Here is a 72,089-nt window from a genome sequence, read left to right as displayed (position 1 = left end):
TATTGTTTTAATTTCCTCTTCCTTGGTGGTAGCTTCACCCTTTTCATTCTTGATACTGGTAATTTGGTTTTCTTCTTTCTTTTTTTAATTAAATTAACTAAAGTTTATCTATTTTATTGTTTTTTTTCCCATAAAACCAGCTCTTAGTTTTATTAGTTCAATAGTTTTCTTAATTTCAATTTTATTAATTTTTCCTTTGGTTTTCAATATTTCTAATTTGGTGTTTAATTGAGGACTTTTAATTTGTTCTTTTTCTATTTTTTTTAGTTGTACACCCAATTTATTGATCTCCTCTTTTTCTATTTTATTTATGTAAGCATTTAGAGATATAAAACTTCCTCTAAGAACTGCTTTTGTTGCATCCCATAAGTTTTGGTATGTTGTCTCATTATTGTCATTCTCTTGAATGAAATTATTGATTGTTTCTATGATTTGTTGTTTGATCCAATCATTTTTTAGGATTAAATTATTTAGTTTCCAATTATTTTTTAGTCTATCTTTCCATGGCCATTTATTACATATAATTTTTGTTGCATCATGATCTGAAAAGGATGCATTTAATATTTCTGCCTTTCTGCTTTGGATTGTGAGGTTTTTATGCCCTAGTATGTGGTCAATTTTTGTGTATGTGCCATGTACAGCCAAGAAAAAAGTATATTCCTTTCTATCCCCATTCAATTTTCTGCAAAGGTCTATCATACCTAACTTTGCTAATGTTCTATTCACCTCCTTAACTTCTTTCTTGTTTATTTTGTGGTTACATTTATCTAGTTCAGAGAGGCGGAGGTTGACGTCCCCCACTACTATAGTTTTGCTGTTTATTTCTTCCTGTGACTCCCAGAACCTCTCATCTAAGAATCTGAATGTTATACCATTTGGTGCATATATGTTTAGTAATGACATCACTTCATTGTCTATGGTGCCTTTTAGCAGGATGTAGTTTCCTTCCTTATCTCTTTTGATAAGATCTATTTTTACTTCTGCTTTGTCTGAGATCAGGGTTGCTATCTCTGTTTTTTTTTACTTCAGCTGAAGCATAATATATTCTGCTCCAGCCTTTTACCTTTACCCTGTATGTGTCACTCTTTTTCAAATGTGTTTCCTGTAAACAACATATTGTAGGATTATGGTTTTTAATCCATTCTGCTATACATTTCCATTTTATGGGACAGTTCATCCCATTCACATTCACAGTTATTATTACTATCTGTGTCATTTTCTCCATCTTTTTGCCCCCCAGTTTATGCTTTTCTTTCTCCTTTCTCCTTCTCTCCCACTAGTGTTTTGCTTTTGACCACCACCTCCTTCAGTCCCACCTCCCTTCTATTATCCCTTTCCCTTTTCTTCCTCTTTACCCTTACTGCTTCTTCCCTCCCTTCTATCCCCCTCTCCCTTTTCTTTCCCCTTTTCCCTCCTACTGCCTATAGGGCAAATTAGATTTCTATACCTAACTGATTATGTTATTCCCTTCTTGAGCCAAATCTGATGAGACTAAGGTTCAAACAATGCTCATCCCCCTCCCTTCTTTCCCTCTACTCTAATAGGTTTTTGTGTCTTTTCCTGTAATGTAATTTACCCTTATCTGCCTCCTCCTTTCTCAGTACATTTTATTAGATCAGACTAATCTACTTACTTGGATCCATTTAACCCACTTGATTAGATTTTTTTTATCATTACATCAGAGTCAGTTTATAACCACCCCCTTTATGTATACCCCATTAACATGGTGTAATAACAATACAGTTCTCAAGAGTTGCAAGTGTCATCTTCCCTTGTAGGGATGTAAACAGTTAGACCATATTAACAACATATTGTATTTTTCTGTCCCATTTACCTTTTTATGCCTCTCTTGAAACTTGTACTTGAAGATCAAATTTTTTGTTGAGCTCTGGCCCTTTTATCAGGAATGTTTGGAAGTCCCGTATTTTCTTGAATATCCATCTCCTCCCCTGAAAATTCACACTCATTTTCACTGGGTGGTTGATCCTTGGCTGCAATCCCAGCTCCTTTGCCTCACGGAATGTTATGTTCCATGCCCTATGGTCTTTTAATGTAGAAGCTGCAAGGTCCTGTGCAATCCTGACTGTAGTTCCATGATATTTAAATTGTTTCTTTCTGGCTGCTTGCAGTATTTTCTCTTTAATCTGGTAATTTTGGAATTTAGCTTTATATTCCTTGGGGTTTTCAAATGGGGTCTTTTCAGGCAGGGAGCGGTGGATTCTTTCTATGGTTATTTTACCTTCTGGTTCTAGGACTTCAGGGCAGTTTTCCTTATGATTTTCTGAAAGACACTGTCCAGGCTCTTTCTTTCATCATGAATTTCAGGTAGGCCAATAATTTTTAAATTGTCTCTCCTGGATCGATTTTCCAGGGCAGTTGTTTTGCCCATGAGGTATTTTATGTTTTCATCTATTTTTTTCATTTTTTTGTTTCTGTTTGACTGATTCATGCTCTCTCATAGAGTCCTTAGCTTCCATTTGTTCAATTCTAACTTTTAACATGCTGTTTTCTTCTGTTGGATTTTGTACTGTCTTCTCCAATTGGCCAATTGTATTTTTAAGGGATTTGTATTCTTCAGTGTACTTTTTTTCCAATTGGCCAATTGTATTTTTTAAGGATTCCTCTACCTCTCTCATTTGACTTTTAAAATCCTTCTTGAGCTCTTCTAAGAAGGCTTTTTGGGTTTCAGACCAGTTCATATTTCCTTTTGATGTTGCAGATGTGGGTTTGTTGACAATGTTGTCCTCTTCAGAATTTCTGTCTTGATATTCACTCTTTTCGTAACCTGATTCTATTGTATGTTTCTTTTCACTTGTAGTGTTTCTTTATTCCCTGGCCTTTAAGGATATTAAGCTCTCCTGCTGGGGAGCAGAGGGCACTTACCCAAGCTTCTTGTGTTGGGAGCCTCAGTCTTGGTCACTGTTTTTGTGTGCTGGGGCCTCTTATGTTGTCAATTGGAGGCTGTAGAGTTCTGGCAGCTTACCTGGTGTTGGACTGGAATTGGCAAGGTTGGGACTTTGAGGCAAATCTAGGTTAATTATTATTATTAATAATTTCTAAGGCAGAGATAGACCTGTTTAAGAGGAGAGACTGTAAAGGAAAAGGCATTTGAGTTAGAGGTCTCCATGAAGGATTTCCAGTAAAGAAGGCAGAACCTTGAGTTTATTTGTTGGCACTAATCCTGGTACTGTTCAGAATATTCTTCTGCTCAGGATTTTCCTGACAGCCAATTTGACATCCTTGTTCCTCAGGCTGTAGATCAGAGGGTTCAGCATGGGCACCACAATGGTGTAGAACACAGAGGACACTTTCCCTTGGCTCATGGAGAGAAGAGAAGAAGGTTTGAGGTACATGAAAGCTCCAGACCCAAAAAAAAGAGAAACTGCAATTATGTGGGAGCTGCAAGTACTGAAAGCTTTGGACCTGCCCTCTGTGGAGTTGATATGGAGGATGCTGAAAAGTATTAAAGCATAAGAGATAAAGATGGTGACAGTGGGGACTCCAATGTCAATGCTCACAAAAATGAAAACAACCAACTCGTTGACATAGGTGCTGGTGCAGGAGAGCTCCAGGAGAGGAAGTATGTCACACATATAGTGATTGATGATGTTGTTGTTACAAAAGGACAGTCTCAGCATGCTTCCTGTGTGGGCCATGGCACCAGAAAACCCCATCACATAGGCACTAAATGCCAGCAGAGAGCAGACCTGATAGGACATAGTGATGTTGTAAAGCAATGGTTTACAGATAGCAACATAACGATCATATGCCATGGCTGACAGAAGGAAGGACTCTGAAATTACAAGGAAACAGAAGAAATAGAGCTGAGTCATGCACCCTGGATAGGAGATGATATTTTTCTCTGACACAAAATTCACAAGCATCTTAGGGATAATAGATGAGGAATAACAGAGATCTACAAAGGACAAATTGAAGAGGAAATAGTACATGGGGGTATGAAGATGAGAATTAAGACCAATCAAAATGATCAAGCCTAGGTTCCCCACCACAGTAACCACATAGATCCCAAGGAACAGGAAGAAGAGAGGGACCTGGAGCTCTGGTTGGTCTGTTAAACCAGCAAGGATAAACTCAGACACTGAGGTGTCATTTCCTGTTCCCATTCTCCCCATAGAAGAATCTGTGGAAACAGGAGAAAAAGAATCACATTAGAGGGTTGTCTAGTTCTCACTCACTCACTCTTGTCCATTGACAAGAAGGGAAATCAATCTTGGAACTGAGTTTTGATGGAGTCAGCTTGAATCAGCTCAACAGAACTGATTGTTAAAGTTACAATGTGAACATTAACACATCAGAAATGGGCAAGTGCTAGAAAGCTACTTGATTCATTTTTTGTTTATTGTCTAGACTTAGGAAAATGATGGTAAAAGTGTTAATAATGCCAATTAAACATTAAATTGTATCCTGTGTACTTTTTTTTTCAGAGAGCTGGTTGTTGAACTTACACCAGCTTACCACTGTTCAGAACCTATCCCCTTCTCCATTAGGTCTACTGTGGCTACCATCAAGATAACCAGTGACCTTAATTGTTCTCTGTAACAGGTTTTTTTTGCAGAAAAATTGTTTAAAAAAGGGGGGGGATGGGGAAGATAAGCCTGACTCCAGAATGAGACCTTAGGATACTAGATCACTAATCAAAGAAACAATGGTTCCCTTCCAATCTAGCTCCTGTTAAGTAGTGAGACTCTACCCAGAGCTCATCACCTCTCTTGTACTTGACTGTAGTAGAGTGGGGACCAAAAACTATGGCCCCATTTTGGAGAGAAGAAAACAGTATATTTGAGTTGCTCACTGAGCAAAACTACATGGAAATCAAAAAGGGAAACTTGAGTCGTCTCCATAGAAAGTCTTCAGATCTTGACCTAGCGTGACCCTTTAAATAACACCTTCTAACCAGCTCCTCTTGGCTTTTCTGAGTGTCCTAGGCTCCCACAGTATGGGTTTGGAAGGAGAAAGTAAAGGAGCTAGTCTGAAACTCACGTTACTTCTACCTGAAAATGTCAGCATTGGGCTTTTTTGAATTTTTACTCACAGAGTCCCAGAGTAGAAATGGTTTTGATGAGATTGATGGTGACAGAATATTATGTTCTGTTCCTGGATGAAGTTTCTAGACCATGGACCTCAGTCAAGCAGTTCTGGGAGAAATTCTGAGAGAATGGCCACAATTTCAGACTAGGCAAAGGCACAAAAGGTCCTCTCCAGCTTCAGGAAAAGAAACAAAACCAGTCATGTGGCTAGAACCAACAACTGATAGGATGCAAGGAAATTGAATTGGAGTATGGAGATCTCAGAACTTAAAAATGTACTAGCAGACGCTCCCCAAGGATATCCAGATTAAAGCAGAGGGAATAGAGATTACTGATAGTGTTTACACCCTGGACTGTTGAAGCTCTTTTGAGGTTTAAACTTGTACTCAAACTTTTTACTGAATGATGAGATTGCACATCCCCCAGTAAAGAAGAGGTGAAAGCATCCTTTGACCCCCTCCTCTTTTTTCTCCATAAGTTTATACCTGATTAAAAAAAAGTTCAATCCCTATAGGAGTTCCTTATACTTACTCCATTTTCAGTGAATTTCTCTGTGACTGTTGGAGGATAGAAAGTGACAGATAAAGGTTCTCTCTTAGCTGGGCTCCCAGGAGGATACCAAGAAGCATGTATACCCTACATTTACTGCTGTCAATATGGTAGAAAATCCAGGCCCAAAATGATTCTGCTCCTGCTCAGAGAAAAAAAAAAACCAATATTCTCCTCACTCACATTTAAACACACAGGTTTCTGATGGCTTCGAGAAGAGTTAGAATGTGTCTTTCCTCCATAGTTTTAGATCTTAACATTTCATCACACTACCACATAAATATTCAAAGCGAGGATGTAAATCCATTCCAGGAATGGTTGAGAGCAAGTCTTATCTACAGATCACACACCTGTTGCTCCTACCATATACTACCAATAAAATTTTTAAGAAACTTTCAAAGCTAATATTTAGGGAATTATAGAATTCCAGAGTCAGAAAGCTTTAGAAATCATCTCATCTAGCCACTCTTCATCGAATGAAGCCATTCAAAAATGTCTCCAGCAAGCGGTCATTCCAGATTCTGCTCAAAAACCTCCAGTGGTGAGGAGCTCATTACATAATAGACAAACTCATTCTATTTTTAGATGGCTGTAATCACAAGGAATTCTTTCCTTGTGAATGGAGCCAAAATCTATCTCTCTATAACTTCTACCCATTGTTCTGCCCTTTGATATCATACAAAATAAATTTAATTCCTTTTCCACATAGCTCCCCAAATTCTAATTAACTTGATTATGACTTACCTTTCTCTTCTCCCCTCTACTGTCCCTAAAAAAGACTTCTATTCTCAAAGCTAAATATTGCCTATTCCTTCAGCTAATATTCCTATGACATGGCTTTAAGTGACTTCTTTTGAACAAGCTGCAACTTGTTTAGATGATGCATTAACAAATTGACAAGAAAGCTACCTCTGATCAGCATAAACACCAATTCATATAGAATGGAATGGCAAACAGAGGTTTCTTTCAAGAGAATATAAATTCTAGGCCTTACGGTGTTGTGCATCTATAAAATGGTGCAGCTAGGTAGTACAGTGGATAATATGAGAGGTTTGTAGTCAGGAAGACCTGAGTTCAAATCTGACCTTAGCCCCTTACTAGCTGTGTGTTCCTAGGCAAGTCAATTAACTTATTGTTTGCCTTGGTTTCCTCATTTGTAGAACAGGGTAATAGTAACACCTACTTCCCAGAATTGTGGTGAGAATTAAATAAGATAATATTTGTAGAGCACTTAGCACAATGTCTGGCATATAGGAAGTGCTATATAAATGTTAACTATTATTATTATTAAGTTTGACATTACTAACAAGGCCTGTGGGAAGGATGGAACTTACTACCTTAAAAGAAAACTATAAAAGAAACTACTTTAAAAGAAAACTATATGAAAACTGTTTCCCCTGGTTTCCCATTTCTCCTGCTCAACTTGTTACATATCCTGGTTGTTATTGTGGTTTAATTTTATTTTTTGGAAACTTAATCATCAAAGCAAATAATTCAATATATAAAGAAGAAACAGAAGAGGATCATATAAGAAACTGAACTTCTATTACATGGTTTATTTCTTAAGAAGCATATATGCAGACATACAGATAAGTTATATTTAACAAAGTAATAACAAAACTACCCTATTTGTGTTTCTTTTATGTACTGTTTTGTTTTCTTCTGAGCATATTTAAACATATTTATTGATGCTCTTTTTTGCATATCTATCACTATGTAATAACCTACCATAACACTAAGTAAAAGCTCTCCTTTTCAAGAAATGTGTATAATCCAGCAAAAACAAATTAATACATCGGCCATTTCTGAGGATATATACCTTGTTAATATGTTACTAGTTACCTTTGTCTTCTAAGTAGGTACTAACTTCATCTATCTCCCTAACGCAGTTCAAAAGAAGGCAAAATATTCAAATATTGTTTAACTAGGGGAAGATCTTGTCTATAACACATGAATGTGTTTGTAGTCTATCACTTGCTTCCCTTGCAGCTACAAGTGATAAAGAATGCCTTGGCTAAGCAAGAACGTGCAGAATACTGAGTCACTTCTTCAGCATCACCAATGGATGATGCCAAGAGAGCACTATGGTACCCTACGGCAATAATAGGGAAGGATAAGGTGGTGATAGCTGTTACTTGCTTTGGAATGTATTAACTCTCCCTCAATGACAAAACTGGATTATATATTCTCTTCTCAAAGGGGAGTATTCCTATATGGAGACTGCCTTAGTCATTTATTCATTCAATCAATGTATATTTCATACCTTCAATGTGCAAAGCATGATGCTAGACATGAAGGTGATAGAAAGATGAATAATACACAATTCCTTTCCTCAAGGAATTTTCAGTAAAACAGAGAAGAAAATAAAAACAAGCGCAACACAACAATTAAGAATGATACTTCTATATTATATCCAAGATATATAGGAAATCAATTCAAATATATAAGAATAATAACTGTTCCCTAATAGATAAGGTCAACAGACATGAACAGACAGTTCTCAACTGAGGAACACAACCTATCAACAACATACACTGGTTGTTGCTCCAAGAATATATTTGGAGAGAAAAAAGTTCCAAATCACTAATAAAAGTACTGAAAAATTAAAACAACACTAAGGTTCTACATCCCACCAAATAGATTACAAAAAATTACAAAAGAGGAAAATGAACATCATTTGAAGGGTTGTGGAAGGACAGGCACATTAACTCATTGTTGGTGGAGCTGTGGATTGGTCCAACAGTTATCAAAAATAAATTGGAACTATGCCGCTAAATGTCACTAAACTGTATATATTCTTTGATCCAGCAATAATATTACTAAGCACACATACCAAAAGAGATGAAAGACAGAGAGTAATCAGTTATATGTACAAAAATATTTTAATGAAATTTTTTGTTGTAGCAAAAACCTGAAAACTAAGGGGGAGGGGAGAACGTGTCCATCAGTCCATCAGAACAAATTGTGGTTGAATGCAATAGAATGTTATTGTACCATAAGAAAAAACACATAGAAAAATTTGGAGAAACTTGTGATGACTTGTATGAACTGATGGAGAGTAAAATGAACAGAACCAGGAAGATAATTGATATAATAACCACAACACTTAGCACATCTAGTGCTTATCACACTATATGGAGCACAACACGTGCTTAATAAATGCTTGTTGACTACAACACTAAAAGAAAAACAACTTCAAAAAACTTAAAACTTGGATCAATGTTATGACTAATCATAACTCCAGAAGATCAATGATGAAGCATGCTTCCGACCTCTTGACAGAGAAGTGATGGACTAGAGATGCAGAAGACATACAGTTTTGGACATGACCATTACATAAATTCGTTTTTCTTGACTGTGCTTATTTGCCACAAAGGAGAAAGATTTTGGAGGAAGGGGGAGAACAGAGATGGGAAGAGATAGAATAGTGATAGTGGTGTCAAAAAATAAAGAAAAGAGTATTGATTAAACATAAAACCACAAAGAAGAAAACAAATTAGTTCCAAAGGGGACACAAGCAGGGCAATTCTATCACCACCCTGTTAAACTGAATATGTATTCTTTTCAAACAATTTTAAAACTTCACAGTTTCTTATACAATCCTCATTTTTCTCTTCTTTGTGAATCTAAATGGTTTTTTGTTGGGTACTAAATTCATAGAAAATAATTAAATTAAAAAGAGATGTTCTTTTTTGTGTATTACCATGGAAACTGAATTAACCATTTATACATATTATGAGGAATATTAAGCTAGTGGATTGGTGTAAGATATTTCATTCAATTTCAATAAGAGGCTGAAGCTATGCTGATTATTGGACTCAGAGTACAATCATATTAACATGGAAGGGTCATGGTTCATTACTAGGCAATTGGTGGGTAGAATGAGGAGCAAACAGAGGCATCAAGAGATGAAGAACAGTAATTTAATAGAACTGTTAGGTAGCTAGCACACAGTAACTAGAGCACTGGGGCCTAGAATCAAGAAGACCTGGGTTCAAATACAGCCTCAGATTCTTACCAGCTCTGTGACCCTGGGCAAGTCACTTAACTTCTGCCTACCTCAGTTTTCTCAACAGTAAAATGGGTATAATCTTATGTACGTCCCAGGATTGATGAGAGGATTAAATGAGATATTTTAAATTTATAAGAACAATAACTATTCTACAAGTTGTTAATGGTCAAAAGATATGAATAGGCAGGTTTCAAAAAAAGAGATCTAATTTATCCACAACCAAATGAGAAAAATGCTACAAATCACTAACAATTATAGAAATGCGAACTAAAGCAACTCTGAGGTTTTATCTCATAGCCATCAAATTTTCAAAGATGGAAGAAGGGAAAATGACAAATTTTAATAGGGTACTGGGAAAGAGGAAATAGGGTGCATTGATGCATTGTTGGTGCAGTTATGAATTGGTATAAACATTGTGGGAAACAATTTGGAACTATGCCCCAAAATCATTAAACTGTGATTTAGACCCAGTCATGCCATTATTAGGCTTACTCCCCAAAAGAGTTCAAAAGAAAGAGGAAAGAACCCATCCATCCAAAAATATTTATAACAGCTCTTTTTATAGTGAAAAATAATTAGAAACCAGGAAGGGAGAGAAGGGCGGGGTAGTGATCAACAGTAGGGGAACAACTGAACAATTTGTGGTATATAAATGCAATTAAATACAACTGTATTGAAAAAAGAGACCAATGGTCTTAGAGAAACCTGGGAAGACTTGTATGAATTGATGAGCAGGGAAGAAAACAGAACCAGGAGGACAAATATTGCAGTGACAACAACAGTGACAAACAGTCTTGAAAGACTGATCAATATGATGACCAACCATCACATCATTTCAAAGGAATGATGATGAAATATGCTACTCACCTACTGATAGAAAAGATGGACCCAAGGTACAAAATAAGAGATATCTTTTTACACAGACAGCGTGCACAACATTTTTCAGTTGAGGGAGGAAGTGGGAAGAAGAGAAAGTTATTTTTAACTGAAAATTCAAATTAAAGAAAATACATCATGAATCAATGAAGGAAGTATAATTCTGAAAAAAACAGATCATCATAGGAACTCTAAGTGTTGGAGAAATTCACATAGAGATGACAGTTGTAGAACCAGCACTTAGGTTGCTGGAACTCATTCAACATTATAAAGAATTTGTGACTGTCATTCCAAGTTCCTCCTTAATCACTAAGAATTAAAAGTTCCAACAGATTTTAAATGTATATGTTTGGTAAAACCATAAAAGACCTTTGGGACATTTGGGACTTATTGTCACTCCTGTACCTGATCTAATATCTTACTTTGTAAACCTAAGGTAAATCATATTGCCTTCAGAATCTCATAATCTGTTAACATAGAATAGTAAGAAACAAGTAATTATAATATAAATAAGATTAATGGAAAAGTGTATATAATTAAGCACTATAAGAGGGATTTCTTTTGGTCCTAGGATTCTTTCCCACATGAACCAAAAGTCAGTAAATTGAATGATTCCAGTCAGTCTCTCTGCATTTCCTCAATACAGGCTCTATGAAGAAAGTAACCTCTTCTCATATCAAGTCTACACACTGCTGCCTCAGTGTCCCTTAGCAGATAGTCATTGACTACCATCATACATCTTTTTTTGTTTGTTTGGGGGCTAGTAATGAATTTGCTCTTACTTGCTTAAATATTTCCAGTGGCAGGGTTTCTTCTCTTTCCTTTTCTCTTCTGTTATATTCTTCTACTCACCAATATGTCAATAAGAATTTTGTTTTCTCTCTACCTCCTCAGAAATCTATTCCATCTTGAGTTCTACCTAGGACTATTGCATGCATCCTAACAAAGAACATTCAGTTTTATCTAATAAACCAAAGCACAAAAAAATCCTCAAGAATTTTCACCTTATCAAACAGAAATTAAATACACACCTAGCTGATAAATGTCTTTGAAAGGAAGACAGACATTGTATAAATTCTCTAGTAGAGTTCTCCATGTTTCTTTAATTCCTTTAATTCAAATAGAACTAGCTCTTTGTGGCTCTGTCTGAAACCCAAATAATTCTAGAATCCTAGAGCTTTAGAGCTGGAAGGGATATTAATGATCATCTAGTCTATCCTGGTTTTATAAGACCTTTGTCCAAGGCACATAAGTAGCTTTCACTATAGTAAGCTGCTTCTTTACTCTATGCTACCAACTGTCATAAAGGCCTGCCTATTTGCCAAATCTATTTATATCACTATTCCTAGGTTCAAAATCCACTAGAGAACCCATTTTTAAGTTAGACTCTCCACTCACTTTCTCCCCCATCCCCATTGCCCTTCCAGTTTGCTTCTGGCTTGTTCAGATATGAGATGCCTGTAGCTAATGCTAAAATACAAAATTGTTCTACTCTAGCCCAGATCTTTATGCAGTCAGTATACACCATGTGTTTGTTGATTGCAAAAGTATTGTCCAGAGACTATCCTAAGATTTCTTCCTCAGTACTTCCTTCCTTTCCTGTGCTACATCTGTTACCTGATCAGCTACTAGGTAACAATATCCACGAAAATGATGATAGTTCTTGGGAGCTGTTTTTCAGTCCCCAACTTATGCCACAAGGTTGCTGTTTCCTTCAATAGCTCCAAAGTCTGTCTACAGTTGAACAGTTCAGCACTGCAGTATCAGTACCACCGCAAGAGGACAGCTCCTAACATCATCCCTGCTGAGCCCTCTACTGGCAACTACAATGTTACACAACTCCTTTAAGCAGCAGCTTTAGTAAGGAAGTTATTTGAAGGTCTTTTAAATTGTCACTCAAGAAGCAACTCTAAGTATTTCTCTTAATGTTACACTCGTAATTACCCTCTACATGTCTGATCTAAGGCAGGTGAAAAGTCCTTTGATTTTCCTTTAGTACTTTCGGCACTTCAGGTTAATTTAATCATAAAAGAAAAAATAAGCACTGACTAAATGCAAGCACTGGGTTGGAGGCTGGTAAAATATAAATTTTAGATAAGTCTTTATCTGTCTCTACCCTATGTAAAGTTTTGATATATCATAAGCTTTGCATTCATGGATCTTATAGTTTAGTGGGAGGATAAGACACAAATATAGATATTCAACACTGCATGATAAGTAGGTAGCCCCTGGGCCCAATAACATAATGCCCTACTGGCTGTTCCCAGATGCATGGTATTCAAGGGAAAATCATCTATCTCAATTCACAATTCATAAGCCTCCAGTACCCAAACAGTTCAGAATAAAACTTGTGACCTCATAGTAAAACAAAGGACATTTACTTAAAACAGAGAAGATAAATAACAAGTACATCAACTGATCATCTACCACTCTCACAAACATTACCCAAAATGAATATTTCCCATATTTATCCTCCAGAGAGTACTAGTCTTGGCTCCTGATAACCACTCTGCCTCTGCAATGCAGTGGGAACAGCACATATCAAGTCATTCCTGTCAAGGTGCTAGGTTGGTGTCCAAAGCAGCAGTACTGGCTACACTGGGTTTCTCAGTAGGGGACATGACCAATCAAAGCAACCCAGGTCCAAAGATTTGATCATAGGCTCATGTATCTCTCACTGTCATCATCAAGGTTCAGGACCCTGCTGCTACTGTTTTCTTTCTGTCTCCCTCTCTACCTCTGCTATACTCTCCCCACTCCCATAAGCTGAGTCTCATCTCACACAGAGAAATCCATTGCAGGTTCCTCAGCTAGACACAGCATAAATGCACCCTATCCAAACAGAGTCTGCAGTGGCCTCACAAATAGACTCCTAGCAAGTATAGTTCAGAAGTTCTCAGAGTTTATAAACCCATTATAATGGTGGTTGTTAAAATGCAGTTGGGAAGACTTCATAAAGGAAGTAGCATTTGAGTTGGACTTTAAAGGAAGGGTTGGATTTCAATGGATAGAGAAGGCAGGAATGGTAAGTCAGACACAGAGAACAGTGAAAGGGGGTAAGGAAGTGGGACATTGCATAGTACATTCAGGAAACAAATATAAACATACCTTATTTTATTGTACTTCATTTAATTGAATTCCTCAGATGTTGTGTTTTTTTGGTTTTTGGGTTGTTTTTTTTTAACAAATCGACGGTTTGTGGCAATCCTGCTTTGAGCAAGTCTATTGGCACCGTTTTTTCAACAACAAGTGCTCACATTGTGTCTCAGTGTCACATTTTGGTAATTCCCACAATATTTCAAACTTTTTCATTATTATTATACCTGTTATAGTGATCTGTGATCAGTGATCTTTGATATTACTATTGTAACTGCTTTGGGGTGCTGAAAACCGTACCCATATAAGACGGTGAACTTAATTGATAAATGGTGTATGTGTTCTGCTACACCAATCAGCCATTCCCCATCTCTTTCCCTCTCCTCTAGCCTCCCTATTCCCAGAGACACAACAATATTGAAATTAGGCCAATTAATAACTCTACAATGACCTTTAAGTGTGCAAGTGAAAGGAAGGGTCAGCCAATAAGGCAAATTTCATTGTTGTCTTATATCAATGCCACAGCCACCCCAACCTTCATCAACCACCACACTGATCAGTCAGCAGCTATCAACATCAAGGCAAGAACTTCCTCCAACAAAAAGACCATAACTCACTGAAGGCTCAGATGATGGTTAACATTTTTAGCAATAAAGCATTTTTAATTAAGGAATATAGATTGTTTTTAGACACGATAATATTGCACACTTAATAGACTACAGTATAGTATAAACATAACTTTTATATGGATGGGAAACAAAAAATTCACATGACTCTCTTTAATGAAATATATGCTTTGTTATTGTGGTCTGGAATCAAGCCTGCAATATCTCTATGTATGCCTGTAGTAAATTAGTTATGAAGGAAGATAGCATGTGTAGTGGAGACTGCAGTGAAATGAGGGTGGCTCCCAGGTTGCTACAGCAGTGAAGGCCATTCAAGGTACTACAGCTGAAGGTAGTAAGTAACTTTCAGGCACAGCTGCCAAAGGAGTGCCTCTGCCAATCTGCACTGGCTAGAGGAACAGTGTATGTCCATTCACTGAAGGTCAAGCTTCGTGACAACCAGCAGACGGGTTCCACCTACCTGGTTGTAAGCTCAGTCTATCTGGTCATTCCACTCCACTGAGGCTATCAAGTATGCCAATTATGGATGTGGATTGTGTTTGCACAGTGAGTACTTGGCAGGATGGTAGGACCTAAAGGACATAGCCCTTGCTATTACTTGTCTTTGGTGAAAGTGGTTCTTCAGACAAGAAACAAAACTGACTAGACTCAAAACCAAATTAGGGAAATTCCTGTCCATTTCTTCATTGCTACAAGGTTTCTACTGTATATTTGTCCCTTACTTGCAAGAACCTCAAAACCACTGGGATAGGGACATTTCTCTATCTTTGTACCACTACCACCAGCTTGTCTTGTGCATGACCTAAATTGAATGGACACCCCCTTTCTTTTTCCTTTATGGACTAGTGAACCCAGACCATAGTTGGATTTTTTAAAAATCATTGCTTGAGCCTCAGAAAAGTAAGACAAAATAACACTAAACAGAAGACAGAATTACCTACAAAATTGAGGAACTTGATCCTAAGGTACCCAAACCCAACCATGACCAGAGTCTCCTCCCAAAAAAAATCCTCATACTCTCATCTAACATCTGGTCTGTACATGACAAGCCCGCATCATTTTACTTTAGTAGCAATCCTGGAACATCCTTTTACTAATCAGGTACATGACATAAACCTCAAGCTTCTTTCCCTTTCAAAATTGACAGCCTTTCTGGCTGCTATTAGCCTATAGAATCAAAACGTCAGGCAACCAAGATCCTGTCACACTTATAAAGATATACCAAGACTGATTAAATTAGTCAGCTTAATTTCCCCTTGTCAGGGAAACATTGAAAGGTTTACTATATCACACACATGTCCCCTCCCCCATCTGAAAATACCATCATAAAAATATACAATTTACACCAACAGAAAATGGGATTTCTTCACATAGTCAACTCTTCTGCTGCATGATTTCCATGTACCCTATCCAAAACAAATGTTTCTATTACTGGCTCAGAATAGGGTTGTCTTGTTCTCCATCTTCCATGTAAAACACAATCTAATTGATGGGTCTAAATAATCTATGTGTACTGTTTAGAGTCATTGCTTCTCAACGGATGGTCTTATGTTTCAAGAAGTACCCACAGCTCCATAGTTGGTGGCTGAGTTTATGGTCATTGCCTAAACCAAATATATATCCTGGTGATTTTTTCATCTAGCATAGACTTTCACTAAAAATAAAAGTAAAGTCCACATAGAAAAGCGTTTTTAAATGAGATTAGGTAAATTTCTGTTCATTGAGCTGAGCACAGAAAATCACAGCTCCCTAATTCTACCTTCACCCCCTTGCTCCCCTCATCTGCCTCATCACAGAGACCAACAATGACAAAATATCCTTTCATTTTTTCAGTGTAAAGGAAATTTCCTTAAGAAAAAGCTCATAAATTAAATCTATTTCCAGGCCATCACAAATATTGTTACAGCTTCACAAACTTTTTCTATTAAAAATTTTTTCTGACCATAGAGATGTCCTTCTCAAATTATACTTTCAGTAGCCACTTATACTTTATGGTAATTCCACTATGATGGAAGTGCATTCTTTTATACAATAATGTTGGTACTATCATTTCATAAATCTGTTCAATCCAAGTATTTATATTTCAGAAGACAGAACTTCAAGCAGGATTGGCTGACCCTAGGAGTAACTGGATACCTAGAGAAATCTCTAAGTGGATTCAAGTAGGAAAAAAAATCATACATTGTAGAACCATACAATGCTCTCCCTAGTTCCCCATCTGTACTATCCAACCCCATTATTTTTATCCTTGTAAAAAATGTAAAGAGTAGTTTAGATGGGGAAGCTGCCTGGTAAGTTGTTAAGAAGGAAAGAGGGAAAATGTCAATGATTTGCCTCAACTAGAGTATCCTTGAGTCAATTGTCCTTCCTCTCCATAATATGTGCTAACAAGATCTAAAGTCCCATAACTTCCTACCTTCTTACTCTAGAGAAGGCACTAGGCTCCCCAGTGTTGCTTCTTGAAGCCGGTCTTTGGGGGACAAAAGGTAGTGGTGTCTTTTGGTCTCCTGCCCTGAAACAGGCTGTAGAGTGTCCCAGGGTCAAATGGCTGCCTATTCTGGGGCAAAAGCTAAAGTAACATGGATTGCCTCTAAAAGTCTATCTTTGGGGGCAGAATGTAGAATCAGAATAAGTTATATGAGAGAAGGAAGAGAGAAGAGGGAGTTCTTGAAATAAACTCAGTTTTTTTTTTCAGCAAAATATGAGGATAGGTTCTCACCTGAGAGAATGAGGGGAGGGAAACCATGGGAAATTTGAAGAGGGTTGAAAAGGTTTGAATAAGATGCTGCAGTGAATCAATTAGAGAGGTATAAAAGTATTGCCTTGCCACAGTGAGGCAATTTATTTAACATAAATTTGTAGTGGACCCACTCAGTATGCTTTCATGATTTTCTTTGGCTTCATTCAGCTGCATGTTTGTAGAAGTGAAGGCAGTATGTGGTAGGAATAGGCCAAAGCTGAAGTTTGGTAAGATGACATCAGCAATAGGAAGGATAAAGGGGCAAGGAACTTTAGAGAAGAGGACTGTGTGGAACTGAACTGGTTCACTAAGGGGTCAAGATGGGGAAGGGAGGAAAGTGTAGTCAGTGCAGGGATAACAATCTGAGAAAGAACTTAGGAGTGTAGGATCTGGAGGTTGGGTTAAGGATGAAGAACAAGGTTTGGGGTTGCAAAGCAGAGGAAAAGGTGGAATGACAGATTGTGATCAGATAAGGGAATTTCAGAGTTCATGTACATGGAAGTGAACACTTATAGGTAATGGCAAGATCAAGAATATGATCATTTCTGTTTGTGGCTGAGTTAGTGTAGGAGTAGGTCATGTGAAATTAATAAGTTAAAGAATTAGGAGGTTAGAGTATTTAAGGGAATATCAATATGCAAGTTGAAGTCTCCTAGTACAAGGGCAGGAGTTAGGAAGGAGACTGTGTCCAGGCACTAAAAACATTGAGGGAAGAGGGAAAGTGTCCTGGAAGCCAACAGATAGCAGCTACTAGAATCTTGACTGGGTGGTAATTGGGTGGTATTGAGTAAAATTCAAAAGAGGACGGGTTACTGAGTGATAGTGGTAAAAGGAGAGGCTAGAAGTGGAAATAGGGAGCAAGAAATATTCCAGTTCTCCAACCAATGAGTAAGGGGGTATGAGTGAAAGTGAAACCAGGGCTGGAAAGGGAGGGCAGAAAGGATGTGTCAACATAAAGGAGCCAGTTCTCAGTGAGTTCAAGAAGATGAAACGAGTGAGAAAGGAAAAGGTTTAAGATTACAGCTCAGTATAGGTGATTTTCTAACAATCAGAGCAATCTAAAAGTAAAACGAGCTGCCTTTGGAAATAGCAGATTCTTATCCCACACCCTCTCTGTCTCTCTGTCTCTCTCTCTCTGTGTCTGTCTGTCTCTCTGTCTGTGTGTGTCTCCCTCTGTCTCCCTCTCTCTCTCTGTCTCTCTCTCTCTCTCTTTCTCCTCCCTAGCCCCCCATCTCTCCCCCAACCCCCACACTCATCATTGAAAGTTTTCAGGGAAAGCATGGGTAAGCACTTATTGAGGTGGTGGAAGGGATTCCTATACTAGGAAGGATGTTGGACTAGATGTTCTCTGAGGCCCCTTTCAACTTACAAAGGTTCACAGATCTAGACCTGGAAGGAACATTAGAAGTCATCATAGTCCACCCCCCTCATTTTACAAAAGAGGCAGCTGAGGCCAGATAGGTTAAACGACTTGCCCAATACAACACAGGTAATAATAGAATTGGAATTTGAACCTAGTTTCTCTGAAGTATCCAATATACTTCAGCACTCTATAAGTTCCAAGAGTTACATTCAATTTTAGCCATTTTCTCAGGTAGCTGAAGGTACTTTAAAATGAGTGTTATGCTCAAGGGACATGATGTATATAGTAAAATGTTATATATAACATTATATAACATATGTTAACAAAGAATGAGACCAACCCTTCTCCCAAAAGCTTACATTCTGAAGAGGGAAACAACAAATACACGTACAAATATATACAGCATCAATATCAAGTTAATAAATACAACTAAATACAAAGTAGTTAAATGCAAGGTAGTTTGAGTGAGACGACACTAGCAGTTGGGGGGATCAGGCTATACCTAGAAAGTGGTGAGCTGTGTCTTGAAGGAAAAGGTGGAGTCGATGAAGATGATGTGAGGAGGAAATACCTTCCAAGCATGGAGGATAGCAAGTGGAAAGAAACAGAGATGTGAGATAGAATGTTGTATCATGTGTCAGGTGCAGAGATAAGGCCAGTTTGGCCAGATCACAGAGAGCAGGAGGGAGAGTAATGTACAATGGGGCTGGAAAGACAGATCGAGACCAGGTTATATAGGGTTTTAAAACCTAAAGAGAAAATAAAATTTCTGGAGGCAATAGGAAAGCCTAGTGTTCATTAAATAGAGGAGTAACATGGTCTAATCTGAACTTAAAGAAAATCAGTTTAGCAGCATTGTTGAAGGTGGGCTGGAGTGGGGAGAGACTTGAGGCAAGATCAATTAGGAAAGCACTGCAATAATTAAGAAGAGAGTTGAAGAGGACCTGAACTAAGGAGGTAGTTACAGATGATCAGAGAAAAGGGACCTTTCACCTTTCTGGTTCAAGAATCCTCACTTGCCTCACAAAGTGGCTAACTAGCCTCCTAAAAAAATTCAGGTAACTGGAAACTTATTATTTTATAAAGCAGCCCATTACATTTTTGGTCAGCTCTAATTGTTAAAAAAGTTCTTCCTTGTATTAATCTAAAAACTACATTGCTGCAACTTCTCACTGGGCAAAGTTTTTCTCTCTGTAGAATTTTCGCTTTTTACATTTGAGTTAGCACTAATTAAAGGGTTAACAGGACTTCAGCGAGACTCTAATTCAACTCTTTTTAAAATGAAATCCCTGTGGCAGCAGAACTGGAAGCGACATAAACACAGAGGAACTTTTCTTGGCTCTTGCATCATCACTTTAAGAGAGCCCTCTAAGGTTAATATAGAAAGCACAACTTTTAATTAATCAGCAAGGACTTCATTTCCCCCAAGTTGAAAGGAGAGCCTGTCTTACGGGCCCACTTTAAGTGATGAAAACACTGATGAATTATTGGTCCCCAGTAGTGTGTCATATGCACAAGGGACTAAGAACAAGAATTGGGCTCATGATAGTAACTATGGAATGTACCTGAATCCCAAATGTAAGGCCTTCAGTTGAGACCTAGACTTTTGCTCCACTCCACCAAACAAAACAAAGCACACAAGTGTGCTCACACACACAGGCCTTATGAACAGGCAAAGTAGAATTATAACACTTTAGAAACATAATGGTACAGTGTGTGAGTGCTGGTCTGGAAGTCAGAGTGCTTGAGTTTAAATCTCAGATTTTTACTTACTACATAAATAAACTTAGAAAAGTCACTTCAGCCCTGTGAACCTCAAATTCCTCATCTGTCTAGGGATTGAAGTTCCCTCTAACTCTAGATCTAACAAGGCAATAATCTAGCTATAAACAAACATCTAATTCAGAAGTAGCTCCAACCAACCATTTCCAGTGTTCAGAATATAATTAATTTCATTTCCAGTGATGTTATAATCAGTTTCATTTTCACCATGTCCAGTGCTGCCTCTAACTCTCTCCTTGAAGAAAGTATTCATGATACACAGGTGTAAGACTACTGCATAATCTACAAGTGTTTGGCCTTTCATGTTTCTTTCTCCTGAACCATATTTTCCAGTATATTTTACCATCCTTTCTTATGCCCACCCTTGCATTAAAGTCACTCAATATTAAAGTATACACTGATTTAATTTAAAAAGTCTTAGCAGTTCTTCACAGAATTTCTCTGCCCTTCAATCTTTTGCAATGAATGTTGATACAAAAGCTATAATTATCTTTATTGTCCCTCCTTGTGTCCACCTCCTGGATTTTCTCGCTTCCTTCAAATCTCAGACAAAATCCTACCCTCTAGAAGAAGGTTTTCTTAATCCCCCTAAATGGTACAATTCCTCAGTAGAATGGAAACTCCTTGGCAGTCACAGTGGTGTACACCTGTAATCCCTACTACTGGGGCAGCTGAGGCTGATGGATTACTTGAGCTCAGGAATTCTGAACTACAGTAGGGCTAAACTGATTAGGTGTCTGGAATAAGTCTGGCCCCAATATGGGGAGCCCCAGGAGCAGAAGGCCACCAGGCTGCCTAAATAGGCTAAACAAACCCAGGTGAGAAACGGGGCAGATCAAAGCTTCTGTGCCAATTAGCAGTGAGATCAGGCCATTCCAGCCTGACAAGATAAGTAGGCCCTGTCAATAATAAAATAAAGGTAAGCTCCTTGAGAGCTTTTTTATTTTGTCTTTCTATTCCTAAAACTTAATTCAATACTTTTCACATGTGTTTAATGAATAATTGCTTGATTGGATTGGAATGAAATTAAATCCATTTCATTCTGTCCACTGTAGACCTTAAGTGCTTACTAAGCACTTAAAATCCTCAATGAACTTGATGGCAGTCTTAAAACCACTCATTAACCTTCCCTTCTTTATATTAAAGAACCACAGCCTCCACATTGAGATGAACATCTTTATCATATGATCTTTCTCATCACCACTATCACAATGACTCTGACTATAATAATCATCATCAACGTACTTTATTCTCCCTTCTGAACATTTGAAAGGGAAGATTTTTTCAATAGTTTGATTTTTCATTAGATTAAATTATTTTCATGTCTATTTTATGTAACTTCTCCAAATTATACGTGCTGAACTAAGTAAAGAATTTTCCTAGCCAGATTATAAACCCTGCATAGATTCCAGAATCAACTAACCTGCTTCTATTTACAACCCCCCCCCCCCCCCCCACCAAACCCCCCCCAATCTTTCAGGGTAAAAGATAGCTAACATAGGAGAATGCTTAACTATAGTGATTTGGTCATAGTGAATCTTGTACTTTTATATTCATTATGTCTATTCTTATCAGGAATACTGAATTCCCTTCAATGCCTTCCTTTACAGAGGGCAAAAACTGGACTCTCAGCTATTTCACTTTGTGGTCCTGCCTGGTTTCAACTCCACCAACAAGATGTCCTTCCCAGGATAAGCTCATCTTTTCTCATCATCACAGGGCTAAAGTCAGCCTTAATTGACACCACCTCCCTCAACCTCCTCTCCCATCTGATTGGAGGGCTAGAGGGCAGAGTACCAAACTCTGCCTTCTTTTATAAAGGGCTGAAACTGGACTCAGCTCATTGCACATTGCATCAGTTGCTCTGCCTGGTTTCAACTCCAGGAATCAAGATACCTCCTGGTGTCCCAGTCCTTCCTCTCAGCTTTCCTGCCTGCTTTTGTGTATTGTATCTCCCACCACCACCACCAAAATACTGTAATCTCCTTGAGGGAAGGGACTGTCTCTCTTCTTAATTGTATCCACAGCACTTAGCACAGGACCTGACACCTAGGAGGTACTTAAATGCTTATTGGATTGGACTGGATTATGCTAATTCTATACACTGAACGTCAATAAAGGTCAAAACTAAACCATAGCAATCCAAGAGCATTTATAATTGAAACTGAGGGGATAGAAAATGTCAGATTGGTCAGCATGCCTATAATAATCTTTTTTGATCATCAATGACAATGGAATACCACATTTGAAGTCTTATGTTCTAATATAAAAAAATGGCATTTCAGAAAGTTAAGTCAGGAATAGCAACTGAACCAAACTATGTACAGAGTCAAATATGTGCTGGATAAAATGCAATTTTCACACTCATCAAAATACCATTTTACAAGAAATCACAAAAAGGGCAAGATACAGAAAGGAATAAATCACACAGCATTACTACTAAAAAAAACTGAGAGGACATCAGTAACTACTGATACAAATGCTTACTATCTCATTTTGTTTAAAATCTTTATGAGAATAATCAATATGTGTTTGACAGATATCATTAAAAAATAAAAGAAGGATCACAGATCTAGATGACACTACAGAAACCAAGTCTAACTCATTCATTTTACAGAGAATGAAGCTCAAGACCAAGGAGACAAAATTAAACCCAAAGTCATCCAGGTAGTAAGTACCAGTGATAGAACTGAAATCCCAGTCCTCCAACTTCAGAACTCGTGCTCTTTCCACAGTAAAACAGACCTGAATCCTAGCCCTGACTCTTCTAATACTGTGTGTGACCACAACCACAGGAATCTCTTCTTTGGGAAATCTCATCATCCTGCAATATCTAATCAGTCTTGCTCCTCCCACTTTATCAGTGTCCTCCACCTCTCTGATTAGAGGGTGGAGCCATGAACTTCTCAATCTCCATTTAAGGAGGGGCACAGGACAGACATCTCATTTCCCACCCAGCTACACTTATTTTGGACTTCTTTGACTTCTCCATCATCTCCTGACCCACAACATACTTTCTCTACCTCCCCTCTGCCTCCATTTTTTCAGCTTTCTTTTTTGTGTTGCTTTCCCCCATTAGCATTGTAAGCTCCTTGAAAGCAGGGGCTATCTTCTGCCCCTTTTTTATGTCCCCAGCACTTAGCACAGTGCCTAGCATATACTGGATGTTTAATAAATGTTTGTTGACTATTGGCCAAGACTCAGTAGGTTTTTGCAAATAATTGTGCAAAATATGACTTTATGATCACATGATTGAAAGGTACAGAAAATACGGAGCCCCACTACACTTAGTTTGTAGGTTATTTTCAGAGTATTTGACTCACTAGAGTAAAGGGCAGTGTTAACAGCTTTCCTCCACCAAAGAGTCTCTCATGCATGTGTTAAGGTCATACCATATTTTTGAATAAATGCAACTGCATATATCTCTATCCAACAACTCTCTGACTGTTAGCATCAATCAATGTATAAAATAGGAATTCATTCCTGTTATGTAGGTTGTTCTGCACAGAATGTAAATGGAACAGGGATTCCTGATAGATGGTGAGATCCTCTTGATGATACTATTTGTGTATAATATTACATCTTAGAGTTTCACAAGGCCTCTTCAATGACTTCCATGATTGCCCAAAAGAGATCAGCCAGATATAGGAAAAAAACCAAATAGTCAAAAATGGCTATTATCTAGACTATGACATATGGGGGAATGAGCAGGCCAGTAAGTTAACCCATCAGTGCATATGTCTTGGATGAACATCACAGACCGAAAATGAACTGGGATGAGAATCAAATAGAAGGAAAAGAGTAGGTTGAATTTCATTTGGCAAATTTTGCCACTCTTTTAATGATTTTAAGTTGTTCCCTGGAGGAAAAAAATAACAAAAATATTCTCTGAATCATTGTTATTGTTGTTTGTTGTTTGTCCTTTGTCCTCAAATCATATTGGATGGTTGAATATCACAGTCTCTGAAGAATCAAAACTGTAGGTGACCCAAAAGGCAACATAGATACATGATGGGCACAAGTGGTTGCAGTATATAACCAATGATGAACTATAAACAAAGTAATTTAAGAAATATCATCCAGAAAATCCTTGGAAAAGAAGAAGTCTAGTCACATTTCTAGAGATATATAGGGTAGGTACTGAACTGATATTACTTAATGTGAAAAGATCTACAAGAAATCCTCTAGCATGTTAGGTAGACCTTCCATTGAAGTTTTATGGGAGAATGTGTATTAGAACTCCACAGAATGAGGAAAGGTTGCAATTTGCAGCAAGAGAAGGAATAGCCATGTTGATGGGCATAGTCACAGACTCAGTAATGTATAAGAAAATTAATATCACATTGTAAATCACCCTTTCTGGCATCAGTTATATCAACAAGAATCACTTTTTCTCTTTCCAAGCTTAGAAAAAATTCATTAAATTCCTTGATTATAATCTTGGCTATAATAATGATAATGGTAAATTGAGGATGATGACATAATCACATTGCTGCTGATGTCATTGATTGATGACCACTGAACTTGGTATCTCTTCTATTGCACTTTCACGTTCTACTTTGTATTGTAGTTATTTATGTCTTATCTCCTTCCACTAGACTGCAAGATCCTTGAAGGCAAAGCTCATGTTCTCTTCTTCTTTGTACCTCCTATAGTAATTATCAGTGTAAGTGTGTGCATAGCACCTGTTCAAATCCATCAGCCTATTCATCAAAAACATTTGCTAAACACTTACCATGTGCCAATCATTGTCCTAAGTTCTGAGAATATAAAGGAAGGGAAAACAGTGCCTGACCTCAAGGAGTTCACATTTCAGTGGGGATCATGGCAACACGGAAATAACTATGTACTTGAAAGTTATATATAAGATAAGTGGAAAGTAATCTTGGTGGAATGAGGAAGGATGGGGAAAGGCTTCTTTCTGAAAATGGGGCTTGAACCAAACGTTTAAGGCCAAGAAAACCAAGAAACAAAGGTGAGGAGGAACAGGGTTTCAGGAATGTGAAATACATAGTGCAAAGGCACCAAGGTGGTAGGGAATATTGCAGAGGAGGAACAGAGAGTGGGCCAATGTGGCTACTATATGAAAAGAAATAAAGTTTAAAAAAATACTGTGAAGTTAGAAAGGGGCTAAGTTTTAAAGTGATTTAAATGCGAGACATTTTGTTTTTGATCCTGGAGATTCTAGGGAACCCCTGGAGTTCATCAAAGAGAAGGATATGGTCAGATCTATGCTTTGTGGCACCTGAGTAGAGGATAGGTTGGAATTGAAGAGACTTCATGAAGTGAGAACAATTAGAAGGCTATTGAAATAGTACAGGCAAGAGGTGATGAGGGGTTGTACTAGATGTTGTAAGGTAGGAATAAGGGATTTGGCAAAGATTGGGTATGTGGAGTGAATGAAAGTGAGGATTCAAGAATAGTGCCAAGGTTGCCAACCTGCACAACTGAAAATATGATGGTGCCCTCTACAGGAATAGGAAAGTTTGGGAAGAAAGTATCATTTGGGGCAAAATATAATGAGTTGCAGAATCTCAAAGTTGAAAGAGATCTAAAAGTTCATCCAGTCCAGCCCATATATGAAGAGGATCCTTTCAACAACATATGCAGCAAGCAGTCATCCATTCTTGTGCTTTAAGACCTTCAGTGAGGGAAAACCCAGTATCCTCCCAAGTGGCTCATTCTATTATCAATAGCTCTAATTGTTGGTAAATTTTCCCTTATATTTAATCAAAGTCTGTTTCCCTGCACCTATCACCCCTATTCTTTGCTCTGTCCATGGAAGCCAAGAAGAATAGGTCCTTTCCCATATGATAGCCCTTCAAGTACTTGAGAATATTTATCTTGTCTTCTCTTTTCCAGGCTAAATGTACTCACTTGCTTCCATCAATCCTCATATTACAGTGGTCTCTTCCTTCACCCTAGGTAATACTCAACTATACTCAGTCTTGATGTGGAAAGAAGCAAAATATAATCCCCTTCCAAAACCCTTATCCAACTCTATTCATAGGATGGACAAGTCACCAGAAGTCAAATAATAAGATTTCATTCAACCACACTAATAAAAACTATCATGAAAACCTATGCAACAAAATTATTTTTAATCTTTCACAACAAATGGAAAACTATTTCTTCCACAATCTTGTGCCACTGTGGAAAGGAGAACAGATCTGGAGTAGAAAGAGAGGGAATGGGATGGAAAGCAAAAAAGGAAACATAGTCCAAAGAGTTAGGGTTGCATTGTATTACTACTGAAATAATGTCTCTGAGAGAGTTTCTTGTCTCCTTGGGTATGCTTCCACAAGTATCACTTACACTTATAATTAATAATAGTAACAATTCATTTAACCAAGCAAATAATAGAAAAGTTCACAAAAGAAAAAATAGATAATTTTAATGACATGAAATTGAAAATCTTTTGCACAAAACAAAATCAATGCAACTATGATAAGAAGGAAAAAATTTTGCATCAGTTATCTCTGAAAAGTTATCTCTGAACATGCACAAGGAATTCACGCAAATATATAAGGTCAAAAGTTATTATTTAGTGGATAAGTGATCAAATATTACTAGCAAATACCTTTCAAAAGATGAATTGTAAACTATTAAAAATCATATGGAAAAACTGCTTCAAAACACCAATAAGAAGAAAAAATGCAAACTGGAACAACTTTGAGATTTCAACTCACATTTTATGGCAGGAAATCATGGGAGTTAAAGGAACAATGAAGAAGGAAGCAAATCCCTCACTGTCAAAGTCACTGACACTTCAAGTTACTTTGAAATTGTCTCTGATTTCCACATTTGCTAGAATCAAAAGCCTAGGCCTAAATTCTTAGTAATAGAATACTTTTTTCTGGACCTGACCATTCATGTAGCAGATTCCCAGTGAGGAAATGCCCTCTGTCAATAGAGATTAGGCAAGTTTCTGCACCCTATAGTCTTAGAGAGTTGCCTGAGGCAGTGAAAGATTAAGTGATTTGTGTAGGATCACATTGTCAATATGTGTCAGAGCTGGACCTTGAACCACGGCCTTCCAGATTCTGTGGCCAGATCTGGATCCACTACCATCAAGTTGGCTCCTTGAAAAGATGATTCTGGGGGCAGCTGGATGGTGTGGTTGACTAGCCCAGGAGTCCGGAGGACCTGAGTTAAAATCTGACCTTAGACACTTACTAGCAACGTGACTCTGTTACTTAACCCCAATTGCTTAAAAAAAATGTGATTACCTGGAATACTTGTTGAATAAAAATTATCATGATAATAATGGTAATTTTGATGATTACTGTAATGATGATATTGACAAGGCTTATAAAGGTAAATATTTATCTCAATACCAAAGCCAAGAATGATCAGGAATAAGGCTTACTCAGGGGCCTGAAAAGGAATGTTAAATACCTAAAGACTTAGCAGGAACCTCACAGTACAGACTATAAATGCAAACTCTAATTGCTTTTCCCTTAAGGAACCTAGTCTCTGGGGTGATGGGCTCCCAGGAGAATATCTGTCCATGAATTTCTATTCAGATACAGAGGTCCCTGATATAAGACCAAAGATACTTATACCTACGTCAAAATCCTAATCTCAGGAATCTATTTTTCTTGATGGCCCTGGGTATCTGATTCCTCTGAACAGATAGAACCAGATAAAAATAAGTATTCAACATAAGAACCAAGGGATCCCCTAAAATTCCTAGGCCTGAGTGGGGAAAATGTCTACATTCCATCTTTCTTCAGTGTATATTTAATTTTAGGTTTCAAGCAGCATTGGTAACAGAAAGGAAAATATACTCTACCATCCTGTTTTTGTACTATACAGGCCTGGACATGCAAAATTTGGTCACATGCTTTTTCTTCCTCCCATACTGTATTCTCTTTCTGTCATTTTAAGAAAGAAATATAAGATCTTTTTTTTCCATATAATCCTGATTACTGCATTGCCAACAATATCAGTCCTAACCATCTGAAGGTTGGCTAATACTACTGGTGAAACCTCAAGGTAAGATCACTGATACTCGATACAATACTTTCTTACTATACTCACCCAATTTTATTGAGTTATTATTAATTTCTTCTATTTGGATATAAAAGTTAGACCTTTGTCCCTCAGAGCTTCCCCCAAACAGTGTTAATGGGTAAACATATAGTAGACAAAGTTCATAGCAGTTAAAGGTCTTGCTATCTTTCTTCAAGTACCTTGAATTGTGGTAATAGAATGTATGAAGTGACTTTCCTCAGTCTCCATCTATTTCTACATTTTTTTCTCTTCTCATTTACTCTACCCTCCCCTTTTCTTCCCTTAACTCCCTTCTCTTACCTCCATTCCTCTCCCATCTTCCCTTCTCAATCTACTTTTTTTCCAGGATGATTTTTGTTGTTGCTGTTTTGGGTTTTTTGTTTGGTTGTTTAGTTGTTTTTGGTTTGTTTGGGTTTTTTTTTTTTTGGCTACCACAAAAGTGTGATAATTAACATTTTCAGGTATATAGGCCTCTCCTTCTGTCTTTGATTTCCTTGGAGAATAGGTCCAGTAGTGGGATCAAGGTATATGAAAAGTTTAGTGACTTTTATCACATAATTCCAAATTATTTTCCAGAATGGCTAGACCAATTCACAACTCCACTAACAGTGTATTATTTTACCTACCTTGGCTACAACTCCTCTAATGTTGAGTAATTTCTTTTTTTTGTCATATTTGGCAATTTACTAAATGTGAGATGAAGCCTTAGAGTTGTTTTAATTTGTATTTCTCTTATTCATTCTTTGGAATATTCTTTCATATAGTTGTTCGTAGCTTTCAATTCTTCTAAAAGAACAATTTTCTTGTTCCTATCCTTTGATCATTTGCTTTTGGAGAATGGCTCTTGGTCATATATTTGTGGAGATTTTTGGACTGGAATTATGATTTCCTTGGCATAGGGAACTCCTAGTGAGGAAACTTCCTCTACCATTTCAGATCAGCATTTACTCTGCAACTTAGAGTGTTGAGTGGGAATCTAAGAAGTTACTTCCCAGGGTCACACAATTAATATGTGTCATAAGAGGAACTTAAAGCCAAGTCTTCCTGATTCTGAGACCAGTTCACTATCCAGTGGCAGTACTGCCTCTCATATTTGTGTTAATTCCCTATATATTTTGCACATCCTTATCAGAAATATTTGGTTCAAAGATTTTTTTTTCTCAATTAAGAGTTTCCTTACTAATCCTAGGTGCACTGATTTTGTTCATGCAAAAGATCTTTAATTTTATATAGTCAAATATAATAAATATAATATATATAAATAAATATAATAAATATAAATAAATATAATACATATAATACATAAATATAATATAATATAATATAAATATAATTTTATGATCATCACCAAAGAAATCACAGGTCTATACCTCACTGCCCCTAAAAATTATTTTTAGGGGCAGCTAGGTGGCACAGTGGATAGAGCACCATCCCTGAAGCCAGCAGGACCTGAGTTCAAATCTAACCTCAGACCAAACACTTGACACTTACTAACTGTGTGACCCTGGGCAAGTCACTTAACCCCAATTGCCAAAAAAACAAAAAAAATTACTTTTATACCTTGTAAATTAAAAATGCTTACACTGGCCATAGTTGTGCAAGAGACCTCCTTCTATTCTCCTCTCACTTCTCATAATGGGACCTTGTATATTTAGGTCATGTAGCCATTTGAAATTTATTGTGGCATATGATATAAGAAGTTGATCCAAACCAGTTTCCTGCCAAACTGTTTTAGAGTTTTTCCAGCAGTTCCTGTCACCTAAGGCAGAGAGGATGGAGAACTAGCCTTGGAGCAAGGAAGACCTGAGTTTATATCCTGCTTCAGACATTTTCTACCTATGTAACCTTGATCAAGTAATTTAATCTCTCTCAACCTTAGTTTCCTTATCTGTAAAATAGAATAATAATAGCACTTACCTCATAGAATTGTGTGTATCAAAGAGATATTTGTAATATATTTTGAAAACCTTAAAGTGTTATATAAATGTTAGCTAGTATTATTAAAACTGATGATTTTCCATTATACCATGCTACATAAACACCTACATATTCTTCTGAATCACTATTTAATGTAGCCCTGCTTTCAGCACCAGACTTAAATAGGACACATATTTCTAAGGAATTTTTCACCTTTGCCAATTTACCCAGAACTCCAGGACCTCTAGTCAGGAGTGCTATCAAATGCCCTCATGGAGAGCTTCCATTTGCCATTTGATCATCACAATAATTGAAGCAACCTGATTGATTTCTGCTTACAACTTATCAGTCATAAGACTTTGTTCTTCCACACCCTAGGCTCTTTCCCATTTTCCTCTCACAAAATGAGAAAGCAGAAAGAAAATGAAAAATCACATAGGAGCAAAATTCAGCTGGCCTACATGAACAGACTCGGTAATGGCATTTGCTTCTTAAATTTGAAGAAAAATCCTCTAGCTTCCTCCTACATATAATCGGTCTCCTGATAAACTAATTACTTTGATATACATATTTCAGGGTACTTTATTAGCAACTGCAGGTCTCTCCCAAATTTTATAGCCCAACTTCTGACATAAAGAGCTTTCTATTAAGGGGAAAGGGAAAAGGAAGAGGAAAAGCATTTCTATACAGGGTTTACTGGGCCAGGTACTATGCCAAGCACTTTTTATACAAATGTTATCTCACTTGATCCTCACCACAGCCATGCAAAGTAGGTGCTATTATTATCCCCATTTTGTAGTAGAGAAAACTGGAGCAAACAGGTGTTAAGTTATTTGCCTGGAGTCATATAGCCGGGAAATAAAAGCTATAAAAATTCAAAATTAGAGGCAGGACTTGATAAAGTTGTCCTGACTGCAAGTCTAACACTCTAGCCACTATTCCACCTATCTGCCTCAACTGCCTAAAAGTACATTTTGAAAGAACTTAAGTTTCATAAAAAGAAACTTTTGAAGTTTTGGTTTTTCCCTACAGAACCCATAGACTAAATACCAGGACTATGCAGTTGTCAACCTAGGTCCTTCCTTCCATGATTTTACATGTAATCTATATTATTTCTAGTTCCACGCAGCTGCTTTCCCTACACTACTTCAGTCCCAAAGAAACTATCAGGTTTCATCAGATTTTCCAGGCTTTCATCTTTTCTGAAGCTAAACCACTCTTCTAATTTACTCTGAATTTCAAGCAGTAAATCTCCCCTGACTCCTAAAAACCACAGAATTCTCTCCATTTACTCACCCCTCACTCTTGCCTTTTGCCTGCTGCCATGGCCACAACCTAGGTCCTGCCTGCTCAGCTGGAACTGGGTTTCTTTCTTTCCTTGGGCTAAGATGCCTGCTACTAACTGCTTTCATTCTTCAGCATGCTTATTCTCATTCAATAAAAGAATCTAGATTTTACTGGAGAGGGCATCCCTTGACACAGATCCCAACCTCTCCATGTCTTAGTAGATGGTCTTCAGGAGTTGCAACATCTACCTTATGGTGATGAGCCTGTCTGCTTATCATCAGATGACAGACACAAACACAGTCTAGTACTACCTCATTCTCAAAGCCACTCCAGCTTGATGCGATGTGCCAAAACTTCCTGCGCTGGCAAAAGTTTCATTAACTAGGGTAGTGGAGCAATCGTTAGTAAAGCAAACAAAGTTTATTTTGCACTGATACCTAGAAAACAATAATCTGCCCATACCCATGACAGCATTTGTATTTGTGTAAAACAGGAAATTTTTCTTTACAATCTTATTACATGTATATGGATTTCAGGGCCCAACAAAATTTTACAGGCAGACCACTTAAGGATGAAATTGTGTTCTCTGTGGCTTTTAGGGTTCACCTTTCAGTTCAATATCACTGCATAATTCCTAGTTCCCATTTTCCATCCTCTGTTTCAACTGGAAAATTTCCCCAAATGGGGAAAATATTATTTCACTGAGTTATTGGGATTTCAAGTCCAGAGAGAGTGCTAAGGATGAAATCTAAGCAGCTAATGTGAACACAGTTCAAGAAAAACACTTACAAGGTATTATGCTAGGCACTGGGAATAGAAACCACCAACAATGCTCACTCTCAAACAGCTAAAAGTCTTCCAGAATCAAAGTTCTGCTCCCCTTGAAAACCATATAGATCCTATCAACACAGAGGCTATTTTTAAAATGGAAAATGCCAATTCTAGACTGTAAGCCTTCTCCCTATCTTGGACATGGGCATATTCAGATATTTCATTAACTAAAGCTACTCTTATTTATCTACATTATGCATACATACATCATGCTCTTAGTGCTGCAAATTTGAGACACAAGTAGATTTCTCAAAATGGGTTGGAACAGATAAGGCAGATGTTATCAGAGCTGGAGTTTCAGGGTTTGAGCCCAGGCAAGGCAAAGATTCTTCATTCTCTTTCACTGACAAATTCAACCGGTTGCCAAATGCCAATTCCACCTCCATTAAGTCTCCTGTATCCCCTCTTTTTTCCATATAGTAGAGGCTGAACCTATTATCTTCCCTAATTCAGAACCTCATTATCTATCCTCATTACTACTTGTACTACTATTACCACCTGGTGTCTGCCTCCCTCTCTTTCCTCTTCACTTCATCCCTTTTCATCACTGTTAAAGTAATCTTATAAAGCACAGACAGATCTGACCAGGTCACTTTCCTACTCAAGAACTTCCAGTGGTGTCCTTTTATCTACCAAATCAAATACAAACTATTTAGTCTGACATTCAAAGTTGTCTACAATCTGATTCCAGCCTATCTTTCTAGACCTACTTCGCCAACTGATCTATGTGCTGTCCCCATATCTCATTTCCCACCTCATCTTGCACCTGCCTGCAACAGACTTTATCTCATTTCCGCCCCCATCTCCACAATAACATCCTTTTCTTCACTCAAGGTCAAGTTCAAATGCCACTTTCTTGGTGACACCTTGCATGATTCTCCAAGCTAAATGATCTCTTCATTCCCAAATTGTTCAGGCCCCCCAAACTTACCTATGCAGTTAATGGTTTTTAAATTGTATTATACTTCTAGAGTACTCCTATAATTTTCTTTAGAAATGGGAAAATATACATATGGTAGGTAATTACAGATATTTTCTCAATTGCCCTTTTCAAAAGCACCTCAAAATTGCCTCAAAACTGCCCCATAAAGCACAGACTTCCTGGGTGTATACTTAGTCTAATTCAGCTGCTCTTCTCAACGTTGTTGTCTTTGATGCCATGTCTACTTCCTAATGCAGCACACCAGGGACCATGATGTTGGAGTCCAAATATGGTGGTTCACCTGTCATTGGTGGATAGAGTAGTTTATCATAGTAACTGACAGTTATTTTCTGTTTATCATCTGTTTCTTTTCTTCTTTCCAGTTCCATCCTTAAATGTTCTGGGGATAGTCTGGCTTAATTAGGCCTCTTACCAAGCTTTCTCTAAGCTTGTTTTTCTCTCTACTGCTTCTATCGTATGCAGCAAGGCTTCTCCTAATCCATCACCATGCTCCTCTGTAAGATTTTACAAATGAGTTTATATTGAGTCAACTAGTCAACAAATATTTATTAAGCATCCACTATGAGCCACACACAGCACCAGACACCAAGGATACAAAAACAATAGCAAGACAGTCCATGCCCTGAAGAACATTATATTTTATGGAGAAGATGCAACGTGCATTCTCTATAAGTAAATGCAAGATAGACAAAATAAATTCAAAGTTGTGGGGGGAAGGAAGGAGATTTGACAGATGAAGGAATTAGAAAAGGCCCCTTTAATGAGATAGGGATTCCTAGAGGCAGAGTTGAAGAAGGAAAGCATTCCAGACATAGAGAACAGCCTGCAAAAAAACAGGGAAAAAAAAGTTGGAATGTAATGTATGGTGGACACCAAGTAGGCTAATTTGGCTGGAATACAGAGTTCACGAGAACATGTAATATTCTAAAACTAGTGTTGCATTTGGCTAGATTAGCAAGATTCTTCTCATGGACAAATGCTCCCTTTACACATATTGCATAAGTCTCTTAAATATCAAGTCTTTTGAATTTGGCAATAATGCGTCTTGGCAAATTGTATCCAACAACTCGCACTCTCACAAATCTTTATTTGAAAAGATGAATGTATGTTTGTTAAGTAAACGTAATTAAAATATGCCTTCATCATACCGGGGAAATTTTAGGTCACATACAAGTACGCAAACTGTTGTTCTTCAAAATAGGACTTAATTCTATCAAATAACCACTTGAGGGAATTAGCTTTTTAAAAAAATATATGGGTATCTATTGGTTTTACATTATTTTTACATTTCTGAATATAAACCTGTACTCAGAAAGTCATCCCTTATAAAAGAGAATAAAAGTGAAAGAGGAAAAAAAATCATAAAACTAACATTAATAGAGTCTGAAAGTATATGCAATATTCCCTACCCAGAATCTCTTATATCTGCAAAGAAGAAGAAAGAGGTGAATTTTCTTATTCCTTTTTCTAGGCCAAATTTCTTGGTCATTAAAATTATTAAGGGCAGCTAGGTGGTATAGTGGATAGAGCACTGGCCCTGGATTCAGAAGGTCTTGAGTTCAAAACCAGCCTCAGACAAGTAACACTTACTAGCTGTGTGACCCTGGGCAAGTCACTTAACCCCACTGCCTAAAAACAAATTATTAATCATTCATTTATCATTTTTTTTATTCTTTACATTTACATTGTTGTAGTTCTTGTGTATATTATTTTCCTGATTTTTTTTACTTCATTCTGCATCAATACATGTAAGTCTTCCCATGCTACTCCAAATTCTCTACAGTCATCATTTCTTACAGCACAATACATTGCATTCATGTACCACAGTTTGCTTAGTTGTTCTCCCAATCAATGGGCATCAACTTTGTTTGAAGCGCTTCACTATAAAGAGGCAATAGTGAAAGGTAGGGGGAGGGAAATAGTTGTCTAAGGCCAGTGCCAATGCCAAGGAGAGTCATCCAGGGAACCCATGACTTCTCTCTTTTGATCTCCCCCTTTCTCTAAGGGCTAGACAACCACTGGTGGAAATGAATCAGATCTGGGCTATGAAAAGGTCCAGGATTGCTGAGGATAGCAGTGGTCTAACCAGGATTGGACCCACAAGAAGGCTGAAGGTCTGCGGTAGGCTTTGGGCTTCTAGGCCCAAAGGAATGATGGAAAGTAATAAGCAATGAGCATTTATTTAAGCACTCACTATGTGCTAGGCATAAGGGATAAAAAGACAAAATTGAAGACAAGAGCTTGAAGTCCGGGCAGGAGAGATAACATGTACATACATAAATTTAAGGAAGCACTGCTGGGCCTATGGGGGAGAGGTACTGTGCCCACTCCATTGTCTATTAAGGGCCCTTCCAATCAGGAATTTAGGTCATTCCACTTTCTTGTTCTCTAATGAGTGGAGGCTAAGGTGGGGATGGGTGGGTAGGGATTGGTAAGAGGGCTCACACTTCTTCTCACACCCTCTGGCTCACTGAATTCCTAACCCATAACTCCAGGGACAAATTATTTAAAGTTTAGGTTTAAGCTTATATTTGGATTTTCCCTAAAAGTGGGAGTAGAAAGGTATTCAATGTACAATATCAGGTATGGAACAAGTATTTAATTCTTAGACACATAAGAAATGCTAAAATACAAAACAAAACAAAACAAAAACACTTCTCACAAATATATTTATTGATAGTAAGATTTAAAACAAGATTTGGTAACTGAATTTATAACTTGTTCAGTTAGTCACATAGAGTAATGAGAAAGGTATAGCCGTATATGAATATGTATACACACATATATATATACATATATCACTTGAGGGTGGGGAGTAGAGGGATAAAGTTCTAGACCTCCATATTCATCTGTGTAGAAAACCCTTAGTGGAAACTTCCTGCAGCAGTGAAGCATATGAAATCCTCTGTGACTTCTATTTTACAAAGATATCTAAGACACTGAGAGGAGGGAGTGGGTGAGGAGAGGTTAAGTGAGTTGTCCACAGTCATACAGCTAGAATCTGTCAGAGGCAGGATTTGAATCTAGGTTTACTCTAAGGTTAGCCCTCTATTTCTTATGCCAAATTGTTTCTAATGTAATACTTCATGCCATCTCAAATCATATTTGTCTTCACATAAACCTAGCCACTATCTCCCTTCCAATTACAAGAAGTTAAGGTACAAAGGTAAGGAGAGTAGCAGGTAGGTGATGCAACAGATAGAGCACTGGACCTGTAATCAAGGACATCTGAGACCCAGCCTTAGATACTTACAAGCTATGTGACCATAGGAAAGTCACTATCTGCCTATGTTTCCTTAATTGTAAAATGGAAGTAATAACACCACCTGCTTTCTAGAGCTGCTGTGATGATAAAATGAGATAGTAGTTGTAGAGCATTTTGCAAACTCTAACGTGTTATATAAATGCTAGTTATTTTTCCCCAAGGCTGCAAGTAACTGCTTCAAATGAAATCTCTTGAACTAAGTAGCATAGTTCTTTTCCATCACATCCAAAACTTGTCGGTAAAAAAAGACTCTGCCAATGGGTGAGTCAGAGAGCTGGATGGATGAAACAATGAGGAGATAAAAAGTACTGAAAGAGAAAAGACAGGCACAAAATACCTGGAAGAAGTTTTCTGTGGGACAAGTTTTTTTTTTTTTAAGGGCATTGATAGAACTTGAGATTTTATGAAGTGAAATATACATTTCTTGCAGAAAAGTGAAGACAGATCTAATGAGTGCAGTAAAATCTCGGGGTATAAGTTTCCAACTCTATCCCACCCTCAACTGGGTAGAACTAGAAGCACCCTTTGATGTGGTTCTGCTCTCCATTCCCCAGATTCTCCATCCATACTTAAAAGAAAATGGCAGCAGAAAATTACTCGACAGTGACTGAGTTCATCCTTGCAGGATTAACAGATCGTCCAGAATTCCAACTCCCTCTTTTCTTTCTGTTCCTTGGGATTTACATAATCACTATGGTGGGAAACCTGGGCATGATCACCCTCATTGGGCTGAATTCCAGCCTTCACACCCCCATGTACTATTTCCTCAGCAATTTGTCGTTTGTCGATCTCTGCTACTCTTCTGTTATTACTCCCAAGATGCTGGGAAATTTTGTACTGGAGAAAAACACAATCTCTTATCCAGGGTGCATGACTCAGCTCTATTTCTTCCTCGTATTTGTTATTGCTGAGTGTTACATGCTGACAGTGATGGCATATGATCGTTATGTAGCCATCTGTAGCCCACTGCTCTATAAGGTCATCATGTCCCATCATATCTGCTCCCTACTGGTAGCCACAGTGTACATACTGGGATTCATTGGTTCAACAATAGAGACAGTCCTTATGTTGCAATTTTCTTATTGTAAATTCCTCATCAGTCATTACTTCTGTGATATCTTCCCCCTCATGAAACTTTCCTGCTCCAGCACCTATGATATTGAGATGGTGATTTTCTTTTTGGCTGGATTTGACATCATAGCAACCAGCTTAACAGTCCTTGTTTCTTACGCTTTCATCTTCTCCAGCATCCTCCACATCCGCTCCACTGAAGGCAGGTCCAAAGCCTTCAGCACCTGCAGCTCCCACATTGCAGCTGTTGGTCTATTTTATGGGTCTACTGCATTCATTTATTTAAAACCTTCAACAGCCAGCTCCCTGGCCCAAGAGAATGTAGTTTCTTTATTTTACACCACAGTGATCCCCATGCTAAACCCCCTAATCTATAGCCTGAGGAACAAAGAGGTAAAACCTGCCTTGCAGAAAACCTTAAGAAAAATTATGTTCTGATGCAAGTATCATGATTATCCCCTATTCTTCAACCTATTGGTTAAAGAACATGTTGTAAGCGAAAGCAAGGGAGCCCTTAGAAGATTTAAATTATGGGGATGAGGAGTGAGCAGCTCTCCCCATGACTATTTTTCTTCTGTAACCTAAGACTGGTGCAAGGAACTATAGACATACCCCTTTTTTATCCCCCTTTAGAAGCAAACCAATAACCCTTAAGGACTCACCTGGTCACTTCCATGCCTGTCTCTCAGATAAGCATAGCAAAGCACTAAAGCCAACAGTCACATAACTGCCAACTGTGATTTTTCTTCCAGATCTCTTCATAACTTGAAATTTGGAAGAGAATCTGTAATGTAGTATAAAAGAGAATTCTTTTTCCCTCCATACTCAGGCAGGAAAAAAAAAAACTATATTCCTAAAAGTGCAGAGGATACTGAATCTCCAACTTTCATGTTAGAATCCTGTAAGAAAGAAGACCCTGAGTAGAGCCCGGGAGAAAGACAAAATCTGCTTAGCATTATTGCCAGAGACAAATGGAACCAAATCCACCTAAGGGATTGAACCTCTGCCATCCATTCTTTCTATGTAATCAAGATGATAGAAGAAAACCTGTTACCATCCCAAATGCTACCCACAGAATAGGCAGATTGCAGAAAGGTGGAGAACATCAGAATGTAAGGGAAATTTTGTTTGGGTTAAGGGCACTCCATTTTTTCCTGTGTAGGTTTTGAAGTGAACTATCTTAAAAATCAGCAGAGAGGTGGCACATTGGAAAGAGTGCCAGTCCTGAAGGCAGGAAGATGAGTCTCCCTGAGTTCAAATCTGGCCTCAGATACTTACTAGCTCTGTGACCCTAGGCAAGTCACTTAACCCTATTTGCCTCAGTTTCCTCATCTGTAAAATGAGCTGGAAATGGCAAATCTAGTATCTCTGCCAAGAAAAATGCCAAATGGGGTGACAAAGAGTCAGATAGAACTGAAAAACAACTGAACAACAACAACATCAACAAATCTTTTAAAATAACAAAAAATAAAAGTGAAGTGGAAAAGGAGACCAATAAAGAAAGAAAACGAAGAAAAGAAGTGGAAAGAGGAGAAGATAGAGAAGACCTTGGTTTAGGGAACAAAATTGGTGTGACTTTTGGTCATGAACTCTAAATATGAAATTGGCATATCAACCAAAAATAGCATGCTGCCCAATTTTCCCTTTTTGGTTTCCAGGTCCTCAACAACACATTTTACAAAGCTATTAAAGTGAACACTCTATCACCACCCCCTCTTCTATTCCCATTCCAAACACACATTTCATCCTTACTCTATTTAAATCAGGCTTATGTACAATTTGTACAATTTTCCTAATCTTAGAATAATTTTGCACTATCCAGGACCCTGTAATGAATATATGTAGATCAGTCTGACACAACTATAACAACTGCACAACAACAAAAACATCGTAAATATAATGTAATGAATTAAAAATCTTTTAGAATTGGGCTTTAGATAAAAGTTCATTATTTCATCAGTTTCTAAAGATAAAACATTATCAGGGTGAGTTCCTTTTACACTGTCAGCTACCCTAGGGAAAGCACAGCTTAGGAAGTATCAACTGTCTCCCCATTCAATAAACATCACTGATTCCCTATTATCTCCAAGATTAAACATTAAATCTCCTGTTCAATTTTTAAAATCTTTCATAACCTTGCTCTTCCTACCTTTACAGCCATTTTGTACCTAACTCTCTTCCACAATCTGTACAATCTGATGACACTGGCCTCCTTGCTATTCCTTGAGCAAGACAGTTCATCACAACAGCTCTGGGTATTTTTGCTGACTGTCCACCATAAGTGGAACTCTCTCCCTCTTCCTCTCTGCCTTCTAGCTTCCCTCACCTCTGTCAAATCTTAGTTAAAGTCCCACCCTCTTCAAGAAGACTTTCCTGGTCCTTCTTAATACTAGTGTCATCTCTTTGAGATTGTCTCCAATTTATCCTGTATATATCTTGTTTGTACAAAGTTGTTTCATGTTGTCTCCTCCATTAGACTATGAACTCCTTGATAGCAATGATTGTTTGGGGTTGGGGTTTTTCATTTGCTTTTGGGGATTTGGTTTTCAGGGGGAAGTTTTTGACCTTACTTTGTATCCCCAGCATTTAGCACAGTGTCTGGCACATAGTAATTAATAAATGTTTATTGACTTGGCTTAATTAAAAAAGAAGTACACAATCATTCTTCTCCCTACCTCTCTTTTCTCTCAAACTACACCCCTGCTTTTTCTTTTCTCATTCCCACTCAAAATTTTCTAGCTCTCTACTTCCTTCAATTACATTCTTTCTAGGCTAGTTATCCCTTTGGACTGTCATCTGAGGACTAGCCTATCTATGTTCATAGCGGCTCATTATCATGTTGCCCATAGGATAGTGAATTTTTCAGCCATAATAACTCTCAAAGACTATTTATCAGGTCTTAAGAGAGTTTCAACCTGTATCACAGCAAAAGAAAAAAAAAAAGCCTCCCTCTAATTAACTGGGTAGTAGGTCCAGAATATCAAGGGAACTAATGAAAAGAAATGCAGGGGAAGGTGGCCTAGCCATTCTAGATCTTAAATTGTATTATAATGCAGCAATCAACAAAACTGCTTGGTACTGGTTAAGAAATAGAATGGTGGATCAGTGGAATAGGTTAAATATGCAAGACACAGTAGTCAATGACTATAGCAGTCTATTGTTTGATAAACCTAAAGACCCCAGCTTCTGGGATAAGAACCCACTCTTTGAAAAAAACTGCTGGGAAAACTGGAAAAGAGTATGGCAGAAACTTGGCATAGACCAAAATCTCACACTATATACCAAAATAAAGTCAAAATGGGTTCATGATTTAGATATAAAGGCTGATACTATAAGCAAACTGGGAGAGCAAGGAATAGTTTACCTATCAGATCTATGGAGAATAGAAGAATTCACAACCAAACAGGAGATAGAGAACATTAAGAAAAGCAAAATGGATAATTTTGATTACCTTAAATTGAAAAGCTTTTGCACAAACAAAGCCAATGCAACTAAGATTAGAAGGAAGGTAGAAAACCGGCAAATTTTTGCAGCCAATCTCTCTCATAAGGGCCTCATTTCTAAAATATATAGAGAATTAAATCAAATTTATAAGAATACAAGCCATTCCCCAATTGATAAATGGTCAAAGGATATTAACAGGCAGTTCTCAGATGAAGAAATTAAAGCCATCTATAGTCATATGAAAAAATGCTCTCAATCACTATTGATTACAGAAATGCAAATCAAAACAACTCTGAGGTACCACATCACACCTATCAGAATGGCCAACATGACAAAACAGGAAGACGATGAATGTTGGAGAAGATGTGGGAAAATTGGAACACTAATGCATTGTTGGTGGAGTTGTGAAATGATCCAACCATTTTGGAGAGCAATTTGGAACTATGCCCAAAGGGCTATAAAAATGTGCACACCCTTTGACCCAGCAATAGCATTTCTAGGGCTATATCCCAAAGAGATCATACAAATGGGAAAAGGACCCACATGCACAAAAATATTCATAGCAGCTCTTTTTGTGCTGGGAAAGAATTGGAAATTGAGAGGATGCCCATCCATTGGGGAAAGGTTGAACAAGTTGTGGTATATGAATGTGATGGAATACTGTTGTGCTATTAGAAATGATGAAGAGGCTGACTTCAGAAAAACCTGAAAAGACTTGTATGGTCTGATGCTGAGTGAAGTGAGCAGAGCCAAGAGAACATTGTACATAATAATAGCCACATTGTGTGATGACTAATATTGATAAACTTAACCCTTCCTGGCAATACAAGGATCTAAGAGATCTCCAGAGGCCTTGTGATGGAAAATGTTATCCACATCCAAAGAAAGAACTATAGAAGTTGAATTGCTACTTTTTTTCTCTTCTGTTGAGTTTTGTTTCCTTTTTCTGATGATTCCTCCTATTGGTTTTAATTTTTACTTACAAAATCACTAATGTGAAAATATGTTTAATATGAATGCAAATGTATAGCCTATATCAGGTGGTGTGCCATCTTGGGAAGGGTGGTGGGAAGGAAGGGGGAGAAAAATTTTAAACTCAAAAGCATATGGAAGTGATAATTGATAAATCAAAATAAATTAATAAAAAAAAACAAATGATTTCTTGAAAGATGTGGCAACAGCAGCAGTTAGGTGGCACAGTGGATACAGCACCAGCCCAGAAGTAAGGAAAACCTGAGTTCAAATCCAGCCTCAGACCAAACACTTGTCACTTACTAGCTGTGTGACCCTGGGCAAGTCACTTAACTCCAATTGCCTAAAAAAAAAAAAGAAAGAAAAAAGAGAAAGATGCAGCAACAGAGACAACTTAAACAGTATCAATATCAATTGAGTTATAAGTCAGGGAAATGAATTCTTTTTTTCTCTTCTGGGCATTTTATTTTTTAAATAGTATTTTATTTTTTCCCCAGTTACATGAAAACAAATTTAGCATTCATTTTTTCAAGATTTTGAGTTCCAAATTTTTCTCCCTCCCTTCCTCCTTCCCTTCCCCTCCCCTTTTCTGAAAATGGTAGGCAATTTGATAGAGTTTATACATGTGCTATTATGTAAAAATATTTCCATATCAGTCACAGTTGTGAAAGAAGAAAGCAATCAAAAGGGGAGAAAAACATGAGAAAGAATAAAGCAAGTGAAAAAATGTTTCTATCTGCATTTAGAATCCATAAGCTCTTTCTCTGGATATGGACAGCATTTTTCTTCATGAGTCCTTTGTACTTGTCTTGGATCATTGTGTGATTGAGAAGAGTTGAGTCATTCATAGTTGATCATCACACAGTGTTGCTGATATTACGTACAATGTTTTCCTGGTTCTGCTCGTTTCACTTTGCATCAGTTCATAGAAGTCTTTCCAGATTTTTCTGAAACCTGCCTATTCATCATTTCTTATTGCACAATAGTATTCCATTACAATCATATACCACAACTTGTTCAGCTATTCCCCAATTGATGAGAATCCCCTCAATTTCCCATATTTTTCCACCACAAAAAGGGCTGCCATAAATATATTTGAGCATGTAGGTCCTTTTCCCTTTTTTATGATCTCTTTGTGATACAGACCTAGTAGTGGTATTGCTGGATCAAAGGGCATGAACAGTTTGGTTGCCCTTTGGGCATAATTTCAAATTTCTCTCCAGGATGGTTGGATCAGTTCACAACTCTACCAACAGTGCAACAGTGTCCCAATTTTCCCACATCCTCTCCAACATTTATAATTTCCTCTATTTTTTGTCACATTAGCCAATCTGATAGGTATGAGGTAGTACTCCAGAGTTGTTTTAATTTGCATTTCTCTAATCAAAAATGATTTAGATCATTTCTTCGTATGCCTATAGATAGCTTTGATTTCTTCATCTGAAAACTGCCTGTTCATATCCTTTGACCATTTATCAATTGGGGAATGGCTTTATTCTTGCAAATTTGACTCAGTTCTCTATATATTTGAGAAATTAGGCTTTTATCAGAGTCATTTGCTGTAAAAATTGTTTCCCAGCTTTCTGCTTTCCTTCTAATCATTGTTATTTTGGTTTTGGTTGTACAAAAGCTTTTTAATTTATATAATCAAAATTATCTATTTTACATTTTTAATACTCTCTTTCTCTTATTTGGTCATGAATTCTTTCCCTCCCCATAGAACTGACAGATAAACTATTCTTTGCTCTTCTAATTTGTTTATGGTGTCACGCTTTATGTCTAAATCATGCCAAAGGTCTGTCATATCTAACTTTTCTAATATTCTATTTATCTCCTTAGTTTCTTTCTTATATACTTTATGGTTGGATTTATCAAGTTCTGAGAGGGGACAGTTGAGGTCCCCCACTACCATAGTTTTGCTGTCTTTTTCTTCCTATAATTCAATTAACTTCTCCTTTAAGAATTTGGAATGCATACCATTTAGTGCATATATGTTTAGTATTGATATTGCTTTGTTGTCTATGGTACCTTTTAGCAAGATATAATTTCCTTTCTTATCTCTTTTAATTAGGTCTATTTTTTCTTTGCTTTAACTTTCTCTGAGATCAGTATTATTACTTCTGCTTTTTTTTTTTTACTTCAGCTGAAGCACAATAGATTCTGCTCCAGCACCTTACCTTTATTCTGTGGGTGTCTCTCTGCTTCAAGTGTGTTTCTTGCAAACAACATATTGTAGAATTGTACAATACAACATATTGTAGGTTTTTGATCCACATTGCTATCCATTTCCATTTTATGGGAGAGTTCATCCCATTCACATTCACAGTTATGATTACTACCTGTGTATTTCTCTCCATGTTATTCTTCCTCCTGTCTGTCCTCTCTCTCTTTTCACCCTTTCCATCCTCACCAGTGTTTTTTGCTTCTTATCTGCCCTGACCTGCCCTCCCTTCTATCAGACCCCCCCTTTACTTAATCTCTTCCCCTCTACTTCCCTGTTGGGTACAGGGAGATGAATTCTTGACAAAATTGTTTGCTATCATTATGGAAGATGACTAGCCCACAATCAAAAAGGAAGGACTTCATGTAGATAGTGAGTGTCTTCAGATGCTCCTGTTTATGGAAGCCAGGTGAAACCTATAAATATATAAAAGTTTAGTTAACTATCCAAACAAGAAAAAAACTATATAGATGAAGATTGCATATAATCCACACCTCGATACACAGTTTGACATACAACAAATACAGGTGATTCATAAGTCTGCATCTTGAATAGATACTGCAGATGGACAACTACTTGAGCTCAGAGTTGCACAAGAAAAAATGCAACAGGATGTATTATTACCTTTGAGAAACTTTGTAGTGCTTTTAATGATCCCATTTCTTCCTGAAACAAATGCCTATCTTTTTAATATCAACATTCTTCTGGTAAAATTGGAGGACTTGTAGTCATGGAATATGATAGTCTCTGATAGGTTAAGAATTGCAGGTCATGGCAAGGGTAGTGGAGAGGTACATGGTAAGAGTATGTAGGCTGCAACTTGTTACCAATGAAAAATTTTGCAAGGGAAGCAACATAGAGGATGTCATCAGAGAGACATATGATCAGAAAAAGGAGATGGGGGTCATGTGGTGAGAGTGAAAGGTAACTGGTGGGCAGCCTTCTGCACTCCAAACGTGAAGAGATTTAGGGGAAGACCTCCAGCATGTTTCATGGACTCCCTGTGGAGCATTTACAGGAAGACATGAACAAAAATCACACAAGAAATGGTATGCATAGGTTACTATTTATGTCATTAGCACTGTTGGAGAAAGTACCAACATGTATTGGACAACTAGATGGTGCAGTGAATAGCGCTCCAAACCTTGGAGTTAGAAGACCTGAACTTGAATCTTGCTTCAGACGTTCACTAACTGTGTTATTTTAGGCAAGTGACTTAACCTCTCTCTACCTCAGTTTCCTCATATATAAAATAGGGATAATAACAGCAGCCACCCCATAGGATTGCGGTGAGGATTAAATTAGTTAATACGTAAGGAATTTTCAACTTTAAAATGCTATATGAATGCTAGCTACATTATTATCACTATAATTATTGTTGTTATATGATGTCAGATCTATCAAAACATTAAGAAAAAATTATATTTTTTGTCTACCATGTGGCAACATTCATTCACATTGATCCTACAGCCCACAAAAAGAAATCCTCATATCCTCTTTACATGAACTGTTACGTAGCAGTATCATCTGCTCCTTCATCCTCACTCAGACAGTAGATTTTTGGAACTTAAAGGCAGGACTTTACTTTAAATCTATTAAATCTTACCTTATTAGATTCACAAATGGAAGGACAAAACTAAGATTGGGTCACACTTGGAAGTTGCATTAAAAATCCTCTTCTCTTGAGAACCTTCTTTTCTACTGTTCCAATAGACAGTGCTCTGGGACTCCTTGATTGATTGATTGATAAAGAAAAAAGCTGGGGGTGGGGAAGGGTGGAGCAAAAGGGAAGAAATGGAGCATGAAATCTAGAGAAAGTAGTGAAATGAGATCTGTGTTTACACTTTGGGCCAGTGTCTCTTTAGGCCTTAGGATCACCACATGGTACAGAAATTTCCCCCTCATTGGAAGATAGTGGGTCACAAAGAGATAGTGTGGATGGAAAGGGTAGCTTACCCATCACTGAGGAAGGAAGGGTCACAGAATATCATCCCTCCTCTCTAGATCCATTGAGAAATCTCTTGCTGTTATACTTGAGGTTGAGAGCATAAAATTCATTATAATGTTTCTAGGTAAAGAGGTCAAACACTTGTTTTGTCTGCAGACAGCATAGTATAATCTCTAGGTGTTGGCAGTCTGAAGAAGCACATGGAAAACTGGAAAGTAGACCATAGGCTAAGCTTGTAGAATAGACCCAGTGATGGCCTAACCTCTCTTCTCTCTCTCTATCTGTGTGTCTCTCTGGGTCTCCATCCTCAGATTTAATTGTTTAAAGCTGACTATGCAAAGAGAACCTTTCCGCCATATTTACTCCTCTCCTAACATTCCCATCCTCTATCCCCAGGAGCCCAATATAGTAGGAACTCTCTGTACTAGGGCTTGGGAATATCCAGCAGACTTCCTATCTAACAACATCTTCTCAGTCTCCTTTGTTGTATCATTCTTCTCTTTACACTCTATAAGGGGAGGCATCCCCAAAAACTCTGTCCTTGCCCCAGCTCTCTTCTCTTTCTACACTCATTAATCTCATCACTTCCCAGTAGGTTCAACTCTCAAATCTGAAGTAAATCTTCAACCCTCATCTCTCTCCTGAACTCTAACCTCATATCACCAACTGCCTGCTAGACATCTCTTCATGGATGTTAAGTGATCTGCCCAAGTCACATGGATAACAGGTATCAACACCAGATTTCAAACTCAGGTCCTCTGACTCTAGCTCCTGTTCTCTTTAAACTTACCATAATGTGTGTACCTTGGTCTGGATGTAATAGCCAAGAAGCACACACCTGAGGTAATAGGTGACTTATTTTCTCCAACATCAGATCAACCTTGTTAATATCAGTGACCTGAGCTTCCATGATGACCCCTCCTTTAGCCTGGGCAGATATAGCTTAGAGGCCCCCCTCTCAAGGGGAGCAAAGGGTTCCTGGGTGCCTGATTGGTCTCATAAAAATCACTCAATGAGGTAATGAAAGAACTCATGTGAGGTAAGAATTTGGGACTCTACAAGATCAGAACCCAATGGGCTATGTTTAGCTTTTCCCCATGCCCTTCATGTAAAAATAAAATTTTACAGATTTATGTTCTGCCACTTCAGAATTATAGCAGGTCAATTTCTGCATCACCCAGATGCAGTGCTGACTTACAATCTATTTACAAAACGTGCACATAGTTCCCAATCCTGTGGGGTGGAATTGTCTAAAAGTACATCTCCTACTGTCAGCCTCTGTGACAACCTGTGCATTACCCTCACACACCCCCCAAGCTATACTGGCTGCCTCCTAGACTACTAGGCTGTTGACATCTAATTAGTATTCTAGGGTTTTGGACAGAAAAGCTCCTTATTCCTCCCTGGAGGCACTGTCTCCTAGAGAGTGGTTTGGCCTGTTGGTAATACATTCCTGCCCCTCAACCCTGCCATGTTCTATCCAGTATTTAATGTAGAAAATGGTACAGTGCTGGGCTCAACTCAACTGGACAAAATGGTATCCTGGTTATGCCCCAGGAGAAGACCGATAAAAGCCAAGATTCAGAGAGTGTCCAAGGGCTTTCCTATCTTCTGCAAGTAATTTCCTATATATCTCTGTTCCAAAGTACTTCCTGGATTCAAGCACTTCTTCCATCTCCTGTCCTACTGCTCATTAGAAAACCCAAGGCCCTGTAAGGGAATGATTGTCACTCATAATTGACTCTAGACTCTGTCCAACTCAGGCGTCCTTTGATTTCTGATAAGTCTATACCCCAGATCTACATAGTGACTCCTCTGCCACCAATCTCAGCTTGAACTCTAGGGTATGATAACCATCACCAACTCTCCTGACCTAGGCATGAATGAAATAATTCATCCTTAATTCAGCTGAAACATCATGGGATTAAAGATTACCTTTCCTTTACTAGGAAAGGTAATATTAATAAGATACAAAAAATTAAGCTGGTTAAGTTGACATCTACAGAGAGATGTTCTTCCATTCAACTCTTCATGAATGTTTCTTGACCACAGTCACAGGCTGAGTCTGAATCCAAAGTGGAGTGGCCAGGACTTAAAGCCACTAGATAGACCTAGGAAGTGGGAGGAGGGGAGGGAATGAACCTGGAGAGTAAGCAAAAAACTTTGGAGCACACAGAGCGATCAGGGAAGATGTCCTCTTCTAGTGATGAATTAATGGGATAAGATTGTTACATTTCTCTTCTGAACGGCAATAGGTCCAATACAACTGGGAACCGATGAAGGTTGAAGAGTCTATGCAGTCCTCAGAAGAGTCCAATTCAATATAGGTAAACTCCCAGTCTAGAGAAGGAGAAGTTATCAACCTTGAAGAGGCTGCCCCAACCTGAAATACTAGTTGCAGGAGGGAATCAAAATCAGCACCTGTCCCCTCATGCTTTAAACATGGAGATCTTAAGAAAGAATGTTGCCCAAGGATATCCCCAAGAGGATCTCCTTTAGGCTCCAGCATTTACTATCTGAGTTGGGAAGAGTGGGAACCCAAGCTTCCCATCAGTGTGGCCTAGGAGAGAGCAGTAGATCTGATGTCAGGACACTTAAACTCAATTACTTCATTTTTCACATACTAGTCAAGTGACTACAGAAAAGTAATTTTCTTTCTGAGTCTTAGATTCCTCACCCATAAAATAGGGATAGTAATACTAGCACTACTTACCTTACAGGGATGTTAGAAGTTGTTATTATTACTGTCTTCTCCCTCCAGAGGAGTCAAAGGACCCCAAGAACTCATTAAAGCATAGGAACCCCCACCCAATGACTGAGAGGTCAGATCAGAGGAAGAAAGAGCTGGTCCTTACCCTTATTAACAGATTGGTAGTGTATAGGCGATCTACATTGCTTTCCTTTCAAAGAACAGGTATCTTGACCTTCCAAACAGACACCATTCTTAAATTTTTTGCAGATACTGCATACTTTGGCTTCCTGCATAAGGAATATCCCTGCCTCCCCATCTTGGAGGCAACAGAGATCATATCACATTGTATTCTTCTGCTCCATCTCTGATCTCATCCAAACTCCCCCTCCCTCCAGTTGTTGATGGACTCTGTCCTGGGCAGGGATCTGAATCTGGTCAGAGATGGGGGAGGGAGATGGGAAATCCCTAGGGGTAGGAGAGGGGCTGAGGTTTGTTTATCACTCCAAATCTTATATCCCAGACCTGAACTTGAGGGGAAATGAGGGAAGCCCAGGGGCAAGATCTCTAACATTCCATGCCAGCACTCACCCCCGAAGAGGCAGAGCAGAGAGAATCCCAGCAACAACAGCTTGTCCATCATATCCATTGTCTGCTGGCTGGCAGTTGAGACAGAGAAGCTCACAATGATAGTAACCATGAGCTCCTTGGTGACATTATTGTTTTAATGACTGCAGCAGTTATTGTAATGGACTTGCCTCTCAAAGGCTCCTCTTTGATAACATTCTGAGCAGTGGGTAGTAACCTACCTGAGAAATGGGAGGAGAATGGGAGGAGCAGGGAGACTCTGTCTTCCCCAAGCAACTGTTCTCTTGAACTCTTCTCCCATGTGCCCTCCTCAATGGTCTTCCCAAGAGTCCCTCACCTTTGGAGATCTGGTATCTCAGCTGCCTGCCTTCTAGAGCATTTAATTCTCCTGTACAATATATGGATGAAAATCGATAAATATTCTGTATTTGGCAAGTATTTAGTGAGTACTTCTTATGTGTCCAGGACTTTGATAAATTCTATGAGGGACAAAAAAAGTATGACAAAGTCTCTGAACTCAATGAGTTTATAATCTCAAAGAAGAAACAACTGTAGGGGCAGCTAGGTGGCACAGTGGATAGAGCGCTGGCCCTGAAGTCTGGAGGACCTGAATTCAAATCTGGCCTCAGACCAAACACTTGACTTTTACTAGCTGTGTGACCCTGGGCAAGTCACTTAACCCCAATTGCCTTTAAAAAAAAAAGAACAAAGAACAACTGTAACAGAGAGAACAACAATATTTTCACGATCTAATGAACTGTATAATTCTAGAATTTCATATCTGGTCCAGTCTACTGATCCAGTGACACTGACCTCTTGCTGTTCCTCACATGACATGCCATCACCTGACACTAAATTTTGACTGGCTGTCTCCCATGCTTCGAATGTTCTCCCTCCTCATCTCTGCCTCCTGGCTTCCCTGACTTACTTCAAATCCCAGTTAAAATCATACCTTCTGCAGGAAGCCTATCTCAATCCCCCTTAATTTTAGTGCCTTTTCACTGTTGATTATCCCCTATTTATCTGATTTAAGTCTTGTTTGAATGTAGTTATTTAGATGCTGTCTTCCCCATTAGTGTCTGTAGTTCTTGATAGCAGGGACTATCTTTTGCTCTCACTTCTTTGTATTTCCAGTGCTAAGCACAGTTCCTCGTGCATAGTAGATGCTCAACAAAGTTTTTTGGTTGGCTAAAAGATGATAAATAATGGCTGAGAGATGTTAAATCCAGTCACCCTTGGCAGAGCTGAGGCTAGAAAGCAAGTGTTATGAATACCAGTGTTATTTCCATTACCTCGATGCCTCCAAGTGAGAGATCACTGTATTAATAAGCAGTCCAAGAAGGCTTCATGAGGTAGTTGACACTTGAGCTTGAACTTGAAGGATTATAAGTATATACACAGGTAGAGTGCATCCCAGAGAGGGCATCCCAGTTAAGAGGAATGACCTTACCTTTCAAGCTTTATGGGAGCTGAGATCTTTGGTTGCTGGGCCATTGGAGCAAATTGGAGTCTTCATTATCTTCTCTCCACTGCCTACTAGGGATATGTTTGTGTCAGGAAAAATAGGGCTGCCTAAGCACATGAGAGGTAGGAGTCAGTCCTCCAGGATTCATGTGCTGACTCCCATTGCAGAGTTATTGTGAGTCAGGTAAGAGAATCCATGTCTCTCTCATGGCTCAATATTTTGATGGAGAAAAGTATAACACTGACTTCTACAGAGAGCTGGGGTAACAAAAGAAGAGATGAGATAGAGGAATGTTACCCAGGGCAATTCATTTGTGTTTCTTGTGATTTTCTCCAATGCAATATCAGGCCTAACTCTACCCCATTCTAATTCAATTTTATTTTATTTTAAGTTCTGAACTCTTTACCTCCCATATCCTCTTACCTCACCCATTAAGAAGGCAAGAAAAATAAAACCTGGCAACAATATATATAGTTAGACAAAAACAAATTCCCACCTTATCTATGTTTTTAAAAAGTAAGAAAGGAAGGAAGGAGGGAGAAAGGGAAGAAAGGAGGGAAGGAGAGAAGAAAGAAAGGAAGAAGTGAAGAAAGGAAGGAAGGAAAGAAGGAACAAAAGAAAGAAAGAAGAAAATATTCTTCAATATTGAGTCCATCATCTTCCCACCTGAAGGTGGAGAGTGTGTTTCATCATGAGTTCTCTGGAATTGTGATTGGTCATTGTGTTGATTAGAGTTACTAAATCTTTCAAAATTGTCTTTACAATATCGTTGTTATTGAAATCGTTCTTCTGGTTTTGTTCACTTCCTTTTGCATTATTTCATATAAGTTTTTTCCAGGCTTTTCCTGAAACCATCCCTTTCATTGTTTCTTATGGCACAATAATATTCCACCACTTTCATTTACCATAACTTGTTCAGCTATTCCCTGATTTATGGGCACCCTCTCAGTTTCTAATTCTTTGACACTAAGAAAAGAGCTGCTATAAATATTTTTGTACATATGAATACTTTTCCTCTTTCTTTATTCTTTGTGGGATATAGACCTAGTATTGGTATCATTGGGCCAAAAGGTATGCATAATTCAATACCTCTTGGTGCATAATTTCAGATTGCTTTCCAAAATGGCTGGAGAGCTTCACAGTTGCATGAATAGTATATTAAAGTAACATGTTTCACCCATTCTAAGCCTCCCAGAAATTACTTAACATCTGAGCCATCACTTATCTTAGGAAAACTGACCAGCTGGTCCTGAACCTCATGTCCTATGCCTTCTGCCTGATACCATCTCTTCCTAAAAAAGACCCTTCCTTTCTAGCTGCTAAAATGTTGCATGAATGTTTAACTCCTTCCAGCAATCAGGAATGACTCTCTGGGGTTAGATGTCTGAGGAAAAAATGAGATTGTGAGCAGGCCTTGGAGAGTTTACACGAAGAACAATTTGTACCTTAAGACTGAGTAAGTGACCCAGTGGTGTTTGGGGCAGTTAGATCTGGAAGGACAACGACAGAGTGTTTAAAGAGGTTTGTTGTTGTCGTTTTTTAATTTCTCTCCACAAGAGGCAATCAATAAAGAATATTAAGTACTGAATATGTGTCAAGCACAGTGCTAAGCAAAGGAGATAAAAAGAAAGGCAAAAGACAGTCTTTGCCCTTGAAGACCTCACAATCTAATAGGAGAGACAACATGAAAACAAATAAGTATAAACAAGCTATATGTAGGATAAATAGGATATAATCAACATAGGAAGGCCACTAGAATTAAAAGGGTGGGGAAGGCTTCCTGTAGAAGATAGGATTTTAGTTGAGACTTAAAGTAAGCCAGGGAAACCAGGATGTAGAGATGAGGAAGGAAAGCATTCCAAGCATGGGGGACAGCTAGAGAAAATTCTCAGAGCCAAGAGATGGGGTGTCTTGTTTGGGGAACAGCCAGGGGGTCAGTGTCACTGGATCAAAGAGTATATTGTCGTGGGAGGTTGTGTGTGAAAAATATAAGAAGACTGGAAAGGTTAAAGGGGAGGGGGACACTAGGTTATGAAAGGATTTGAATACCAAACAGAAGATTTTGTATTTGATTCAGAAGGTGATAAGTAGCTACTAGAGTTTATTGAGTAGAGGGAATAACTTGGTTGTATTTAAGCTTTAGAAAATTGCTTTGGTGACTGAATAGAGGATGATTTGGAATGGGAAGAGATTTGTGGCAGGTAAACCAATCAGAAGGTTATTCCAATAGTCCAGGTGTGAGGAAATGAGGGCCTGCAGCACAGTGGTGGAAGTATCAGAGTAGAGAAGGTGGTATATGTGAGAGATGCTACAAAAGTGAAATTGATAGGCTGTAGTAACTGATTAGATATGGGGGATGAGACAGAGTAAGGACTCAAGTATGATACGTAAATTGCCAATCTGAGAGACTAGAATGATGGTGGTGCCCTCAACAGCAATGGGGGAATTTGGAAGATGGGAGGGTTTTGGAGGAAACAATCAGTTTAGTTTGGGCATGTTGAGTTTATAATGTTTACTGGACGTTTGAGATGGTTAATCGGCAGTTGGAAATATGACACTGGAAGTCACCAGTGAGGTTAGAGCTGAATAAGTAGATTGAGAATCATAAGCAAAGAGGTATACTATATAGGGAGAACTATAAAGGGAGAAGAGAAAAGGGACCAGGAGTGAACCCTGAAGGCCATGCCCATTTTGTGGGGTAATCCAGATAAAGATCTAGTAAAGGAGACTGAGAAGGCAGAAAACAAATTTAACCCTTTGTTCCTTTGGCTACTCTTGTACTATGAATGTGAACAGCAATGAATAAATTCCACATAAAATAAGTGGATTCAAATGAATGAATACTTGCTGGTTGGTACAGTCTATTGTAAGCTATGCTCTGTAATGGAGAACTGTGATGCATTAACCCTCATGAGGCCTGCTGAATCTTTCAAGGATACATTGAATTGAAAAATAATGCCCTTCTAAATCATCTCTGACAAAACAGTCATCCAAGTTCTACTTGACAGTCTGTCCATAACCCGCATCCTTATCTCCCTTGATCTTCACACCACTAGAACTGTGGACTCTATCTCAGGAGAAACCAACTTCTGATGGGTATGTTTTCATCTTATCTTGCCTAGAACCAGATTTTCATGACACTTTCTGGCTCTTTTTTAATGTTTAATATTAATATTTTATTTTTCCAATTACTTGTAAAAACAATTTTTGACATTCATTTTTTGAAATTTTGAGTTCCAAATTTTCTCTTTCCCTCTCTTCCCTCCCCCTTCTCTAAGACAGCAAGCAATTTGATACAGGTTATATTTGTGCAGTCATGCAAAACACATTTCGTATTAGTCATATTGTGAAAGTAAAGACTCCCCAAATTTTTTTTAAAAGTAAAAAAAAAATGCTTTTATCTGCATTTAGTCTCCATCAGTCCTTTCTCTGAAGATGAATAGTATTTTTCATCATGAATCTTTCCGGATTGTCTTGGATCTTTGTATTGCTGAGAATAGCTAAGTCAATCACAGTTGATCACCACACATTATTGCTATTACTGTGTACAATGTTCTCCTAGTTCTGCTCACTTCACTTTGCATCAGTTCATGTAAGTCTTTCTTGATTTTTCTGAAAGCATCTTACTCATCATTTCTTATCGCACAATAGTTTTGCATAACAATCATGTTGTTCAACCAGCGATCAACTTGTACAGCCATTCCCCAACTGATGGGCATCCCCTAAATTTCCAATTCTTTGCCCCCACAAAAAGAGCTGCTATAAATGTTTTTGTATGTATAGGTCCTTGTTCTTTTTTTTAAAAAATCTCTTTGGGACATAGACATCGTAGTGCTATTGATGGGTCAAAAGGTATGCACAGTTTTATAGTCCTTTGGGCATAGTTCCTAATTGCTTTTCAGAGTAGTTAAGTCAGTTCACAACTCCACCAACTGTGCATTAGTGTCCCAATTTTCCCATATCCCCTTCAATATTTGTCATTTTTTGTCACATTAACTAATATGATAGAAGTGGAGTGGTATGATATGATTACAGATAGCTTTGATTTCTTTGTCTGAAAATTGCTTGTTCATATCATTTGACCATTTATCAATTGGGAAATGATTTGTATTCTTGTAAATTTGATTCAGTTCTCTAGATATTTGAGAAATGAGGCCTATAGCAGAGAAACTTGCTGTAAAAATTGTTCCTGGTTTTCTTCTTTTCTTCTAATCTTGGCTGCATTGGTTTTATTTGTGCAAAACCATTTTAATTTAATGTGATCAAAATTATCCATTTTACATCTTGTCATGCTTTCTATCCCTTGTTCAGTCATAAATTCTTCCCTTATCCTAGATCTGACAAGGTACATTTTCCCAAGCTCATCTAATTTGCTTATGGTATCATTCTTTATCTCTAAATCATGTACCCATTTTGATCTTATCTTGGTATGTAATGTGAGATATTGGTCTATGCCTTCTGTTGTTGTTCAATCATTTTCAGTTGTATCCAACTCTTCGTGGCCCCATTAGGAGTTTTCTTGTCAAAAATACTGGAGCGATTTGCCATTTCCTTCTCCAGCTCATTTTACAGATGAGGAAACTGAGGCAGAGAGGGTTAAGTTTCTTGCCCAGGATCACTCAGCTAATAAGTATCTGAAACTGGATTTGAACTCATGAAAATGAGTCTTCTTGACTCCAGGCCCAGTGATCTATCTGCTAAACCATTTAGCTGCCTCGTTTCTGCCAAATTACTTTTTAGTTTTTCCAGCAATTTTGGTTAAATAGTGATCTCTTGTCCCCAAAACTGGGATTTTGCATTTCTCAAGCACTAGATTACTTTGGTTTTTACCTACTATGTCTTGTGTACTTAACCTATTCTAATGATCCACCATTCTATTTCTTAGCCAGTACTACACTGCTTTGATGATTACCACTTTTTAATACAGTTTGAGGTCTAGGACTGCTAGGTCACCTTTCTTCACATTTTTTCTTCATAAACTCCCTTGATATTCTTGACCTTTTGCTCTTCAAGATGAATTTTGTTATGATTTTTTCTAGCTCTATAAAATAATTTTTGGTAATATGGCATTGAATAAGTAAATGAATTTAGGTAGAATTATCATTTTTATTATATTGGCTCAGCCTATCCATTAAGAATGAATATTTTTTCAATTGTTTAGATCTGACTTTATCTGTGTGAAAATTGTTTTGTAACTGTGTTCATATAGTTCATGGGGACTCCTGAATATTTTATATATTGTCCACAGTTATGTTAAATAGAATTTCCTTATCTCTTGTTCCTGGATTTTATTGATATTATATAGAAATGTTAATAATTTGCGTAGGTTTATTTTATATCCTGCAACTTTGCTAAAGTAATTAATTATTTCAACTATTTTTTTTCAGTTGATTCTCTAGGATTCTCCAAGTATACCATCATATCATTTGCAAAGAGTGATAGTTTCATTTTTCATTGCTTGTTCTAATTCTTTCAATTTTTTCTTCTCATTTCTATAGCTGGCATTTCTTTTGCAATATTGAATAATAGTGGTGATAACACACATCTGTGCTTGACTCCTGATTTTACTGGGGAGGCTTCTAGCTTATCCCCATTACAGATAATGCTTGCTATTGGTTTTAGATATATACTACTTAAAATTTTAAGGAAAATTCCATTTATTCCTCTGCTTTCTAATTTTTTAAATAGGAATTGGTGTTGTGTTTTGTCAAAAGCTTTTTCTGAATCTATTAAGACAATCATATGACATTTGTTGATTTTGTTATTGATATGGTCAATTGTGCTGATAGTTTTTTAAATATTGTGTCAGCCCCGTGTTCTTGGTATAAATCCCACCTGCTTATAGTATATGATCTTTGTGGCATATTGCTATAATCTCCTTGCTAGAATTTTATCTAAATTTTTTGCATCAATAGTCATTAGGGAAATAGGTCTGTAGTTTTCTTGCTCTATTTTGGTTCTTCCTTGATTATGTATCATATCAATGTTATAAAAGAAACTTATCAGGACTCCTTCTTTGCCTAAGTTTCCAAATAGTTTATATAATATTGAAATTAATTATTCTTTAAATGTTTGTTAGAATTCACTTGTGAATGCATCTGGTCATGGGAATTTTTTCTCAGGGAGCTCATAAATGGCTTGTTCAATTTCTTTTTCTTTTCTTTGTAATTTATGAAAAAAAGCATTTCCATAACATAGTAAATTTTTTTAATTAATAAATTTATTTATTTTTAGTTTTCAACATTTACTTCCACAAGATTTTGAGTTCCAAATTTTCACCCCATCTCACCCCTCCCCCCACCCCAAGGTGGCATGCATTCTGAATACGCCTTCCCTTCTATTTCTTCTCCTCTTCTCTTACCCCCTTCTCCTTTTATTTTCCTGTAGGGCAGGATAGATTTCTGTAACCCATTTCCTGTATTTCTCATTTCCCAGTTGCATGTGAAAACATTTTTTTAAACATATGTTTTTAAAACTTTGGGTTCCAAATTTTCTCCCTTCCTCCCTCCCCACCCACCCTCATTGAAAAGGCAAGCAACTCAACATAGGTTATACATGTGCAGTTGCGCAAAACACTTCCATAGTAGACATGCTGTGAAAAACTAACTCTATTTCCCTTAATCCTATCCCACCCCCCCATTTATTCTATTCTCTCTTTTGACCCTGTCCTTCCTCAGAAGTATTTGCTTCTGATTACCCCCTTTCCCAATCTGCCCTCCTCTCTATCATCATCCTACTCTTGTGTCCCCTTCCCCTCCTATTTTCCTGTAGGGTAAGACAGATTTCCATACCCAATTGAGTGTGTATGTTATTCCCTCCTTAAGTCAAATCCTATGAGAATAAGATTTACTCATTCCCTCTCTCTTTTCCCCATTTCCCCTCCACTGTAAGAGCCTTTTCTTTTCTGTTTTTTATGAGATAATTTACCTCATTCTACCTCTCCCTTTCTCCTTCTCCTAGTATAATCCTCTCTTACCCCTTAATTTTATTCACCAGATATGACTCCTTCATCTTCAACTCACCCTGTGCCATCTATCTATCTATCTATCTATCTCTCTCTCTCTCTCTCTCTCTCTATATATATATATATATATATACATATATACATATAATTTTTTCCCTCCAACTACCCTAATACTGACAAAGGTCTCATGAGTTACAAATATCATCTTTCCATGCAGGAATGTAAACAGTTCAACCTTAATAAGTCTCTTATGATTTCTTTTTCTTGTTTACCTCTTCATGTTCCACTTGAGTCTTGTATTAGAAAGTCAAATTTTCTATTCAACTCTGGTCTTTTCATCAAGAATGCTTGAAAGTCCTCTATTTCACTGAATGACCATTTTTTCCCCTGAAGGATTATACTGAGTTTTGCTGGGTAGGTGATTCTTGGTTGTAATCCTATCTCCTTTGCCTTCCAGAATATTATATTCCATGCCCTGTGGTCCCTTAGTGTAGAAGCTGCTAAATCTTGTGTTATCCTGATTGTGTTTCCACAATACTTGAATTGTTTCTTTCCAGCTGCTTGCAATATTTTCTCCTTGACCTGGGAACTCTGGAATTTGGCTACAATATTCCCATGAGTTTTCCTTTGGGAATCTCTTTCAGGAAGAGATTGGTGGATTCTTTCCATTTCTATTTTGCCCTCTGGTTCTAAAATATCAGGGCAGTTTTCCTTGATAATTTCTTGAAAGATGACGTCTAGGCTTTTTTGTTGATCATGGCTTTCAGATAGTCCAATGATTTTTAAATTTTCTCTCCTGGATCTATTTTCCAGGTCAGTTGTTTTTCCGATGAGATATTTCACCTTGTTTTCTAATTTTTCATTCTTTTGGATTTGTTTTTACAGTGTCTTGATTTATCATAAAGTCACTAGCTTCCAATTGCTCTATTCTAATTTTTAAGGGAGTATTTTGTTCAGTAATCTTCTGGACTTCCTTTTCCATTTGGCCAATTTTGCTTTTTAGGGCATTCTTCTCCTCATTGGCTTTTTGGGCCTCTTTTGCCATTTGGGTTAGGCTATTTTTTAACGTATTATTTTCTTCAGTATTTCTTTGGGTCTCCTTTAGCAAGCTGTTAATTTGCTTTTCATGATTTTCTTGCATCATTCTCATTTCTCTTCCCACTTTTTCCTCTACTTCTCTTACTTGCTTCTGAAAATCCCTTTTGAGCTCTTCCAAGGCCTGGGACTGATTCATATTTTTCTTGGAGGCTTTGGATCTAGGAGCTTTGACTTTGTTTTCTTCTTCTGGTTGTATATTTTGATCTTCTTTGTCACCAAAAAAAGATAATATACTCTGACTCTTTTTGTGCTGCTTGCTCATGATCCCAACCAATTACTTGAGTTTTAAACTCTTTGTTAAGGTAAGAGTTTGCTTCCAATGTGAAGAATGTACTTTCCCAATCTTCAGGGGTTTGTACAGCTGTTTTCAGAGATACTTCTAGGGACCTGAAAATTTTCAGTTCTTCCAAGGTGCTATGATAAGGGGCAAGGTGTTTCCTCTCCACCTTCACAATATGCTCCACCATGCCAGCACTCCTCCTCGCCCCAGGACCTCCCCTCAGAACTGTGACCCAGATCCAAGCACGGGAAAAGCAAGAGATTCCTGCCTCAGCACTGGCAAAGAGATCCTTGCAATCCCCCTCTGATCAGCCACTCAATTCCCCCTCAGTCTGTGGGCTGGAAGCTCAGGAGGCAGCCGCTGCCCTGGGGGTGGCTGAGACCTAGCTTCTTCTCTCACCACAGTCACAGACTTTTCCCACTGACCTTCTAAGTTGTCTTTGGTGTTCCTGGGTTGAGAAGTCTGAAAACCACCACAGCTGCCCATGATTCAGTCCTCTGAGGTCTACTCCAGGTTCACCATGGCTGGCATGTCCATGCTGAACTGCACTTCTCTCCCCGCCCAGTGCAATATACCTTTCCATCAGCCATCCAGGTTGTCTTTGGCCGGAAATTTGTTTTACTCTGTTTTTTTGTGGGTTCTGCTGCTTTAGAATTTGTTTAGAGCCATGTTTTATAGGTATTTGGAGGAATTTGAGGGAGAGCTCAAGCAAGTCACTGCTTTCCCTCTGCTATCTTCAAGTGTTATGGTAAAAAAATTTTTAAAAGATGATTACACATGAAACTGCAAATATGTTATGTACAATTTACTATTAATTCTAAATATGCAATAAAGTTTTCATAGAAATTTATTTTTTCTTCCTTCCCTGCACCCCTTCTAGAGTTGGCTACTATTAGACACAAGTATGTAAATATATATAAAGTCATTCTATACATACTTCTTTTTATCAGTTCTTTCTCTAGATGAAGATAGTGTCTTCCTTCATAGGTCCTTTTTAACGAATTTGTGTATTTATAGTAGTCAAAATGACTTAGTTGCTCAAAGTTGTTCTTAAAATAGTATTCCTTGTTCTGTTCTCTTGGTTCTGCTCATTTCACTCTTCATTATTTCATGTAAGTCTGTCTATGTTTTTCCTCTTTTGTTAATCTGGACAATTTATATTTATGTAAATATTCATCCATTTCGCTTAGGTTGTCAGTTTTACTGACATATAACTGAACAAAATAGCTCCTAATAATTGCTTTAATTTTATCTTCATTAGTGGTGAGTTCATTCTTTTCATGTTTGATACTGGCAGTATGACTTTCTCCTTTCTTTTTTCTTAAATCAAATTAACCACTGGTTTATCTATTTTATTTGGTTTTTCACAAAAACATCCTCTAGTTTAATTTCTAAGTTCAAGGGTTTTATTACTTTCAATTTTATTAATCTCTCCTTTGATTTTCAAGATTTCCAATTTGGTATTTAATTGAGGCTTTTAAATTTTTGTCTAGTTTTATTTTTTAGTTCCATGTACAATTAATTGATCTGTTTTTCATTTTATTAATAGAAGAGTTTAGAGATATATATTTTCCCTTAAGTAATGCTTTGGCTGCATCCCATAAATTTTGGTATGTTGTTTCATTGTTGTTATTCTCATGAATGAATTTATTGATTGTTTCTATGATTTGTTCTTTGACCCACTCATTCTTTAGGACCAGATTATTTAGTTTCCATTTAATTTTAATCCATGTTTCCATGGCCCTTTATTAAATGCAATTTTATTGTACTCTGATCTAAAAATTATGTATTTACTATTTCTGGTTTTCTGCATTTGATTGTGAGGTCTTTCTGCCATAATATATGGTCAATTTTTGTGTAGGTGCCTTGTACTGTTGAGGAAAAGGGATATTCTTTTCTATTCCCATTCAATTTTTTTCCAGAGGTTTATCATATCTAACTTTTCTAAAGTTCTATTCATATCCTTCATTTCTGTCTTGTCTTTTCTTTTTTTGTTAGATTAATCTAGTTCTGAGAGGGTAAAGTTGAGGTTCCCTACTAGTATAGCATTACCATATATTTCCTCCTGTAACTCATTTAACTTTTCTCTTAAGAATTTGGGTGTTATACCTTTTGGTGCATATATGTTTAAGATTGATATTATTTCATTGTCTATGATATCTTTTAGCAAGATGTCATTTCCTTGCTTATCTCTTTTAATTACATCTAATTTTGCTTTTGCTTTGCCTAAGATCATGATTACTTCTGCTGTTTTTTTACTTCAACTGAAGCATAATCGATTCTGTTCTAGCTCTTTACTTTAACTCTGTGTGTATCTCTCTGTTTCAGGCATGTTTCTTATAAACAACATATTGTGGAATCCTGGTTTTTAATCCACTCTGCTATCTGCTTCTGTTTTATGGGTGAGTTCATTGCATTCATATTCACAGTTATGATTCCTAACTATGTATTTTCCTCCATTCTATTCCTTACCCCTATTTATCTTTCTCTTTCTCCTTTCTCCCTTTCCCTCCTCAAAAATGTTTTGCTTCTGACCACAAGCTCCCCAAGACACCCTCCCTTCTATCAACCTTTCCATTCTTATCTTCCTCACCTCCTATTTCCCAGTAGGATTAGCTATATTTCTGTACCTGACTGAGTTGTGTTATTTCCTCACTGAGCCAATTCCAACAAGAGTAAAGTTCAAGCATTGCCCACCACCTCCTCCATCTTCCTCTCCACTGAAAAAGCTCTTTTGGTGCCTCTTTCATGTAAGATAATTTACTCTATTCTGCCTCTCCCTTCCCCCTTCTACCAGTGCATCCCTTTTTCTCACCTTTGAATTTTGTTGTTTTAGGATACCCATCCCATCATAATCAATTCACACCCATGCCATTTATTTATAGTCTTTCCAACTGCCCTAATAATGATAAAGTTCTTGGGAGTTACAAGTTGTGTCTTCCCATGCAGAAATATAAATAGTTTAACCTTATTGAATCCCTTATGATTTCTCTTTCCTATTTACCTTTTTGTGCTTTTCCTGAGTCTTGTATTAAAATCAAATTTTCTGTTTAGCTCTTTTCATCAGCAATACTTGGAAATTCTCTATTATGTTAAATATCCATTTTTCTTCCTCAAGGATTATACTCAGTTTTGCTAGGTAGGTAATTTTTGGTTGTAATACTAGTTCATTTGCCACCCAGAATATTATATTCCAAGCTCTCTGATCCTTTAATGTAGAAGCTGCTAAATCCTGTGTTATCCTAACTGGGACTTCATCTTATCTGAATTGTTTCTTTCTGGCTGCTTGTAGGAATATCTGCTTGACCTGGGAGCTGTGGAATTTGGGTATAATATTTCTGGAAGTTTTCAACTGGGATCTCTTTCAGGAGGTAATTGGTGAATTCTTTCAGTTTCTTTTTTACCTTATGGTTCTAGGATATCAGGGTAATTGTCCTTAATAATTTATTGAAATATGATGTCAAAGCTCTTTTTTTCACCATGATGTTTAAGTAGTCCAATAATTCTCAAATTATCTCTTCTAGATCTATTTTCCAGTGTGTTGTTTTTCCAATGAAATATTTCACATTTTCTTTTATTTTTTTCACTCTTTTGATTTTGTTTTGTTGTTTCCTGATATCTCATGGAGTCATTAGATTCCATTTGCCCAATTCTAAATTTTTAAGGAATTATTTTCTTTAGTAAGCTCTTGTACCTTCTTTTTCATTTGGCTAATTCTACTTTTTAAAGAATTATTTTCTTCAGTGAATTTATCTTTTTCCTTCTTTTGTGCTTCCTTTACCAAGCTGTAGATTCTTAGCTCATACAGCACAGTGCCTTCTTTGATGCCATGCTGGGTGGTCCTGTGCCAGTGTCTTCTATATTTCACACTTGATTCCAAAGTTCTTTAGAGATACCTTGAAAATGTCCTTGTGTTGCTTATTCTGTACTCCATCTGAGCACTTACCTTGTGTGAGTCCTCTGTAAAAGTCTTTTAGGCAAACATACATTTGTCATTTGAACAGTATGGTCAGCCAGCTGGAGTTGAACTCTCTGAAGTAGGGCTTGAATACTTGGCAATTTACTTTGAAAAAGGACCTCTTTGTCCAGTACCTTATCTTGCCAGATGATCTTCAGAATCTTCCTAAGACAACTCAAATGGAAGTGATTCAATTTCATACCGTGGTGCTGGTATACTGTCCAGGTTTCACAGGCAAACAACAATGAGGTCAGCACTATGGCTCTGTAGACCTTCAATTTGGAAGGCAGTCTAATACTTTTTCTCTCCCACACTTTCCTTTGGAGTCTCCTAAACATTGAGCTAGCTCTGGCAACATGTGTGTCAACTGCATCATCTCTGTGTACATGCCTAGAAAATAAGTTGTCAAGGCAAGTGAACTTATCCATAGCATTCAAATTTTTCCCACTTGCTATAGTCAATGGTTCCATGTATGGATGGTACAGTGCTGGCTAGTGGATAACATCTGTTTTCTGCTTAAAATGTCAGCCAAAATTAGCACAATCAGCAGAAGATCAATCCATACTCTGTTGCATCTCAGCCTCAGAGGCTGCACTGAATGCAAAATCATCTGTGAACAAAAACATGTGCACTCAATTTTGATGATGTGGTATTCTACACTGACTTTCATTTCCCAAGGTTAGGCTCCCATGTATCTTTGAGCTTACTAGTACAGAGTCTTCAGAGCCCTCTGTGGTACTTCAGGATAAACTGGGTGCTTTGGAGTTTTTGGTCTGGGGTGTCCCATTCTAAGTGCCACCCTGCCCAGATTGGTGGCTGCTATTCCTGGTCACTTCCAAAGATCTTACTTTGAGCTTTTGACCACACTAGAGCTTTCTTGGGAGAGTACTCTGCTTTCAATGCCTCTGGATATAGAGCCTTGCAGATTTCATGTATCTCTGCCCTATCTCTGGTTCCACTCACTGGCCACCAGGTTGTCTGTTGGCACTGTCTGAGTTGGCACTGTCAATCCTGGAAGCCCCCTTTCCTATTGCCAGTAGGCTTCTGGCTGACTTTTTGTGAAGTGCTGGGATAAGTCGCTTACTGTAGCTTCTCATTGTATTTCTTGATCCTTATTTGGTCTCATGTGATTGTTAGATTTTTGATAGAATAGGTATGTGAGAATTGGAATACCTGCCTTCATTCATGTACAAATTTTGGCTAGAAATATAAAGGCCTTTTAATTCTGCTCTTCTATATTAGCTTTTTCCATAATCTATTATTATTATTATTATTATTATTGTCATTATTATTATTCACATACCTTTGGTGCCAACTGTCAATCTTCTGTCAATGTTATGGTATGTGTGGGATTATAGCTATTAGCATAGGAAGGAAGGTAGTGGAGTTAAACTGTGGGGACAGGAATGCATAAGCTATAAACCAGTAAATCTTGAAGGGTATTCCAATCTCTGGGCCCTGCTAGTCCTGTTTCAGCCAACATATACATATATACATATAGATGGATGGATGGATACAAGTAGAAACAGAACCTTTTACTAGTAGTATTTGGAAACTAGTCCTTATTATGCTAAGGGTGGTCCTATGGTACACCAAGCTCTATGCTATAGTTATCTTCAGGGTCAGGTATTCATAGGTACCTTCGTCTTTCTCTTTGTTGGGTCTGCTTTCTCTATCTTGTGAATGTTCCTCTGAAGGTCCTTGTGTGCCTTGCTGTGCTTTTGAGTTTCCTGAGGTCTTTGAATGTGAGGAATTAGTCTAAGATGAATATTTGTTGTAAAACCAGGAAAATCCATTAACTCAAAAATACCCTTCTGGGCAAGTTTTTCTACTTTCAGGGCTTGTAGATGTCAGAGGTTAGTGGTCTGGAACAGTAGCTCTGTTCTGTGTTTTTCTCATTCTCTCTTCTAGCTTCAAAATCTTCCTGACTTTCCTTGCTTTATGTCCCTTTAGAATCAACTCTCTTAGATTGTGTAATCTAATTTAGTGCTTATTGATGTATCTCGTATTAATGTTCTTAGGTCATTTTACAGGACTATGACTATCTTTTCCAATTAGATTATAGCATCTTGAATGCAAATGTTTTGTCCTGTTTTGTTTTTGTTATTTCCTTAAGTTTGTACCTAGGACAGTACTCTTTATACAATAGGTGTTTAATGAATGTTTGCTTACTGACTAGCACGCCTTTTTTAATAGTCCTCTCCTAACTCCATTCTTCTCTTATCCTTATCCTTATCTTCCCTAACCTTATCCTTATCTCTTCCCTAACCTAAAATATAAAGTGTAGGGAAAGGGGGGGCAAAGAAAGAGATAGGTAGGATGGATACAGAATAGAACAAAAATTAGAATCTGATTTTGTGGTATTCAATTCACATAATATTTATTAAAGAAAATAGGCAGCTCTTCCTGCCCTCTGCCATCTCTACCACCATGAGCATTGACCTAGGATCATACACTTTCTGTCAATCACCTTGTATCAGTGCTTGGGAAAAAATAGCAACTGAATAGCAAAGAAACTATGACCTTGAAACAGATTTCCAGCAACAAGTGCTTTCAGGGGTTTCAGAAAGTATATGAGCATGAGAGTGTAGAACTAAATGCAAATTTAAATTTGGAATCTACTTATTACCTAAGGCAGAAACTCAAAAATGTCTTGTACTTTACTGGCTATCTGGTTTAACTTGCACAGAACAAAATTTTATCATAAAAGCTGGTTATTGCCAACCTGCAGCAGAACATGGCCTCATTGTTGTTGCACCAGACACCAGTCCATGTGGTTGCAATATAAAAAGAGAGGATGACATTTGGGACTTTAGTACTAGTGCTGGTTTTTACATGAATGCCACTGAAGAACCTTGGAAAGCCAACTATAGGATGTACTCATATAATGGGCGAGCTGCCCAAGCTGATAAATGCCAATTTTCCAGCTGATCCAGAGAAGATATCTACTTTTGGCCATTCTATAGGAGGCCATGGAGCTCTGCTTGTGCTTTGAAGAATCCCAGAAAACACAGAAATTCCATGTCAGCATTCTCTCCAATCTGCAATCCAATGCTCTGTTTTGGGGAGCAAAGGCCTTCAGTGGATATTTAGGATCAGATCAAAGTATGTGGGAGGCATAGGTTGCTACTCATCATATGAAGTCTTATCCAGATTCTCAGTTGGACATATTAATCAATCAAGGCAAAGATGACCAGTTCCTTAAAGATAGGCAATTACTTCCTGACAACTTTATAACTGTCTATGCAGAATGGAAAATTCCAGTTGTTTTTAGATTACAAGAGGGATATGATCATAACTACTACTTCATTGCAGTTTTTATTAATGAATAATGAATTTTTAAAATTTTTGTTAATGTTAATGTTAAAATATTAATGTTTGTAAATAATCAGGCATAATGCAAAATATTTGAACACATAAAGCTTCATATATAAGTAATCTCACAATTACAAAAGTTACCATGTAAACTGAACTTTCAAAAAGATAGAATTACACATGAAAAATCACTGCCTATGAACATTAATTTTTCATTTTTATCCAAGGATGACCACCTTCTGAATAAATATATAAAATCAAGCAATCCAATTCCTTTTTGTTCCCCATAAGTACCCTGATAAAAGACATATCATAACCTAGGGGCAGTTTGAAATCCTTATAAATTTAAGTTTAAAGAATCACAGAACATATAAATGATCAAGTTGACTGTAAAGAATAGAGCTATTCAGATGTACTTGGGGACATGACAATAAGTTGTTGGTCACTGGGTGTATTATTCTTAGAGAACTAAATTATGGAAATGTATCTCAGTAACTGAATAAAAAGACAATGCAAAAAAAAAAGAAAAGAAAAGAAAAGAAAATAGGCAGCAGAGACAGAGAGAAGAAAGGACCCAAACCTTGAGTCTCTCAGGGCTCAGTAAGGAACTGGAAGCCCCTTCCACTATATATAAAAACCCATGGACTTTGGGTTGCAAGATGCCAACCTTCTGGTAGTCTCCCTTCATCCTATAGGGCATAGCCTGATATTGAGAATGGAGGGAGGTGTATATAGGTACAGAGTTCAATATTAGAGATTAGTCAGGACATAGCAGAGGGACCTGACATTGACTCATAAGGCTCATTGCAGAGGTCTTAATTCTGGAAGCATTTGGCATTTGAAAAAATGTCATTTTTATAAGTACTGCCTAGCCTGCAATTCCACTGACATCCCAGTGTTATCACTGCTGTGGTGGCTGGTGACAAGAAGGGAGAAAGAGACAGTGATAACCTTTCTGTCCTAGAATCCCAATTCTAGGAAATGGGACAATGTCCCACCCTCCTATAAGAACTCACCAAAGGCCTGTAAATGAACAGGCTGTGGAATAAGAGTTCTGTTCTCTTAGCAATCTCTTGGATTCTCTAGAGGCTGTACTACTACTCCCTTTGGTCTGTTCTAAAAGGACCTCCTGTTCCCCAGCCTTAGCTACTATGCTCTTCAAACCCACAGCCTTGAAGTAGGCAAAAGTTATTAACCATTTGTGATGTACTGTATCCAATCCATCCCAGCCCCAGCCTCTATTCCCACTTACCATAGCCAACATGCTTTACTTTCTTTAAACTCATTCAGGACTCATTATCTTTCAGGGTACAGGTCCACTCTCTATGGAGGCATTGGTTGTCTTGATAGTAAGTATATAATCTGCATTCCAAGGCAAAGAGAGTGCCAGAGAATAAGGACTAAGCCTGGTCATCTAAGTGACCCCTCTATACCTGCTCTAAGGCCAGGCTGAGTAGAGTATTATAACAAGGGGTTTGAAAACTATGTTTCAGTGACTCTCTTACAACTGCCAATAATATTGAATAGGGTCACATAATTTGTAAGGGGTTTCAAGGTAATTTTCATTTCTCTCTTAACTTGCAAATTTACTAAGTGGTTGAGGGAATTGTTTATGTTAATCTCATTTTCAGTAAAGAAAATATTTGTTCTATTATTAAATTCCCCATTTTATTTGTAAATATTAGTATTTTACTGGAAATAATGCAACTTTTCCAAAAAACTGGCAACATAACACACACTTAGCCTCAGGACTGATTAATTGACTCTGTACAGAAATCCCACTAGAGCTAAATTCCATGGTACTATGGCAGTGAATTTCACTAGATGTGTGGTCAAACTGCTCCCCATTCCCTAAGACTTCAACATTCTCCAGCTCCAAACCCCAACGCAAGTCACTACCTGCTCTTCCCACTTGGAAAGGTACCAATAGCAGTTTTATCCATGAAGAGGTCAAGCTATCTCCTACACTTTCAGTCTTACCAAAGTAAAGAAAGAAGAGAGGCAAAGGAGGGGGATGGAATAAAAGGTAGAGGAATCCCAAGGCTGAGATAATAGACCTGGAGGCCAGACTGTGTGGAAACCCTACTTTGTTGAAAACTTAACCCTTCTATGTGCCTGATTCATCATAGCAAAGAATGTTGTGCTATTGGTTTAAAGAGAGGGGGGAAGCTTGGAAATTATTACACTGCAGGGTCTCGGTTGCCTCGTACATGAAATGAAGGGCTTGGATTAGATGCCCTCTAAGGATCCCTTCCAAACCCAGCATTCTGGGAATCAGTGTAATAGAAAGAGCATTCAACTGTGAGTGACAAGGCCTAACCAGTGGTCCTAACTCAGCCACTAATTAGATTCATCACCTTGGATACATCATCTCACTTTTCTGGGCCTTAATTTCCACATCTGCAAAATGAGGTAGTTGAATTAGGTGATCTCTAAGGTTCTCTCCAACTCTAACACTATTATATCTATGATTTTTATCCACTAGAGTGATGTGTTAGGACAATTTGGAGGAGACCTAACAGCATGGCCAGACAGTGTTACTTTTCTTAGGGTACATAGGTCCCTTGAGTGGAGATGGGTGATAGAATCCTATGTGCTAGAATCCTATGTCCACCAGGCAATGTGTCTATTGATTAGGTGCGCTAAGAACCTTGATCATGGTAGATGAAGGCATTCTGGACCTTACAATGGACATTAGTACTTCAGTCAGGCAGGTGTATTTGCCACTCTGAATCAATGAAGTGGCTTTCAAACTATATATCAGTCTCCTACGAGTTTGGTTAGTGTAAAGCCAACCTTCAGAATCTGATCAGCTGCATATCCATTGCCAACAGGTAGTACGGTCCTGTGCTGCTAAGGACAAAGCAGTCTCCCAGGAGCTCAACTTCTCTGAGTTTACTACTTTATTCCAAACTCACTCTGGGCTGTAGCCAGTCAGAAGAGGAGTAGCTTCATTATTTCTATCCTCAAAGAACCTATGTCCCTTAGAAAGCTGCTTTACGGTTATGGGTTACAAGTGCATATGTGCCCTTCACCATGAGTATCCATTATTCTGTCTATTCTTTCTGTCCCTGGGACTGGAGGGAAAGCAACACAGCTCTAACACAGCAATGAGCAATAAAAGGTGGATGGTCTCACACCTTCGCAATACACTCCTCACTCTGTAGGTTATTGGATGATGCCTACTGATATGATTAGAGAAATTCAACTAAAACCATATGTCCCTGTTTTCTTATCCTCCAAGCCATCTTCCCCATCCCTGCTATGCTCTGGAAGGGAAAAACATGGTGTTTCATTCCCAGGCCCTTAGGCTGAGGAATCAGCTGCCAGGAGCAGACTATAATCAGAACAGACTGTGCAAGCCAAGAGAAGGCAGGGCTCTGGTCAGGGTCTTATCTATGTCTTTGGAAAGAGGTGGCTATGGTGCCGTATGACTGAAGAGGCAATAGGGCTGCATGGAGAGAGGTGGTATTGAAATGGCCTAAAGCAGAGAGAGGGAGCACGCCTAAGACAAATTTCAGTGGCTTCACAATTTGGGCCTTGCTTGGCCCTGGCTGGAACAAGAGATCCTGGCCATGTGATAGGACATTTTAGGGTGAAAGGGTCTAGGAGCTTTATAGGAGCCAAATTAAACTTGCTAAGATATTACTTTCACCCATAATCCTTGACTCCCTATTTCCTATCACACTTTAATGCCTCAAGGATCTGTGATTTCATGACTGTTGGTCAGTCAATGAACATTTGTTAAATTCCTACTGTGTGCCCGAATGCAGCTATGTGGCACAATGGATAGAGTGCCAGGCCTGGAGTCTGGAAGACCTGAGTTCAAATCCACCCTCACACACTTACTAGCTATGTGACCCTGGGCAAGTCACTTAATTCTGTTTGCCTCAGTTTTCTCATCTGTAAAATAAGCAGGAGAAGGAAATAGCAAACCACTTCAGTATTTTTGCCAAGAAAACCCCAAATGGGGTCGCGAAGAGTTGAGCACAACTGAACAAAAGAATGTTATCGAACATGTTCTAGGTGCTACACTAAAAATTAGGGATACAAAGACAGGCAAATGATTGCTCCTGCCATCAAAGAGCTCACAATCTAATAGGGAAAGACAACACATAAAAAGAAGCTGATAAGGGGAGGTGGGATGATGGAATCCAGAGGAGTGCGGCTGGTGGGGGAAAGGGGCAGGTGTTCTCTCTTCTGGCACAGATTGTAACCCTTTTACTTCTTCAGCTTGACATCTCATCTAACCACCAACCCAGGTCATCTTACCATCTGCATGCTCCCACTGCTCTTCTCCACTGGCCCAGCACCCTCCACACAGGAACTGGAACCTAGATCTCTGCACCTGGGTCTTCCAGCATCCAGGCTCAGTCCCTGGAGAAGTTAATGTACTCATCTTTGTGGATTTCACCCTATTGTGTGTGTGTGTGTGTGTGTACTAGCCCACTTAGCTCACTATATCTACTGACCGATTCTAGACACTAGATCATGCTTGTGTTTCACATCCCATCCAGACATCTACCCAGGCCATTTCATAATTCCTGCCTCTCCCAGATCAAAACACCTCTCCCTGTTCACTACTCCCCTACATGTGTGGTCTTCTCCTATTAGATTGTAAGCTGCTTGAGGGCAGGGAATATCTCTTTTTAAAATATTTTTATTGCAACACTTAGGGGCTTTATAAATTTCATTCATTTGTTGATTCATTCATTCAATGGAGTAGATGGTCTTTGAGAATTTTTGTAACTGAAAAATTTCCTTAGCGGAGACTAAGCTCTCTGAGCTTAGCTGGGCTGTATTCTTGGACATGTATTTCCACCTTGAGCCCACAATCAAAACCTTGACAGCTTGATAGACCTACCAGAGCTTCAATCCACTGGTATATCCTTTGATTACATAGGGTTCCCTTTACCCCATGGTGAGCACCAGAGGAAGACATTAGTTGAAGCAGTGACAGTGTACCATACCAAGTACTAACACTTCATCCTGGTATCTCTACCTATCTTATTTCTTTCTAATATTTTGGAGGATCAGTCTGAGGCAGTACACCAGATGGTTTGAAAAGGGTAGGACTGAAGGTAGGAGACTAGTTAGTAAACCATTCTAGAAACCCAGATTGCTAATCACCTGTTATTAACAATAGGAACAGTCACAGTTACATGATGCTTGATGATTATGAAGTGCTTTTATTAGTATCCTCTCATCTAATCTGCACAACAACATTTTCAGGTATTAATAATTTTTTTATCTTTTTAACTCAATTTTTTCAGGAGAGGAAATAGGGACTAAGTAAATTGTCTGAGATCATATAAATAGTAACTGACTATGGCTTTCATGGGGCTATTTGACAGCAACAGGAGTCAGACATGCAGATCCCTGGAAAGGGGCTGTAGAAATGTTCCATTCTTCCAAATTGTCCCAATCTAATAATGAACTCCATGGAAGGAGTCTGATATATAAAATCCAATCAAATGTCAAATTTGATTTACTTTATCTCCATTGATTTTCTTGTGTCTCCTCTCCACTCATAATTCATATCACAGTTCATGTGTCCTTTTAAATACTCTTCCTCTGGAAAAAAAATGACTGGGTCAGTGAATGTCTACTTTAACCCACTGATAGTTTATGCTCAACAAAGGAATTCATTAATGTCATAGAGAATGTCTTGTACTAAGTCTAACTAGAAGGACTCCTCAAAGAGACTCAGTGGACAGACCATCTA

General features: G+C 37.9%; 2 protein-coding genes and 1 pseudogene across 2 annotated transcripts; 2 read left to right on the top strand and 1 right to left on the bottom strand.

Moving 5' to 3' along the window:
* Positions 1-3,191: 3,191 nt before the first annotated feature.
* On the bottom strand, positions 3,192-6,097 carry LOC114022733 (olfactory receptor 145-like). The gene is made up of 2 exons (XM_027835121.1): positions 6,072-6,097; positions 3,192-4,164 (listed from the first exon to the last, which is right to left on the bottom strand). Exon 2 carries the CDS (start codon positions 4,131-4,133, stop codon positions 3,192-3,194), a length of 942 nt encoding a protein of 313 aa, XP_027690922.1. The 5' UTR covers positions 4,134-4,164; positions 6,072-6,097.
* A 21,086-nt stretch (positions 6,098-27,183) lies between these two features.
* LOC114022750 (olfactory receptor 151-like) lies at positions 27,184-37,860 on the top strand. The gene is made up of 2 exons (XM_027835143.1): positions 27,184-27,195; positions 36,928-37,860. The coding sequence occupies exons 1-2, from the start codon at positions 27,184-27,186 to the stop codon at positions 37,858-37,860; spliced, it is 945 nt and encodes a 314-aa protein (XP_027690944.1).
* Positions 37,861-65,567: 27,707 nt separating this feature from the next.
* On the top strand, positions 65,568-66,469 carry LOC114054503 (annotated as a pseudogene).
* Positions 66,470-72,089: the final 5,620 nt, after the last annotated feature.

The sequence above is a fragment of the Vombatus ursinus genome, unplaced genomic scaffold (genome assembly GCF_900497805.2).
Source record: "Vombatus ursinus unplaced genomic scaffold, bare-nosed wombat genome assembly UNPS02014813.1, whole genome shotgun sequence".
NCBI lineage: Eukaryota > Metazoa > Chordata > Mammalia > Diprotodontia > Vombatidae > Vombatus > Vombatus ursinus.
This window is presented reverse-complemented; position numbering and strand designations above follow the sequence as displayed.

Coding starts and splice junctions, on each gene's coding strand:
- LOC114022733 (XM_027835121.1), bottom strand. CDS start 4,133: ATGGGGAGAATGGGAACAGGAAATGACACCTCAGTGTCTGAGTTTATC.